Genomic DNA, 72,089 nt, shown 5'->3' with positions numbered 1-72,089 from the left:
TATTTTAATTATTATTATGATTATGATTATTTTAATTCTTATTTTTATAATTATTATGTTGTTTGGTTATATTTATTATTTATTGCTTAATCACACCTTTTATGCATGTTTAAAGGGAATTTGTACTTGTAATCATGCTTAATAAGATAATTAATAATCTTGTTTAGGTTAATTTGATTATAATTCAAGTAATCGCCAATAATAGTTTTGTTTGTGCATTAATATTCAACCAACATAGATAACAGGTTTAGGGTAAACCTATTGATTGCATGTTAGTCAGAAAGTGCACATGAATACGATCAAAATAAAGTAGAGGCCTATTATTAGGGCAGGTTCAATCTCTTTTAGGTTAGATTTGTACCTTCATCCCCGAACTACCAATCATGGTTCTAGACCTATTGGAATTGACGATCTCCTGGATCGTTAAGGGGTGTAACATTCACCTCGTGAACGGTTTACAAGTTCCTAAAACTTGTTGGCAACTCTTTTGCTCTATCTTCTTTCCCTTTGGACGCCCCATACTTTAGTGTATGATCACAGTGGGGTTCAAGCCAGGGATAATGCCTGAAATATTCCCTACAGGCAGAATTAGATGTTATCAACGTTATAAAGGTTGTGGGTTCATCGGAAGATGGTCGTCCACCCATCTATTCCATACATGATGATATTCATATGATAGAGCTAAGTTAGAGTTTTGTACTTTTTCACATATTAGACGATCATGTAATACCGTCGCTCATCTTATAGCAATTTGGGATACAGGTGAGAATGTGGAACTTGTACGATTGTGCTCCTTTCCCCAAAGTATCTTGACTTTGGCGGAAATGGAGTTGATTTAATTTTATTAATAAAAGCTCTCTCTTTCCTTCAAAAAAAGTATATATTCCTTTACTAGTTGGACATAATAATATGCTTTCCTTATATTATCCTTGCACATATTTAGGCTATACTTTGTCTTCACTAGGCACACTCTTATTACTTGGTGCTCAAAGAAACAAAAGTCATTAGCTCGTTTGTCTATTTAGGCAGAGTATAGGTCTGTTGCTAATATATTGCTGAAATTATGAAGGTCTTAAATTTGCTCGCTAAACTAGGTGTTAAGGTTACTCATACAATCATACTTTGGTGATTTATTGTGATGATCTTATTACCACTTTGGGATGAAAGTAATACGAATTAAAACCTAACCAAACCGAAAACCAAACTGAATTAGTAATTTGGTTTGGAAAAATTTTAATAAATTGGATTTCAGCTTGGATTCGGTTTTGGGTTAAAAAACAAATTTTGGCCCATTAGTGCATAAGCCCAAGTAATTTAAAGCTAATCTAATTCTACCATTTCATATACTACCTCCGGTTCATTTTAGTTGCAACAAAGTACAACTTTACGCAAATCTAGGTAAAACTTTTAAGGGGCTTAATGCATGTGAGTATTAAGTAATTAAGGGAGTTAAAAAGGAGGGAAAGCATGTGGTCCCCTTTTTTTAGTAAAGTAAAACAAGTGGGAAATTTTGGTGAGGTGGAGTTTTCCCACCCAAAAAAATCTGACTTTTCACTTGGGTGGGAATTCCCTCCCAAATTTCTAGCCAATTTAAGAGGGATAACCCCTTTTTCGTTTCCCACCAATTTGCCTCCCAAATTTTCAAGGGAAATTCAAAAATTATGCCAAAATAACCCAAAACCTGTTTCTAGCTTAACAATTCAAATCAATTCCCCTTATAAAAAGGGGAAGTTCCAAAGCACAAACATTTTGTTTATCAACTAAAAGACAGATCAGGGAGGGGTTGGGGGGTTTAGGGTGAATAATTCATTGTTTACAAATCACCAGCCTACAAATTACAAAAGCCTACAATTAGTTTATAATTAGCCTAAATTCACATTGGTAAGTTAAACAAAAGCAGCATCCATGTTCAGTTCTTCTAGGCTCCGTTGAAGACCATCCGAAAAAAACCAAGCACCACTTCATCACCTTCAGACAGCCTGAAAAAAAAAGGATAGGGACTCATGGCAGAGTTCTTTGAAGAACTCTTTTTTAACGAAAATCAACTGTACAATGAGGAGCAGACAATGGAAGCATGACATCATTTCACAGATGAAGAAACTGAAGAAGACAACAACAACTCGGAAGAAGAAGCTGGTTATGATGCAAATGATGATGGTGAACTACATGGTCCACTGCATATATATGGCAAACAAAGCAGAGAAATGACAGTAGAAGAAAAGCGCCAACTAGCTGATGAGATCATGCTCAATATGGAAGGGGACTAATTACCAAGAGGATTTTTATCCAGTTTGGCCAGAAAGCATCATGTGCATAGATCAACAACAACAAGATGGTTTAAGGTAATTAAGCAGCACATGTTAGAAGGCAATGTTGTAGATGTTAGGACCAAAAAAAATAGGTACTGTTGGCAGAAAACAAAAGGAGTACACTGATGAATTCTTAACATCAGTGCCTTTGTACAAAAGACAAACTGAAAGAGGATATGCTGCAACACTTCATGTGTCTAAGTCAGCTATTCACAGCTTAAGGAAAAGGGGTAGATTGAGAACACACACAAGCATAAACAAACCAGCACTAATTGACCAGCATAAAATAGCAAGACTGAAATGGGTTCTAATTCACATAACCCCAATTCCAGCAGAAGGGGACCCTTCATTTGAAGACATGCAACAATGGATACACATTGATGAAAACTAGTTTTTTATAAACCCAGAAACAAGGACATTCTACCTCCTCCCAGCTGAAGACAATCCATACAGAGCCCAACAGTCCAAAAGGTTCAAGATACAGGCTATGTTTATGGGCATGATTGGGAAACCATTGTATGATGCAAACAAACAGTTATTACATGATGGGAATTATGGTATTTTCCCTTTTGTGAAGTATGAGGAAGCAAAGAAAAAGAGTAAAAACAGAGACAAGGGAACCATTGAGGCAAAGGCAGTCCAGAGTATTAACAAGGAAGCAATAAGGGACATGCTACTTAATCATGTGTTGCCAACAATACATGAACGGTGGCCACCCCAGCTTTTCAAGGACATAACTATTCAATGGGACAATGCTAGGCCTCACCAAATACCACAAGATGCAGAATTTCAAGAAGCATGTCAAGCATATGGATTCAACATATAATGTGTTTTTCAACCAGCTCAATCACCAGACATGAATGTTCTAGACTTAGGACTTTTCAATTTCATTCAATCACTGCAGTATCAGTCATTCCCTCATAATTTAGATGATCTCATCAAAGAAGTTGAAATAGCATTCAAAGGATTTGATCCAGAGTTGAACAAATACAGTTGGATTACACTTCAGTCATGCATGATTGAGGTCTTAACAAGAAAAGGAGGAAGCAACTACACAATACCACACATGAAAAAAAGAAGTCTAAATAGGCAAGGTGTTCTACCATAATTACTTCAAGTAGACAAGGAATTAATTGCAGAGGTTGTTTCCTATCTTAATTCCATCACAATCCCAAGTACAAATGCAACTGAATTTCAAATGGAAGTAGATGCAGATTGAAGACTATAAGGAAGCACAATCAAACCATCTGAGCCAAAGACTGCCACACATAACCAGTAGAATCTGAACATGTTTTTTGTTGTTTTTGTTGGCATTGGTTAGGTGTATTTTGGTACATACTTAATGTAAACATTCTTAGGTAGTCTTGTATGCTACTTTACTTTGGTTTGAGACAAATCACAACCTTTTGTTATTAATGGAAACTCAATCTTTTTTAGGCACTAATCATCCATCAGATAGGGTTACAGTTCTCTTTTAAGGCATCAATGAGTTATGGTACCTCAATAGAAACCTCAATCAGAGGTAACTAGAGCAGCCATGACACTCAAATAGCTATCAGATGAGTCCCTTCATCATTTGGATGAGATTCAATTTGATACAAGTTGTTGGGGTGGGGGGGGGGACTCAATGCATCATAGAAAGGGGACTCATGAACAAAATCATCCTACCATTCAACCAACACACAATCACTACTCCACAAGTCCACCAACAGACCAGTTCATAATCCATAAACAATTACAGATACACACAACCAACATCTCAAACCAAAACATAATACCCAAACATAACAGGGGACTCATCAATTTATATCCAAATCAACAATTCATATCCAAACAACCAACAACTCATACCCCAACATCATATCCCAACATCATATCCTAACATAACAGGGGACTCAACAATTCATTTAAAAAACAACAATTCAAACCCAAACAACCAACAACTCATACACAAACAACATATCCAAACATAAAAGGAAATACATCAAATCATACCCAATCAACCAACAATATCAGACTAACCAACAGGGGACTCATTAATAGCATAATTAACCATAAATTGGAACAGAAGAAGAAGATTAGGGTTTTAGAAATTACGCTGCCCAATTAGTATGGGGGAAGGGACTACTGGGGGTAGTAGATCTTGAGGTAAGCCTCCAGTACGTCATCTGGATCCTGCCCCCCCTAGAGGTAAGCCTCTCAAGCGCTTAGTACCTGCGTCAGACCCAGAAGTACTCCCACCCATCATGGGATGGGAAGCAGGTGGCTGAAGGACTTCTCCGACAGTCAACTCCTGGAACAAAGAAGACCCAGTTTCAAAATTGGCGTCTGGTGGTGGTGAAGCAGTTGGAACAACCATCACAGCACCAGATCCACCTTCTTTGGTGGAAACAACCTTCAAATCTGGGCTGTGAGGTGGCGGAACCGGCCTTTTGGACCCAGAAACCTTAGTCGGCTTCTCATCCTCGTTGTTTGAGATGTATTCAGCAAGCTTCGCCCCAACAATCTTCCTCCTTGCAATTATAGAAGCACGACGGAGCGACTTCATCACCCTAGAACCACGACGAGGTATGTACGTGGTTGCCTCAGGTTTTGGTGGGGATCGAGTGGCTCCAGAAGAAAAGGACTCATGGCTTACAAGATCAATTATTTTTGGTTGAGAAGAAGACATTTCAAAAGTGAAATGGGGTGAATCGGTGTGAAAAACCCAGAAGTTGAAGAGAGAGAAGGGGAAAGATTTCAGGTTTTTTGAGGAGAAAGAGGAGGCGAAGAGGAGAGAGAAAACGAAAGGACGAGAGAGAGATTTAAAGAGTTAGGGTTTGAGGGGGGGTGTGTTTTCTGGAAAAAAATTCCAGAATTTAATTCTCCCAACCATTTTCCAGAATTGAATGCAGATTCAATGAAGGTGGTTGGGAGATGAAGGGATTTAAAGGGGAAGAGGGTAAATTTGGTGGGAGTAGTTAATTTAATTAATTAAATCATCAAACTAAGAAAAACAAATTAGGAGTGTTAATAAAATAGATTAGGAAAAAAGTAAGGGCATATATGTAATTTTACAGGCCAAGAGTTACCAAATAAGGAAAAAAAAATTTGTTGCAAGTAATATGAACCACCCCAAAATGGAAATTGTTGCAACTAAAATGAACCGGAGGTAGTATAAAACTAAAAAGAAACCCTAATGTACAGTGTGGTTTCTCTCCTCTCCCACAGCTTCCCTTCTTTCTCACAGCCTCCTTCTTCTTACTTTCTCAAACACAATTCTTTTTCTTACTTCTCTGTAAACCTGGCCCTAATCTCTCTCAACATATCAATTGATCTTCAATATTGCCTAAAAAAAACGAATTCGCATCTCTAAGACTCAAACAAACAAACTTTTCTTTTAACTCTCATCTAATTTAAAAGGTAAGTTATTTACTTTTTTTTGTAAAAAAAAAAGTTCAATCTATGAAATTTGCATGCTTGTTATTTTTATTAGTTATACTTCGATCTATGAAATTTGTTCGCATGTGTAAATTTTTTCATTTATATATTTTTTGATCTCTTAACACTAGCATCTCTCTCAATTTTATCATATTTGTATTTCTCTCTCTTTTTTTAAAAAAAAAATGTTTTTGTTATAGACCTATAAATTTTAAATTTAGTTATATTTTCTTATTTAATTTTTTTCATCAACTTGGGAAGAAGCACCAATAATTTTGTTTTTGATCCGAAGCCAAAATAAAATTTTTAAGTTTGGATTGGATTGATTAGATATAAGGTAAAGTTTAGATTGGATTCGGTTTAGAACATTCAAAACTAAACCAAACACCAAACTTTCACCTTTAGCGCCACTTACCTCAGCGCTTATCCCGTTTTAATATTCAAAGATGAAACATTATTTAAAAATCTCATTTATTTTCATTTATGAGCAGGTACAAAATGGGACATTACGCGTGTTACATGATTAATTATCGATTTCCTCACTCACTACTACAAAAATAGGCTAACAGACCCGTTTAAATTGGCCTTAGAGACCTGTCTTGGACGGGTCTCTAGCTAAGGGGTCTGTTTGATAAAGAGACCCCCTCATTGAAGGGGTCTGTTTTAAAAAACAAACAGACCCATTATTAGAGATATGGGGTCTGTTAGGTGTGATGTATGATAGATATATGAGAAGGGAAATAGACCCGTGTTTTGTATTAGGGGGTCTCTTAAATGGGGTCAAATTGACCTGTTAAATTAAATAACGGGTATGTTTGAATTTTTATTTCATATTTTGTTTTTTTTTTGTAAAAACAATTAATATTTTTTTCTGCAATATTTGTTTGAATTTTCAATTTTCAATTTGAAACTTTTCTTTTTACGCTCCATTAGAAATACTGAAATTATAAAATTTAATTACGGAGTACAAAAGTACAATACAAGATTAAATAAAATACGGAGTAACGACTATACATATGATGCTGACAAAATGTACAACTTCATGTATACTGGAGTACAATTTACTTCTTTCCAAAACAAAATACTACAATAAAATTTAAAAATACAATTACCAAAACATAAAATTATACAATTACTTCCTAAAAACGTACTCCGTACAACAAATACTACCTCCGTTAACGGTTATTTGCAACATTTGCCATTTTGGGAAGCTACCTATTATGTGCAACAAATTTTTTTCTTTCCAAATTTAGTAACTTTTTGTCAACAAAATGACCATATTACCCTTACTTAAACAACTTAGACATCTAATTAAATTATTAACTTGATTTAACTTTTTACCAAACAATCTGATTATTGTAATCATTTTGCATTTTCACCAAAAATCATTCAGCTTCATCATCTCCTTCACCCTTCTTCAATTTCATTAGAATCATTCATCCCTCACCCTTCTTCAATTTCATTAGAACCATTCATCCATCACCCTTCTTCAATTTCATTAAAATCATTCATCTTCATCATCTTCCCCATTATCTTTCCCTCTCCTCTTTCATCATCCACTTCCTCTTCCTCTCCATAATCTAATATCTACATCTTTATCCTTTCAACATTAACTTTCTCTCTCCTCCTTCAACCACTTTTCATGAATTGAAGGACACTCAATTCAGATCTGGAAAAATGGTCTCGATTTTACGGGTTTGGAATCTGGGTTTGTGGGGTGGCGTGAGTTTCGTAAGGCGGCGTGAGTTTGTAGGGGTGGGTCTGGTTTCTTTCGTGGAGGTGGTCGCATGTGGGTTTCGGTTTAATTGGGTTTCGTGGTGGTTCAATTAGTGGTGGTTTAATTAGTGGTGGTGGTTCCATCTCACTCCTTCATCTTCCCCATCTTCTATCTAGATCGCATGTCGGGGGTCTAGGTGGTGTTCGAGGTTTTGTGGGTGTTGTTGATTGTCTAGGTGGTGTTGGGTTTTGTGGTGGTGGTTGAGATTAATTCAATTTGTGGTGGTGGTGGTTGGGATTAATTCAATTCGTGGGGGGAGTTTTAGGTGGTGGTGGTTTCGGTCGGTTTGTTGGTGGTGGTTTTCGTGAGTTCAGGGTTTCGGTTGGGGTGGTTGTTGGTGGGTTCTAGGTTGAAGGTGGTGGTGGTGGTGGTGGTTTTCGATGGTGGTGTTGGTGGTGGTGATTGTGGGTTCTGATTTTGGTGGTTTATTGATTTTGGTTAATTGTGGTTTTTTTTAAAATTAGATTAATACTTAACTACTACCCTTGTATTTCAATAATCATGTTTTAAAACTTTTGCCTAGAGTCCACGCATGTCCGTTTCGTTGCAAATAACTGTTAACGGAGGTAGTATATCACTTCCAAGTTCCAACCAATATTGATGTATATTAAACATTGAAAAATACCAAAAAAAATTGCAATTTATATGGTTCCAAAAAAAAAGTAATGCAATTGATACTGCAATTCTTTGGTTACGGAAAACTAGCTTGAGAAGACCACATATTAATTATCTATATCATTCTTCCTACTCACAATCCACAATTGAACTTTTTTTCACCATCTCCATCTGATTCAATCCCTGCAATATTCAATAACAAACCAAATATGTAAAATCAGTTTAAAATGTACACCGTAAGAATTGAACAAACCAAATACAAAAATTCAGAATAAATTAAAACTGAAATTAACACAACCATAATTTGGAGTACAAAAACAAGATCTGAATATAATAATAAATCTAAAACTAAATCAAAATTTTAATCAAACAAACATTCAAAATTATAGAAGAAATCGAACCCAAAAAAATAAGGAACAATAGATAAATACTGACCTGAATAGATTCATTTCGGAGATGGGTACTCATCAAAATAAATAATCAAGGGAAAAAAATTCTTAAAAAAGTAAAACTTTACAACACATGAGAACCCAAGTTCATATAAAAAAATTAACTCAAAAAATATAATCACACTTTAGATCTTACGATTTAGACACTCTAGTTGAACAATTAATAGGCGAGAGGGATGACGGTAGTTGTGAAATTCGATCTTAAAACCAAAAGGAAGAGAGGAAACAATATGCTTCAGTGGTGTATGAGATATTGAGGATATGTAGTAGTGCTCGTTTAATCTATTTTAGAGTACTTGTATTGCTTCAATATTATGAAGGAAGGATTTCTTCAAAAAAAAAAATAGAGGAAGGAAGTGGGAGTGACGGCTAGAGGATGAGGGTTTTATTAAGGGGTTGAGGTTAGGGTTTGTAGGAGAGAGAATAACATATGAAAATGAGAAGAAAATAGTACTCCATATGCACTACTAATCTACTCGACATAAAAAGAGGGTAGAGTACGTTTTAAAATTAAGAGCAAAGGTGAGAGACCCGTTAAATTTTCCAACGGGTCTCTTATGTCTCTGAATTTTTTTTTTATTAAAGTTGTGGGCCCTAAAATATTTAACAGACCCGTTAAATTTAACAACGGTTCTTTTTTCTTACTTCATTTTTTCTTTCACCACAACTGTGGGTCCCTAAAACACGTAAGAGGCCCGTTATAATTAATATTGGATCTCTTATACCAAACAAATCCGTTAGTTAAATAAAGGGTCTTTAATTTGGGGTCTCTTTTTTTAGTTTTTGTAGTAGTGAGTAAACTACTATCGACCACAATTCAATGTTCTCTTGATCAAGATTAGACTTTTTGAATTGTCGTCGAGGCATATTGGAAAAGATATCAAGAGTCTCGATTAATGGAGTTAGGCCTCATTCACTTCGCTTTATTTTTGTTAACTGAAATTACTTTTATTAAACTGAAATTATTTTTGATGGATTGAAATTATTTTTGTTGAACTTAAATTATTTTACAGATTTTTTTTTTATATTTACTGATTTTTACTGAACTGGAATTATTTTATCAAATTGAAATTAATTGTACTGAATTGAACTTATTTTCACTGAAATGAAATTATTTTTATTTGACTTAATATATTTATACTGCAATTAAATTATTTTTATTTTATTTTTTTTAATGTGAAGTGAACATGGCCTTAATTGATATAAATTCTTTATTCTTTTGATAATACGTTTGACTCATATCAATTTTTTTGATTTTTTTTACTGCTAATTTTTTAATCTTTTAAATTATTGAGCTCAGAAAATATCCATTTGCTATCCATATTATTTTAAGAAAATTTTGTCAAAAACTACCAATTAAAACATGTGCTTTGAAAACAACTACATATTAATAATTTTTTTTAAAAAAAAGAACTACCACAAAGTTGTAAAAAGTTTAAGTAGCACTACCACTCTAACAATTTTGGCTAGAATCTCCAGCATTTGGGTCTCACTTTTTATCACTTTTTACCTTTGTGAGGGGTAATTAAGTCAATTTAAATTTTGATTTTATGAAGTAAAGGTAAAAAGTGAAACCTACCTGGAAAATATTCTAGTTGAAATTATTAGAGTGGTAGTGCTATTTAAACTTTTTACAACTTTGTGGTAGTTCTTTTTAAAAAAAAATTAATAGGTAGATGTTTTCAAAACACGTGCTTTAATGGGTAATTCTTGACAAAATTTCCTTATTTTAATTATTTTCCTAAGATTATCCTTGCACATATTTAGGCTATACTTTATCACACTTTATAATATTGAATACAATTACCATTTCGTTCCTTCTTAGAGATGGCTTAGAACTACATATGGCAATGGATCGGATTTGGATCGGGTGGAGCTTCACCCGCATCCATCCATTATCCTAATTGCTCCATCCACATTCATCTGTCATCTGCTTCACCCATCATCCATATCCGTTCGTCCATCATCCGCGGATGAAACGAATGGAGCGGATGATAAATGGATGAGTACTAAAATGAAAAAAAAAACTCAGATAAACTTTCATTTTTGGTTATTTTTATAATAATTTTTTTAATTTATTAATAAAAAAGAAACAATAACAACATATTGTTTGAAAAATTAATTTGCAACAAAAAAAAGACAAGTAATTTTCTTGCACATTCTATATTTTATTAGTAAAAATCTTTGATTAAAAATTTAATATATGTTAAACGGATGGGTGGATGGTTAGCGGGTGAAAAAAATATCATCCACATCCGATCCGATCCATCATCCGCTTCATCCGTCACCCGCTTCTCATCCATTCAATTCGGATTTTCATCCATTTATTTTAAGCGAGTGGAGCGGGTTAGCGGATATCCACTTAATATTGCCATCTCTACTTAGAACTCCTCTATCTCTCTACTCTGTTCTTCAAATACTCAATGTTCTCTTCATTAAGAACGAACTTTCTGAATCGTCATTTGTCTTGCAGGGCATATTGAAAAAGATATCTAGAATATCAATAATGGAGTTGATTGACATACTTTTCTTACTTATCTTTTTCATTTCATATACGTAGTAATACTTTGACACGTATTAATCTTGTAATCTTTTACATTATTAAGTTAATCAAATATTTCTTTTCTAACCATACATGATATATATCTTCGAGGAAGTCTCAATTTATCTCCTTGATAACCAAAATTTGTTTATTAAGTGACGAAATTATAAATCAATAATTTTACCAAGTCATCATGACATATTTGCAAATAAATTAACAAATATAGGATGACATATTTGTAAATAAATCAACAAATGTAGGACTCAATTTTAATAAAAAGTTATTGGTGTATTTATAATTTTGTCATTTGATAAACATACTTCGTATTTTGTTTATCTATGAATGAGATAAATTTAACTTGTATTTTTTCGATATCTTCCCACAAAGAATAACTCCATAATATTTAGGAAAAATGGAAACTAATAATCCCGCATTTAGCTTTTCTTCTCAAAACAATCCCACCTTTTTGAATTTCCAAAACAATCCCACCTTTGACCCCTATCTGCTCAAAATGAGCCTTTTAACCTACAACTTGTTTAACAGGTTAATTTTTATTTATTTTTACTTTTATTTTTTTCAATCTCTCATCTCCCACCTTAGCTACCCACCATATATAGCCACCACCACTACCACCACCACATCATCACCTAAACCCACCACCTTCTTTCTCTCCCCTAACCTCAACCACCCCACCACAACTAGTGAAACGCTAAACATCGCCCGCAATTTACCATATAAAGCCCACAAATATGATATGGTTTGACCATTATGCCCTTTTTCTAAAATTGAAATAATCTCGGTGTAAAAAATGTGGAGCCGTACTGGCTCGCCGGGGGAGACCGGAGGGCAGGCCGGAGATGCGGGGGACGCCGGAGGTACGTCGTCGTCGACGGAAAACGAGGTAAGTCACCGTTAAAATTCACGGTTTACCGTCGGAGTGGCTCCGGCGCCTAGGGTGGACGCCCAAACCGTAGCCTGGACGTCCAAGCCAGACGCCAGAACCACCAGAGTGGCGTCCAGCCCAGACGCCCAGACCACCAGACTGGCGTCCTGGGCAGGCGCCACTCCACTGGGTGAGGCGGCCCTGCCAGGCGCCAGTCCAGTGGCTGTGGCAGCCCTGGCAGACGCCACCCTTATAAATTAATTTATTTTTTTTTCTTTTTTGATTTTGTTGTTGTTTTTTATTTAATTTTTTAAAAAAAAAAATCGAAAATGATTTTTTAAAAAAATTCGAAATGGTTTTTTTTTAAATTAAATTTGAAAATTCGAAATAGGTTTTTTTAAAATTAAATTTGAAAATTCGAAATGGTATATTTTTAAATTTAGTTTGAAAATTCGAATTGGGTTTTTATAAAAATTAAGTTTGATTATATATAATTATGCTTTTTTTTGTGTTAATTCTGTGTAAATATAGAAATTAAATGTATTATCCGTTAAATGTATTTATTGTAATATATAATTGATGCAGGAATATGGTGGAGACGGAAATGATTACAGTGGGATATTTGGACATGATGGTCCATTCGAAGAAGCTCAACAGGCGATTGATTGGGCAAAACAGGTTGCAATTGCAGCTGGATTTTGCTTGGTAGTAGTAACTCATAAATCTCAACGGGATGGTAGAATGGATCGCATTTTGAGATGTGACCGTTATCGCAAAAGAGAAGAAAGAGATTTTCGTACAGCCACTCGGTTTGATACAAAGCGGAAAGGTTGTGGGTGTGAGTTCAGAGTAAAGGTTCGACAACTACGGAGTCGTGACGGTTGGGAAGTGATTGGTTACTCTAAATGGGGGTATCACAACCATGAGATGATAGTATATGAAGAGGGTCATCGACAACTGAGCGGCTTAAGTCCTGCTGCGAAACTAGTTGTGAAAGAAATGAGTGATGCTCAAGTGAAGCCTGCTAAAATATTAGCATCTGTGTTAGAGAAATTTCCAGAAGACCATCCAAACCGAAGACACATCTACAACGTCAGACAGCAACTCAGGTTTGAACGGTCAGAGGGAAGGAACCCTATACAGCAGCTGCTACACCAGGCACAATCACGTGGTTACCTGTTCTGGTTTGATTCTGATGAAGATACAGCGGAGGTGACTCATCTTTTCCTTGTGCATCCTGATTGTGCTGATATGATCAAGTCTTGGCCATTTGTGATTTTGATCGACTCAACGTACAAGACAAACAAGTACAAGTTCCCACTGGTTGAGATGGTTGGGATGGCTCCAACGAACCAGAACTTTCTGATTGGTCATGCAATCATGAGGGATGAGACGGCTCCAAGTTATTATTGGGTGTTGGAGAAGCTGAGAAACTACATCGGGCCTAATGTTCATCCAGCAGCCATCGTCAGCGACTGTGAGGGAGGTCTCTTTGCCCCCATAGCAGAGCTGTTTCCCGAATCGAACCACTTATTGTGCACATGGCACATCAACAACTGCGTGAAAGTGAAAGCCTACAACCTTTTCAAGAAGAATTTGGAAATGGCAGAGAGATTGGTGAATGGTAAGTGGCGGAAGATCCTACAGGCTACCACAGAGGAAGCGTATGAGCGAGCATTGGCTAACTTCAGGGATTCGTACCAGTGGTGTCCGGCACTGGTGGACTATGTGATGCATCAATGAGTCCCTCACAGGGAAAAGTTTGTCAAATATTGGACAAACCAGGTACTTCATTTTGGGAACACTACAACATGTAGAGTTGAGAGCGCTCATAGAGCTACCAAGGACTGGATTGATTCATCGACCGCTGCTTTGGATACACTGTTCGCTAGACTGAACAAGTCAATTGAAACTCAGAAGAACGACATCAGGAACTCTCTAGAGGACTCCAGACGACGACATGGTACGATGTATAGCCATTTTATATTTAAGATTCTCTATGGTCGTATGTCGCACTACAGCTTGGGGTTGATTCTCACTGAGCTGAACAGGGTGAGGGACTTGGCTGACGAAGTGTATGCTCGGTGTGGGTGTACTATTTCAGTAACTCATGGATTACCTTGCGCATGCACCATTCACCGCGTTATTACAGAAGAAAGGGCGTCGTTACATGTTGATCAGGTCCATTCATTCTGGAGGACGCTTGTTATTGGTGAGCATGCAGACAATCAAACGGCCGACCGTGAACAGGAGGAGTTGGAGCAGTTCCGTTCGATGTACGACCGAGTGTCCTCCAGCCATCCTTCTATTATTCGTGACGCTACTCATGTACTTCATGACATGTTCCACCCGTCTAACTTAGATTATGAGGAACCTGAAGGAGTTGACCGTCCTCGAGGTCGACAACGGCGGAACAGGAGTGCGTTTGAGTATATCCGTGGTCTTGGTCGTGGTCGTTCTCGTGGTCGGACATCGTCATCTAGTCGTAGTCAATCTTCATCGTCTGTGAATATGCCCCTGAGAACTGGTACGTTTTGGTTGTTTTTATTGCACATAGTTTTAAAGTGTTACTCTTGCCTTCTTAACTGTCTATAATTATATGGTGAATAGGAAGAAACGATGTTGATCAGTTTCCGTACAAGGAAAGGATACCTGCGATCATCATGTCGTACTTGGAAGGGTGGAATGATGTAATCGGAGATGGTAACTGCGGATTCCGGGTCGTGGCTGATGTTTTTCAAATGGGCGAAGACAACTACGGTTTGGTGCGTCAGTTGATGTACAGCGAAATTGCCTCTAACCGAAATGTTTATCGTCATGTGTACCAGGATGACTTGGATGGCGCTCTGCGGCGTATCCGGTGGGGAGGTGGACCTTGCGGCGAAAATCATTATTTTGACGCGTCCCTAGATCTGTTTGCCGTTGCAAACATTTACAAATGCGCAGTCATGCATTTCGGCCTGGGAGTGCATAGTCAAGCTTATTATCCTTGTACCACGGTTCTCCCTTGGCGGTCGCGTGAGACTGTCACCACACCGGTCAGAGAGCTAGCTATTGCGTTTCTTGGGTCGTCATACAGACATTTCATCCGACTAGACATGTCAACCGATTTTCCAGTGCCACCGTTTATACCTCGGTGGTACAACATTCGCACAGCGAGCGTAGAGGGTTGGGATGCGCTATATCATGACTGGATCCACGAATGGAACACCCTAGCTGCATTTTAGTTTTTCATGTTTACATTCTTTATTTGTAATCTTATTTGTACGTTGCTCTTTTAATGAGAACATTAATATTTTATATTGTATTGCTTACTGCATTCTATATGTTGCATGGGTAAGTTGCGCGGATCCACGAACGGTTATATCAAAATTTAAAAACAGCACTGATAATATGTTTAAGTTGGAAGCTAAAAGAACAATCTAAAATGTTACAATTTTACAACATAATGTCCAACATAATGCTCTATAAATAAAATACAATAACCATCAGTAATCCCTCCTCGACGACGACTCCCACTGCGCAAGGGTCTGTTCCAGACCATCAACAACAGCTCTCCCTGTTGCACTCATGTTGTCCTTCTCAAGAGAGAGTTTCTGTACGTCCTGCATTATCTTTCCCATCCACTGCATACAACAAAAAACAGAAGATGAAATACAATAACAACATATAAAACTTAATTAAAAGACAACGATAAATATAATAAAAGACATACCGCTTCCGTGGCAGTAGGCGGTGGCACATAATCATCACCGCTGTGGTCGAGATCTGCGATCAACCTCGGGTGCGAATACCGGTTGAACCATTCCATGTAGTAATGGTCACACATGGGAGTAACCCCAGAGGGCGGCCGCTGCAACTCCGCAGTCCATAAGCGGGCCACCATCGGAAACTGGTCCCACGTCCCGGTCATGATATCCGGCCATTGCACGACGTAGTCCCTCGACGATGCAGGTCGGACCGCCTTCATCGGGCATGCCGGGGGAGGAGGGACAACTTGGACAAATCCAAGCTGGCGAAGACAACGCTGGGGCATGTACGCCTCGACGATCTCACGATACTGAATGAGTCCCGTGTACAGGGTCCTGGGTACCCTAACACTAGGGTTCGGGCCGAAAGGCATCCAGTTCACCTGTACAATAACAACATATAAAATTTAATGACATGAATATAATATGTGCAAATAATAAAATGTAGACTCTAAAAATAAACGTTACCTCTAAGGGGGACAGCCTGTCCAGCAATAACCGTATCGATCGGAGGCGGTTAACGGACTTCTTCTCCGAGCGCGGACTCCACGCACAAGCACGCGGCATCCCCTCATCAATAGGAACTGGGTCACGATGTGGTCGCAATGCAGGAAAGTACTCGTATATCCAGGTCTGCAATAGAGTCAGACACCCAGTGATACCTGCCGCGTCAGCCCGACTCGCAAATCCTAGTTGGCGATACAAATACGCCAACGTAGCCGATCCCCAGGAAAACTGGCCTACACTGTCGGGGTCACACGCCTCTACTATGTCGCGTGGCCTGAGCTTGTTTCCGCCGCTCTTATCCGGAAACAAGGTACATCCGAGGAGTAGAAAAACATAAGCACTCAGCTGTGCGTCGGGCGTCCTACGTGCACTGGGGTACAAACACCGCTGCAACACGGATGCGATCTTCACACCTCCGTGTTCCCAAACACCTAGCGCCTCGGTGTACAGTGCAGCCCTGTCCACCGCCAACAACTCCGCCAGCGAATCTGCCTGATCCGCATCAGCCACAGCACAAAGTCGTTTACCCTCAACACGAATCCCCAGAATGGCCTCGACGTCATGTAACATGATCGTCATCTCACCGAACGGAAGGTGGAAAGAGTTTGTATCCGGCTGCCATCGCTCAATGAAAGCCGTGATCAGCGTACTGTCAATCTTATCGTGCATGGTGGCAGGAACGTGATTCACCCCAGTGCCCTCCAGTCGCTCGAACATCTCGCTCTCCGCCGGCCAGGCCTCAGCCCATGTACGCAAAAAGCTACAAGTCTTTTCCCGGGTATGACATTTCAACAACCCCGTAACTAAAGGCCTCTCCTGGTCCTCCCAAATACGGGCAGCTATGTGTCCTAGAAAGCTAGGAATCACACTCCCGTCAACAGGCCCACCGGGCACCTCACTCCTAACAACCCAAGAATCATTACCGGCCCTCGACCGTTTCCTGCTTGCCCCAGATACAGTGGACGCAGATGATGTGCCAGATCTACTAACAAACCTACCACCCCTACCCTTACGCACCTCCACCATATGCGTCTCGTACATGTCATCAACCCTTTGACTGAATGGACCGTAATCATCATACGGTCCACTGCCATCGTCCACATCCTCATCCTCATCTGCGCCCTCCTCCTGCTCCTCCTCCTGGTCACCCTCCTTAGCATCATCATCGTCATCGTCATCCTCATCCCGACGGTGGATCCGTTCTCTACGAGCTGAGGCCGAAATACCACGGGATCTGACATGTCTATGCCCCGACCTCTCCACTGAATAAATTCTACTAAGAAGCTCTATATTCTTCCCCGCACCATGACGACCCAGTGAATTCTACACAAAATTTTAAAATATATAAACATACAAAAATTTATACGATAAATAATCATCATCGCAAATCAAATAAACTAAAAACATACAAATAATTGTAAACAAAATATAAACATAGAAAAAATACAACGAAATTGAAAAAATTTATAAAAATAAACAACAAAATATAAAAACAATTCAAAAATATATTACACAAAAAAAAAAAAATTTAAAACAATTTTTTAAAAAAATATATAAAAAAAAGGGGGGGGGAGGCGCCCTGGCTGGACGCCCAGCCAGCGGTGGTGGCGCCAGCTGCAGACGCCGCCACCAGTTGGCTGGCGCCTGGGCTGGACGCCACAGCCACGGCTGCGGCGCCTTGAATAAACGCCACAACCGTGGTTATGGCGTCCAGCCCAGGCGCCAGCCAACTGGTGGCGGCGTCTGCAGCTGGCGCCACCACCGCTGGCTGGGCGTCCAGCCAGGGCGCCCCACCGCCGTCACGGCGGTTTTTCCCTTTTTTTTTTTATTAACAAAATGTATCTTTCCTCCTTGGGACATCCTTCCCTCCGCCGCCGCCGCCAATTCCTTGCCTTGCCGCCTCGACATTGCCGTTATTTGAAATTTTTTTTTTTTAGAGAGGTTGAAAGAAGATGAGCAATGAGAGTGTGAGTGATGAGAGTGTGAGTGTTTTTTTTTTTAAAGTCAAGGGCAATTTTGGCAAACCAAGTGAATTTTGTGGGCTTTATGTAGTAATTTGTGGGCGATGTTTAACAAATCCCCACAACTAACCACGACCCGAGCAATCTTGAAACATGACGGCCCGACCACCCCCATCCACCCACAAAACCCCCTAACACCAACCACCTTGAAACTCTGCCATCCCCAACCTTGAAATGTCGACCACCCCAACCAACCTGAAAACCTGCCATCCCAGCCGCCCTAAAACCCGATGTCACCCACGAAACTTGCCCTGAAACACGACCAATTCAGCCCTCCAAAACTCTAAAAACCGAGGTCGGAAACCACCCAAAACCCCACCTCGAAATACCGCTTAACTCTCTGTTGCAGGAGCAAAACTACATCAGATTAATTATGATGAATCCAAGATTTCCAACAACACATTCAATTATGCCTTAATTAGATCCATAAATTTTCAAACAAATTAAATTTCCAGTTTACTTTTAGCAATTATGAGAACAAATATCTAAAGCATAAAGCAGACCACCCAATTTGCTGTCATTTATACATAAACGGCTGAGTTGATCAAAATTGCTAAAAGCAAATATGGCTCTTTAAAGGTACGAGAGGCTTGCGGATCAAGGCCTTGTCCTAAACCCACCTGAATCGGAGACTTCACTACTCAAGTCCGACCACTCCATTCAACCCGAAACCCCTTACCCAGACCAGGTGATCACCCCCAGCAAGTCAGCAACGGAGAAATCGGTAGGGATTCTGCCAAGGGAGAGAATCAAGGAAGGGGGAAATTGCGGAAAGGTGAAGAAGTTAGCTTCGGCAAGGGGAGATGGGTCGGTCCGGCAAGGAAAGGGATCGGGAAGTGGGAAGGGGTTTTAATTTTTTTTTAAGAAAAGGCCAATAAGAAGGTGACACATGTCAAGTCACCTTCTTAAACAGGTTACTAATTTGACAAATCGGTAAAAGACTCATTTTGAGAAGATGGGGTCAAAGGTGGAATTGTTTTGGAAATTCAAAAAGGTGGGATTGATTTGAGCAGAAAAGCTAAAAGTGGAATTATTAGTTTCCATTTTTTAGAAAAATTGTCAAAAATAATACAAACTTTGAACAATCCGCCAAAAACAAGTCAAACTTTTAATTTTTTTTAAATAATAAAAATTTTGAGGGTTATCCGCTTTAAACAAGTTAAAACCGATTAGTTATCTCATGAATAGGTTATGTGGAACACGTGATATTGTATTATTTGTTTTAAACTATTAAACAACTTTATAAGATAAATATATTAAAAAAAACCGGTTAAATAACTTGTTTAAAGCAGATATGTAGGGAATTATAGGTACTACGCAACGGAAATAACATGAATCATATTCATGCAATACCTAATCCCAAGATCTAATGCATAACACATAAAGAACATATAATCGTACCTTTGAAGCGTGATTCCACGTGCGATCGAGCAAGAACAATGGGAGATAAAGAACCCCAAGAGTGATTCCTCTACTTGGTCCACGGGCACAGATTAAGACCTCCACTAATGCTAGTTAGTTGCAATTGAACCCTTCAATTGACCTTCTACGGAGAAGTGCGAGCAACGAACCACCATGAACCACCACGAACAACCACACGCGCCACCAAGGTGGCCGGCCGTACGAACGAGGGGAGGAGAGAGATAGCCGTGAGATAGAGAGAGGAATTAGGGTCTTTGGGATTGGTTGCCTTGATGTCAAAATACATTGTGTGTAAATTATGACTGTTTGCTTGCAACCCTAGGCATGGATCTTATTTATATATCTCATCTCTAAATAAGAGCCCATGTCAAAAGCCCAAAACCTAATTCTAATCTAACTATGCTAGCCCAATCCATTTCATGATCAGTTAATTGCTCATGAGGCCCATTAATGGGCCTGTAACTTGCTTAACCCAATACCCTTATGTGTGACCTCATAGGATCCATTTTAGCGGGCTTTGGACCATTTGACTAGCCCAAAGATCATCTTTCATAGTCTAGCAACAGATGATGACGCCCCAAGAGAACGAACTTATTATCTCCATAATAGTGATCCTTGATATATCTAGTAATTGCACTTATCGAAGACACAACTCCTTCAATCTCCCACTTGTCTGAGACAAGTGCGCAATATTCAAATTCCTTAAGTCAATGTGTGTCGATTTGATAATATGATCATCTCATGTCGTGATCATATTAGTCTACAAATATTTTCTTGAAAACTGAGTGAGATTCACAGAACAAATGATTACTATGTAATGCATTTGAGCACGGCCATGCATTTTTCAGAATTCTCCCTCTTCAAGGGGCCAAGACACATTCCTATTTAATAGGTAGATTCAATCCAATCTTGTGGCAACCAAAGCTCCCACTCAACTTCTGAAATAACCGGGAAACACCCTTTATAATCTCCGGTTACGGGCAGACGTTTGAGTGTACCACAGCCATAATATCCATTTAATGAAATCAATGATCCACTCATGTCAAAGGAATCCACTAATATATCCGGAAGCTCTATACTTGAACTTCAAATTAGGTTTATAGTTCGATCATGCATCATTCATTCATATCCATGTGATTGACCGAGCTTCACTACGCTCCTATAGCCCATGAAACCGCGCTATCCAATTAATCTTACATGCTAGTCCATGAATTGAAATCATTTATGTCCAGTTTAATGATTCCGAACTAGGAACTTAAATAATATATGAATTTAGTTCACCTGTGGGGTTCCATTCACCAGGTCATCAACCTGATGAGCCCATCAATTCATAGTTATTTTGGACATTTTATTTAATCTTGAAACCACGATTAAATAAGATTGAAATTTTGTTTCAATCGATAAACATAATTCTGCAAATGAATGTATTACACATGTAACTTGTTTTTCTCCAAAAACAAATACAACTTCTAATTACATCATTTGCCTCAATCCAGTTTCATTAGCATGTTTCTCATGCTTTGGAAATGGAAGGGGTTTACTAAGTAGAGTTCATGAGACATTCTCACAAACATGAATTTTGCAATTTCTAAATTTTAATAATATTCATCTCCATACACTAAGAATCTTCTTTCATCCCTTTACTAGGAATTTTGGAATTTCTAATTTGTATTCCAACATCACATTGGATTTTGATTGAAATCTATCATCACTTGTTCTTAAAAAACATGTGAATCAAATAGACGAGTATAGTCCATGACATGCATGATGCATCCTTTGCATATTGCATGAGGATCATCACTCAAAACCTTAATTTCATCAATCTTTCTCAAAGTATTAAATCATTAAGCAATGTGCCATGTTACATGGGATTGAAACTCCTTTCAATATAATGTTTAACCTTATACGAATCTTATCAATATAAGATTCTTAACCAAACTCAAACATCAATCAAAACCTATCTCTATAGATTTTGAATCCCAAATGTACTCATTATTCTCTTCAAGGTTTTTCATATAAAATGCATCAGCCATTACTTGACCCTTCAAGCAATGAATAATTTCTCTTTATACTAGACCAAGAAGACTTCACAGCTCCCACTAAACATCTTGTACACACAAGATTTTTCTTCATTTTACGAGAACATCAAACGATTTGATTTACTCACAAAATTAAGAACACTAACTCCATGATGCTATGCATCCCTAGGATTATTGGATCTTCAAACTTTTGATTGTATCATATATAAATCTTCTTTCATGAACAATTTCAATCAAGTGTTTTGAAGTCCATCTACCAAATCTTATAAGGTAGTAATCACTAAAATATCTTTAATAGATCTTTGCAACATGACTAATATAAAGTTTTCATCGTAGTCATAGTCATACTATGAATTAGTTGAATCCTTTAATAAGTATTTGCTTTAGTTAGAAAACATTTTTCTTTCTTGTCTGTTTTGCTTATAATGGGTCTCACCCAATTAGGCAAATTATTCAAGTGTCACACACTTGCTTACAGACTTAGAATCTATTTCAGATTTCCTGGTTTTTAAACCACTTGGAGTCATAACTTGTCAAATCATCTTTGTTACTTGCATAATCATCATGTTCTAAAACGAATGTTTTAGAACTCTTAGTCAATGTGAAATCATATTTCTTTGGCTAAGTTTTACATATGCTAGTCATCATTGTGGGTTTTTATGCAACAATTAAAATTCATACAACAACTTTGTTTAGCTTTCAATGAGAAACGACAATTGAGGATGTGCACTTGGAATGTACTACCTTCGACACATGGTTATTATTCCCATTACACTTAATGAGACCACGCATTGTCATTTGTAACATGAGGTGAATCATGCTCATATTGTTGCTTTGATTCGATTACATCTCAAATTTCTTCAAGATTTTCGAAATCACTTTTCTTAAACTCTTTCAAGGCTCTCGAACTTTTCGAGATTCTTATACTCCCACTTGCCTTTTTGAGGAGACACATTTAGCATAGGGTGAACCAACCATGGTTTAAGCCATGTTTGTTTGTTGCTTTTTCTCGAACTCTTTCGAGATTTATACTACTCCCACTTGACCTTTTAGAAAAATTTCCATAAGGGCACCTACTTGAGCAACAAACGTGCTAAGTATGATTTGTGTAGTAGTACCCTATGTTCTGTATAGGAATTGATCGTGCATTAAACGATTTAATACAACATTTATTCCTTGCTTTGTAGAAAGACTTTATAAGAACTCTTCTTATCCATATCATGTATGGAGTCTTTGCTACACTTGATTTGACATATATAGTTTGTTTAGTTTTGTAGCTTATCTTAAAAATTATATCCCCTGAATAATGGTTGGAAGATAGGTAATTTTCATCCATTATCAAAATATATCTCATATAGATTGATAGCTCCCTCCATAAACACTTCACAAGGTTTTCTTTCGGAGTTTGTCGTGAAACAATTTCACAATTCTTGGATGTTCATCAAGGTCTTGGCTTAAATTCTCATTATTACGATCATATCGCAATACTTTGAATGTGTTGCCAAGTATATGTCTTGACTTAAATTTTCACAATTACAATCATATTGTAATGTAATCATTATCTTGTCAAGTTGATACTCAACTTCATACTGAACATTTTGAACTTTTCAAAATTTTCACTCTTATGCTTCAACTAAGCACATGTGATCATATCACAAATGAAGTTTCATAGTCCGTCTCTAGCCTTTGAACCTTTGGTTTTCTTACATCGATATGTATTCGACCTTGAGTTCTCATCATCATTTCTCTAAATGGTGACTTTGTCAATACTTTCAAATTAGAATGATATTTACATATATCAATGGATTCATAATCCAATGATATTGAAAGCCCATCCCTTTGGATCTTTCGCATGCAATGTTCATTTTTCATTCGAATTAATTAACATTTTTAGAGACAATTTATATATATAGAAATGGTTTAATTATTTCTATCATATAGAACTTTGAACCTATTTAGCAATCTCAAAACATATTATGACTCAATGAAGCATAGAATAACATTTATTCCATGTTTTTGAATCTTCAATGCTTAGTCATTACTAACATTGAATGGTGCTTTGATAATGGCAAGAGTGAATAACATTTATTTAATTCTAGCCAATAACAGGGTAAGGTGAAAGATAGGCTCTACTTGTAAAGTTGCAACTTTTGCTTCTAGACTCGTAGACTCTACTTGTGAAGTAGCAACATTTGCTTCTAAACTTGTAGATTTATTTCTCCTTTAGCCATACTTCTTCATTTAGTTCAACCTCATTCTCAATGAGAGAACTAAACAAGACATCATATGTCCAAGAAGTATCAATGTGCTAAATCAATTTCTATAATATACTTCTTAAATTTTGGAACATTTCCATTCTTTTACCTTCCAACTATATGAGGTAGTCTGTAATTAATTGGAATTGGTCCATTTAATTGGAAACATTTGTTGTTCATAACAACTTTTAGCATGTAAGTAGTTCTAGGTTTGAGAAGTAGCAACTTGTTTGCTTTTCTTAGCCTATAACTTCTTAATGCAATCCTCATATATTCCTAAACCTTTCCCATTTGATCCACTTAGAACACTTCTCTTAGGTTCAAAATTATGCTTTGCTTAACTACTTTAAGCACTTTTCATGATTTTGCTAAGTGTATTCAATCATTATTTATAATAGAGTTAAATAAACTATTTAACTCTTATATAAAGTGGATGAAGAATAGCGTCATTTGATCAACTTTTGATCATAGAGATTTCCAATCACTTTCTTATATTCAATCATATTGAAGATAAGAGATGTTATTGGACTTTTATACTTGTCTTTTAGAGGGTTTATACCTCCCATCTCATTATATCCCTTGAAACATTTTTCAAAATGAAGATGTGTTGGCATTTTACTCAAACATTTTGAATAAAACCAACCTTAGACATGTGACATGGATTTCTAAAACTTGCCTTTTAGAACCATCTTAGCAAAATTGGAATATAGGTTTATGGATTATCTTTTAACCTTTTGAGAACGTTTCTCAACTTTATTTTCAATCAAGGAGATTATATTTAATAATAAAATTAGAACGACATGTTACTTGTAAGTAAACGCAAAATTCAATTATGTTTAATAAAAATTTAAAGTGCCATAAGCGAATTAAATTGGCAACTTTAAAGCATTTATTCAATTTTAATTGATCCCTTGAATAAAATGATTCCAAGATCCTTTATTTGTGCAATAATTGACTGGACTGAGGCCCTACCATCAAGTATTACATTTTCAAGGTGAGTAAACTCTTTACTGATTACAACTCTTTGTAACTCTTGGTTGAATAATTAACCATCACATGTTTAATTATTACCCTTAGCTTCAAGGTTCTAAACTCTTTAGGTAACCTTTTTGAGTATAACAAATTAAATTTGTAAAACGTGATTTACCCCACTCCCCTAAGATATAATATGACACCCAGCTGAGGCATGACCTATCATGAATATCGAAGGTTTCATCGGGTTTTTAATTGAAAAAACAACCTCAATATTACTGGGACCTAGATTTATTATGTTGTGATTAAAATAGTGAACTCTAGCGCATCATCACAAAACATTAATAAAATCTAACATGCATAATAAACTGAATGCATAAACAAGACATAGCATGGCCCCTAATCCTAAGAAACTAATAAAGCAAAAAACTCCCACTTGAACCTTCATGGATCTCATCCACTTTGTTCCTTTGGGCCTTCACTTCATGGGCTTCTTGGATTAACTGCAACCTGTAATTTTACCATATTCTATCTACTACTTAAATAAAATGAAATAAATTACAAAAATACTTTATCGGTACGTAGACCGTACTAAGATTACAAAAATACATCACGATGCGCAGATCGTATTTAGTAATCTACTGGGCCATACTAGTCATTATATAGCAATAAATAACATCATATATTATAAAATTGCCACATAATAAATCACTCATCATGCTTTCCTAAACTACAACATCGAATGTTCACAATTAAGGAAATATGGCACCAAAATATCTCATATTTTTAATTAATGTAATCAGATAATATCATATATTATTCATGACCATTATCAATAAAATATCATACATTTTAAATTAGTCATGAGATAGAATCAAATCTTATTTTAATCTTAAAAGATAAATCATATTTATCTTCAAAGATTATCCTAACCAAATTAGGAAATTCTATCTTAATTACTAGCCAATCACAAAATTTTAAATCAATTATATCCAAAATTAAATATGGGATAATCACATTATTTAAATCAACTATTAACCTTTTGGAATATGCTCAGAATATCCTAACAAATCTTATCCAAAATTAACCACTTTAATTATGGATAATTACCAATTTAATAACTTTAAATATGGATGATATCAAATATAACAAATTTTGAATATTTGATTTTATCCTAAAATAAAAGATTTTATCCAAATAAAATCGATTTTATCTTTCAAAATAAAAGATCATATTTTCAAAATATTTTATCTCATCCAAAATAAATCATATTTATCTTGAAATATTTTTAAAATAAAATAATAATAATAATTTTTTTGTTTGTTTGAAAATCGTGTACCACCACACCGGCCACCGTGGTTGGTCGGCCGAAGTTAGCCACGGTGGCTTGCTGCCAACAGTAGCCACTGCCGCAAGGGTAGCAGCACTGGTAGCCGTGGCAGCAGTCGTGCAACGCTTGCACGCTGCTGCCCACAGCCACCTTGGACCGCCGCCCTCCCCTCCCTCCCTCTTGGACTGCCACCAGGTCGGCAGCCGCCGCGGCTGCGCCACCCAGCCGCGGCTGCCGGCCTCAAAACCTTTTTTTTCTGTTTTCAATTTAATTAAAATAGCATTTATCAAAATTAAATCAAATCAATCCAAAAATTAAAATTAAATCAACATTCAATCTTAAAATTAGAGTTCATCTTAAAATTAATCCCAATTTAATTTTAACTTTTAAAATTAAATTTATCATCATACATAAAACATTTTTATGCATAAATCAATCCGATTAAAATTATGAATCATAAAATAAACCGAATTAAATCAAAATCAAGCACAAAAATCATATTTTAGGGCTAGGATTTTCTAAAAATTCGAAATTTAGGGTTAGGGGGTTTGAAATTTTCGAACATATTAGGGCTAAAAACGGTCATCTTCATGGCTATTTGAGCATAATTAAATCACATTTAATCGATTCCAAAAGTTTAATCACATTAAAAATAATAATTGAACCATAATTAAATTAACCTCCCTCTTAATTGAATTAAAATTGTGAACTATCAAAGAATTATAGTCAATATGCGTAAATGCAATAGGCTAATTGATACCACTGTAGGAATTATAGGTACTACGCAGCGGAAATAACATGAATCATATTCATACAATACCTAATCCCAAGATCTAATGCATAACATATAAAAAACATATAATCGCACCTTTGAAGCGTGATTCCACGTGCGATCGAGCAAGAACAATGGGAGATAAAAAAACCCCAAGCGTGATTCCTCTACTTGGTCCACGGGCACAGATTAAGACCTTCACTAATGCTAGTTAGTTGCAATTGAACCATTCAATTAACTTTCTACGGAGAAGTGCGAGCAACGAATCAGCATGAACCACCACGAACCACCACACGCGCCACCAAGGTGGCCGGCCGTACGAACGAGGGGAGGAGAGAGATAGCCGTGAGATAGAGAGATGAATTAGGGTCTTTGGGATTGGTTGCCTTGATGTCAAAATACACTGTGTGTGAATTATGACTGCTTGCTTGCAACCCTAGGCATGAATCTTATTTATATATCTAATCTCTAAATAAGAGCCCATGTCAAAAACCCAAAACCTAATTCTAATCTAACTATGCTAGCCCAATCCATTTCATGATCAGTTAATTGCTTATGAGACCCATTAATGGGTCTGTAACTTGCTTAACCCAATACCCTTATGTGTGACCTCATAAGATCCATTTTAGCGGGCTTTGGACCATTTGACTAGCCCAAAGATCATCTCTCATAGTCTAGCAACAGATGATGACGCCCCAAGAGAACGAACTTATTATCTCCATAATAGTGATCTTTGATATACCTAGTAATTGCACTTATCGAAGACACAACTCTTTCAAGATATCCCTTAAAGTTTGTATTATTTAGAATTAGAAATAATTATAAGTTTGACTTGTTTTTAGCAAATGGCTCAAACTTTATAGTAGTATTATTTTTGACAATTTTTCGTATTTCCTAATATTTGCTCTATAATACTCCGTATTAAATACGAGTACAAATTAGCATTTCATTCCTTCTTACTTGTTAGAGATGGCTCAGAGCTCATCTATCTCTCTACTCTGTTCTTCAAATCCTCTCTCCTCTCCACCTAAATCCTCGTACTCTGCCCGATTTTTCAACCCCTCTTCTTCTTTTTCTCGTATTCCATGTCAATGGCGCCTCATTAGTCTTCAACCAACTCATGGGCTTAAAGTTTCTTCCTTACAAAGCACTGGTACTTCCAATTTCCTGTAGTATTTTTGCATTAATTTTTCTCTTTTAATCGCTTGGCTTGTTTATATTTCTGGGTTTTGTGTTTGTTGAATTTCATGCTAGTTTAATTTGAAATTTTTAGTATAACTGATGTATTTCTGGTGGGTTTCTAATAATTTTACTGGAACATAAATTGTTTGGGTTATCTTGGTTTATTCATTTCTGGGTTTTTTGTTTGTTGAATTTCATGCTAGTTTGTTTTGAAAATTTGAATTTACTGGTGGGTTTCTTATAATTATTTTATATAATTGTGGAAGAATTGAATTTTTTTTTGAGTTATTTTGGTTGTAGCAGTAAGTTAGTTGCAAAAATAGGAAAGTATGTGTTTGATTATTATAGTTGAATGTCTCACTTGGAGCATATAATTTTTTGCTTCCTTCCTAGGTTTAAACTTTTAAATTACTAATGAAAATTAGAATTTAAGGTTACTTATTCCTCAATCATCAAATTTGTAGTTGTCATATGTTTATACAGACTTTTTGGTAGTGTTAGGCATGGTTACGCGTCCAAGTGTAAGACAGGGCAGTCTTATGAAATTTCTGCGTGATTTTGGTTCAGAATGAACAATGAAGTGTCTAAATGTCATATCCATGTCCAAGTATCTGATCACTGGTACTTGGGGTGAGTTGAAGAGTTGAAGTAACATAGGTTGTGTATTCTCAGTTTGTCACGAACCTGGCGATGATGAATGATTAATATTTATATGTTAACTCATGATAGATATTAGTATTTCGTATAATTATATTCAGGTTAAGCCATTTCTTCCATGGTTAGCTTAAAAGACCAGAATATCCCCTTTAGATGATAAACATTTGCTTTCATCATGGAGGCATTTTTTGTTTTGAACAACTGTTATTTCCAAAATAATGTACCATGTATTATCGTTTTTCTCAGCTCTTTCTTCCGCTTCAGCTGCTGAAGAGATAATAGAGGAAAACAATGGAGATTTAGACTTTGTTGAGATTGGCTATGTATCTAATGTACATGGGCTTGAAGGAGAGATTCGTGTAAAGCATAACACTGATTTTCCTGACTTGCGCTTTGGAACGGTATGTACAATCCTGATAGCCAGAATTTCAGAAACTTCATTTTCTCTAGTGTTTCAATAACATAAGTTTACATTCTTCTTAGCCGGGAAAAAGATGGTTGAGACAACAATATTCTGGAAGAGATGAAGTTGTTGAAGTTGAGATCGAGGAAGGAAGAGGCCATCATGGAAGTAAGAGTTGGATAGTTAAATTGAGCGGCTTTGACAGTGTAGATCAGGTTTTTATCATTTTTCTGTCTCACAAATTTCATTAAAAGCATCATCTCTTGTCATATTGATTTACAGAATTCTTTCTATAAACCTGGGAATTAAAAACCACTAAGCAAGTAAAAAGAATTCGTTCTATGGGTGAGAGTCTTGTGACTAGCCAATTTAACTATCTAGATACAACTATACAAGTACCATGAGGGACAGATTGATGAGTCTAATATGAATATCCATTTCCGCCTGAGTAAGGTAAAGGATGAGGGAGGAAAAGAAAAACAATCATTCTACCAGTGTTACTCTTTTGTAAATTTATCTTGTGAGAAATATATGAATCTGTTATTTTCTAAATGTACTGAATATGGCTATGCTGGTGATTATTAAGGTTTATTGTTGATGGTGTGATGTAGAACATCTCCAATTAAAATTGTAAATTAAGTTGTATAAAATTTTCTCAACATAACCAAGTATATTAGGGATATATATATAGCCTAAACTGTTGTTGGAATAAAAAAATAATTGAAAATTTAAATCCTAATATAACTCTCATACCATAATCCTTATCATAGAAAGCTAATATTCAACTTCATAGGATTAGTAAAACCCTTAGGAATTTTGTGTTATTTGGGTGCTCACGTCAAGCATGAGCTAATCTCCTGACTCAGCTTTCTTGAAACATTTTGATGATTTTTCTTCAAGACTAAGATCCAATATGGCTGCTAGAGGTGAATTGAAGATTTTGCGTTGCATAGTAGAAATCTAGATGAAATTAAGTAATATTCCTTGTGTTGCATATAAAATACGTTCTCTTAAACTAAAGTTATACCTTCCCCTCTCTCTCTCTCTCACACACACACATACACACCCAAATTTTAATAATACAGAGGGGTTTTAATGAATAATGAGAGTAGATTTTTTAATAGGAAATTCTTAGGAAAATTTAGCGATAATTGTGAAATATTTGCCTAAATACTCATATCAGTAAGCTTCAAGGTAAGATATGTAAATACACCATGATAAGCGAACAAGTAAAAATATAATTAAAAAAATATAGAGGTACTAATTAATCCAAAATTTCTTATTCTTTCCCTTGCTATGATACTATCCACATCATTCTTCATATTTTGAAAAAACTAGGCCATGAGTTTTAAAGAGACAAAAGATTAGTGATCTTGCATCTATGAACTAATGTAAGCAAAGGCAACACAAAGCCTTGGGCTGAGATGTCATTAATAAGATGGGAAGAGAAAATCTGGGGACGATCTCTGGTTATTAGGTGTGAAGCTCTTAGTAGGGGTTTTCTTGAACATCACTAATTGTTCTAAGGTTCCATTCTGTAACTCCATTTTAGGTTTACTAAACTTTCTTAAGTCAGTTGCTTGTTGTGCGGCCTGTACCCTTGTAATTCAATTCTTCTCTTCTGATCTTCATTATCTTCATTTCCATTATCTTATTAAAGATTTTTCTTAACACTATATTTATATCAGGCTCGACAGCTTGTGGGGGCAACTTTTCTTGTCAGGAATATTGATAGGCCAGAGCTCGAAGAGGGCGAGTATTACAGTCGTGATCTTATTGGCATGAGGGTTGTTCTTAAGGTTTGAGTCTTCTAATTCTTTCATATTATGTAGCATTTTATGAAAATATGTGCATCTTGTCACAAGCCTAAAGAGTTCTGTTAAATTTTTGTATAGACATCCACCTTTACTTCTTACTTGTTCTATGGACATTTCTGCAATGAATTTGGATAACAATTGTCATGTCATTCTATGCAATAAAGGTGTTTTGAGTGTATCTCTAGTCCAAGACCTCCATGTAAAATCTTCAGGAAGGCAATCGGTGATTTCTTTCTCTTTCTAGGAGACAGGTGAATCAGTGGGAACTGTTGTTAGTGTCATCGACAGTGGTGGGAATGATCTCTTACAAGTGTTGCTTGAAGCATCCGCTGGATCCCCTGATGAAAGTATTAAGCAGAAGTCAGAGAAATACGAGTCAGGCCATCTTGTTTGGATCCCATTTGTTGAAGCAATAGTTCCTGATGTTGACATGGACAAAAGAGAGATGCAGATTACTCCCCCAAAGGGACTTTTGGAGTTGAATGTGCGTTCTAATGAAAGGTCTAAGAAGGAAAGACGTATAATTGTAAGTCATTTGTAGCTCTCGTGATTTGCAATTTCTAAGCTATCAAAAAAAATAAAAACAAATAGTGATCCCAATGACAAGCTACTAACTTTCTTGTAGATAATTAATTTGTCATGTACAAAAATTTTCTTAGTTCCATATTTCCTAATCTTGTAGCTGTTACAAAACCACTTTATCCGCTAATGACTCTCTTTGGATCAGATTTGTTGTCGTTCCAACTTATATCTGGCATACTAAAATTGAAATTTGAGTTTTTAGCAGCTACCATGCAAATGTATACTCCTGTAATAGTTTTCTTCTTCTTTTTAGGAATGGAGAGAAAGAAAGAAGTTTCAAAGGCGCCTAATTTCTGCCAAAAAGAAATTGTGTGAATTAGACCAGCAACATATCTTTCATGGGCTTCAATATGGAGAAAAGTCCAGTAGGACCTTACTTGCCGAGCAGATTGTTTGTGTGAACTTAAATTTGCTTCAGCAGGCACTACAAGCTGTTAAGAAGCCCATTAATGGGTGAGTTTGAGCATCTTATTCTTATTTTAGTGCATCACTTATCAGCGAGTCACACTTTCTATTATCACTGGAGGTTGGGTGAGATCGTGAGATACATGAGTACATTTTTCAATGCTGTTTGCTGTGATGCTCTTGGCTAATGCATACTGATGCTTTTTGATGACAAAATTGAGACAGCCATTATCATTGTACAGTAAGGAAGAGGCATGTTTCTCTTACATATTGATGTGGGAATTCTGTAGATAGTGCCACAATTGAGGTGTTTTATTCTTTTGTATTACTGTTTACTCACAAATTAGTGAGTATGCATTGAAGTGTGATAATAATTAGTTAATGTTGGTCTCTAATAATTAGCAGATCCCTTTAACAAAATATGGAGAACCAACTAGAGGAATGGCGACTTTAGTGCACTTATAAGAATAACGTAGATGCACCAGTATGTTGAAGATTATGGGTCACACCATGAAGTAATGGGAAAGTGATAATTGACCATTTTAAGATAAACACTCGTATCAAAGGCGGTAAATTGAGAGTAGTACGATTTTAAACTCCAAATATTGTTTTACTTGTGGTTGATGGTTGTTAAAAGTATTTCCAAGCCATTGTATCTTATAGCATTACGACACTTTCAGCTAACCTCCTGAGGGGAACTAAAAAAAGATTATAGTAATTGGTACATCCAGTTTAAAGGTTTTTTTTTTTTTTTTTTTTTTTTTTTGGCGATGTTCATGGAATTAGTTTTTTCAAAGGGAAGTTATTATTATTATAGATTTTGCTAGCACTGGTGATAAATTGTAGCTCTCTGTATCTTATTTTTTTTTTTTTGACAATCAGTAGCTGTCTGTATCATTCTCAGTATCAATACAATTAAGGTTAGATGCAATATGCTTAAATGATATGCATGATTTATTATGATCTATGATGATGTAGTGGCCTACGTAACATTGAAGCATTAGCGCACTTGGAAAATGAATCCAGCTAAAAATGTTATTTGTAAGAAAGAGGAATGAAAGGAAAAATAAAAGAGGAAATCACTATGGAGGGATATCAAAAAATCCTAAATTTTTTGCTAATCTGGATTTTGCTTGATGGTGTGAAATGAGAGTAGAGGAATTTAATCATGCCAAATAGCTTAAGTGAGCTTAATTACATGATAGCTAAGCATTAAGATTATTAGAAAGGATATTGTTCCAAAACATGGTGATTCAGCAAAATTAACATTTGGTCAAATTGGTGTTTTGGACACTTAGGTAAGTTGTAAGATTGTTGGAAAAATGTTTTGAATTCGATGCATATAAACTTCTTAACTTTCTTTTATTGATCCTTCCAAACAAACATAGATACACATTTTTTTTCTTAAGTGAACCATGTTGGAGGCAAGTAATTGAGCTAGGGATTATATATATATAACTTGCTGATAGCATATCCAGTTCATAGTAAGATTTTTAAGTATCTAATAGGAAATTATAGTTAATAATGCCTTTCAGATTGTCTTGTAATTTCATTTTATGCTAATTATCCTTTGCAGTTAGCTGTGCACAGAAAGGGTTTCTCTACTAGTCTATACTATTAATTGTACAGTGTATTGTTCTAGAAGGGTGTTTTAGTTTTCTTCTCATTCTCTTTGACTGCCTTGATACGTGTAGGTGTAACCTTGGTGAGAATCTGCCAGATGTTGCCTCAAGGAAATGTGGAAATCCTTTGAAAATACCAGAAAAGTACCTCACAAACATAAGCATGGAGAAACTTGATGCATACTCGGAGCATGGAAAAACAGGAGTCCATCTCATATCGAAAGGCAAAGTTGCTACTGTCTTAGTCGTAAACAATGAAAATCCAGAGAAGCACCTTGAAAATGGTGAAGATCCAACCATTTCCCACCTGGAGACTTTGCTTTCAGACAAGCAAACATTCATACAGGTGCTTTTTTTTTTTTTTTGTGTGTTTACTTTCATGAACTTCTTGGTGATTAAAGTATTTTGCTCGACTCTTAGATGTATTTACCATATGCCATATGCTATTGTTATGTACTTTTATGTGACATATCTGTGATATTTCTATATTCTTTATTACTAACCTTCTTCTATCTTGTGACAAATTCTCCTGTTTCTAATCCACCCTAACTACACTATGATTGTTACTACCCTCTTCAATCTAAATCTTCTTGCACTTGTGAATTGCAAGTGACATCATCCTAAATCTACATGAATATGCTGTAAGTTACTGGTTCCTCCAGGATTTTTCTTGGTTATATTTTTCTGCGTCTTTTAAAGGAAATTAGGGTTCAAGATTCATTTTCTTTTGTTTGAGCGACAAGGAACAATGGAATTAGCGGGGGGGGGGGGGGGGAGGTATGTGGCATTCTTCTCTATAAAAAGGAACCTTTGGAAGAATTATTTTCCACCCTTGGAAGAAAAAAAAGAATAGGTTCGTTGCTGAATGATGGCTTTGATGGTAGCATTAGGTCTTCTGAGATTTCTAAAAATTAATTATTGACCAATCAAATAAAGTTGATTTTTTTAGGTTAAATATAGTTTAAAGAACACTTGTAAATTTAGATTAAATTAGGTCAAGCCTAAAACACTCCCCTTCCCTTATTTTCCCTTGCTTGGCCGGCCACATGAGGAGAGGCCCTAGATAGGTCTTTCTTCTAATTTGGTTGCCAGTTTGTTTGTAAGTAAACTCTTTACATAGATTTGACAACCCCAAATCTTTAGAATTGACAAATTTAGAACTTTTCAGGTCCATAACTCATATGAAGTCTTTTCTATAGCTTTTGATGGGCTCCCGTTTAGTGTTTCAAGAGCATTTCCCTGGAATAATATAGGAAGATCAACAAGACTCGTCATGGATCGTCCATCTTAGGTGCGATTTCTCTTTTTTGACACATCATTCAACTATGGTGTTCCTAGTGGAGTTTGTGAAAAGTATTTCGCAATCCCTTAGATGGTCATCAAATTCTTAGCTCAAATATTCACCTCCACGATCAAATCATAAAGCTTTATTTGGCTTACCTAGTTGATTTTGTACTTCATTTTGAAATTCTTTGAACTTAACAAAGGATCCCGACTTTTTTTTTCATCAAGTAGAGATAGCCGACTTATATCGTTAGTAAGAATAATGAAATAACTAAACGCACCTATTGCCTTTAAAATTTAAACTCATATTCTCACAAACATATGTATGTATGAGTACCCTAAGGTTATTGATCCGTTCACCATTTCCAATAAAGGGCATTTGGTCATCTTTCTCAATGAACATGACTCTCAAACATAAAAAGATTCATAATCGAATGATGTAAGGATTTCATCCTTTTGTAACTCTCAAATGCGCTTTTGGTTAACGACTCATCCTACAATGCCATAGGTAGGTTGAGTTCAAATAATTTGTTTTTCTTTTCTCACTGTGTATGTTTTAAATTTGTATAGAATTTTCTAGAACATACAAACCATTGTTTAACTTTGCACTAGCATATTATTGTATGAAACAAAACAGCTTTTGTCTCTTATTTCAAAACAATAACATTCAAAATCCAAAACAATTACTACGGTTACTGAAATAATGTTTTTTCGTAATACTAGGAACATAATAACAATTATTAAGAACTAAAATGAGTTCTGAAGAGTCGGTAATTGTAGCTTACAATCGTAAGTGCAGCAACTCTGGTTCCATTGCCAACTCGAAGCTCTACTTCTCCCTTCGCCAGCTTCCTACTTTGCTACAGTCCCACAATGCTTGACTATGTGAGTACCATAATCGGTATAAAATACCCAAATATAAGTTGAAATGATATTAATTTACAACATAAATACTATGTAACTCTTTGCCTTTCATTACGCCGTTCTTGTAATGGAAATACACCTTTTCGTAGTTGTCCACATCACAATAAAAGTACTTGCTCATAACTATCTTCATATACTCTCCAATTTGGTTAACAATCTCAATCGAATCAAAAAGACTACTTAAGGAATATCATCGTGTGTAGTACAACGTGCACCAGCAAAGTAGGAAGTAGGAAGCCGGTGAAGCGAGAAGTGAAGCTTCGATTTGGCAATGGAGCAAGAGTTGCTTGACTTGTTGTTGGAAGCTACAATTTACGACTCTATTTAGGACTCATTTTGACCCTTAATAATTGTTATTGTGTTTATAATATTACGAAAAACATTATTTCAGTACTTGTTTTTGTTTTGGATTCCAAAGGTTGTTGTTTTGACATACGAGAAAAAATTTGTTTTGTTTCATACAATAATATGCTACTGCAAAATAATCAATGGTTTGTATGTTCTAGAAAATTCTATACAAATAAAAACAAATGATTTGAATTCTACCTACCTATGGCATTGTAGGATGATTCATTAACCAAAAGCGCATCAAAAAATTATAAAAGGGTGGAATCCTTTCATCATTCAATTATGAATCTTTTGTTGTTTATGAGTCATACTTATTGGGAAACGTGACCAAATTGCTCTTTGGTGGAAAGGTGAAAGGGTCCATGATCTTTTGGCACTCATTCGTACAGATGTGAGTTTAAATGCTCAGTTACCTCATTACTCATACTATTTAAGTCGATGTGGCTATCTCTACTTGATGAAGCAAAAATAGTCCTTTGAAAAGTTCGAAGAATTCCAAAAATTAAGTACAAAACCAACTTGGTTAGACAATTAATGTATTTCAATCCAATTGTGTTGGTGAATATTTGAGCCAAGAATTCGATGATGATCGAAGGGTTTGTGTAATCCTTTCATAATTAACTCTACCATAACACCACAGTTGGAAGGAGAAATTGAACCTTGTTAGATATGGGTCAATCTATTATGAGTCATTGAGTCTTGCTGATCTTCCTATATCATTCTGGGGATATTCCCTTGAAACAGCCGCACACAAACTAAACAGGAGCCCGTCAAAGGCTTTAGTAAGTGAAATAATCTAAAACTTATCAGGCCCTATCAACAAGTTATAGGAGCTTATTGATTGCTTTGATGATAGCATCAGCAAAGATGAGGTCTTCTATGATTTCTAAGTGAGGTAGGATATATAACGGAGTAAAATGATAAGTTGGGACCATTGTTCTCGGCCCCTTAATCTTATGGATTTCCTGATGAGTCGGTGACCTGGGATGAAACCATCACAATACAATGCTTACTAATAAAGTACGGAGTTCTTGCCAAACTTGACAAGAAATTGAGCTTTGAAATTAAATGTTTTTGTTTGCTCCACCTGTTGATGCTTGCTTGAAGTATAGCATAGATATGCCCCTAAAGGCCCTATCATTAATGAATAATAATGAACTGGCACCAATGAGTTTCTACTCTCTATCAATAATATACGGACATAATTTAGATTTTAGAAAAGGTGGACTTGCATGATTATAGGTCAAATGCCTCTTTGAGAAAGTTTAGTTGTTTAACGCAGAAGTGAACCTCAATGTAAAATCATTGAGAGGTGGAAAATGCCCATTTGAAATTGGTAGAGGAAGTAGTGGGAAAATTAGACAATTGCTGATAGTTTTACTGATTTCATACAGACTTCACTTTGGCCTCTTTAGAGAAGAATGTCAATGAAAGATCCATTTACTTCATCACACATACTAAGAAAGACTTGCGATGGCTTCAATGAGTTTTTATTTAAAATGTTCTCAAGGCACTGTTGGTTCTCCATGTTGCTGCAATTTATCAGCATTCTGTACTGCACGTGTCGATTATAGTGAAAATAACATATAAGCTTATGACTCTTGTAAACAAGTACCTATTATCTATTGAATTTATTTTAAATACGGTTATTCTTCAAAACTTATTAACCATGTGTCAATTTTTTTTATCAGCTTTTAAATAATTGTAGCTAAGTTGTGTTGCACGTCTTGATTATAGTGAAAATTACATATAAGCTTATGACTCCTGTAAACAAGTACCTAACATCTATTGAATTTATTTAAAAACAGTTATTCCTAAAAACTAATTAATCATATGTGTCAATATTGTTATTTCCCACATAACCTATACTTTGATATATATATATATATATATATATATATATATATATATATATATATATATATATATATATATATATATATATATATATATATATATATATATATAATATTGTTTATGGAGACCCCTTGATGGAAGACGCCTCTCTATGATTGTCAACTTTTTGTTGCAGGCAGAACAGCGCGAGTCTGTATCAATTATCTTCATTTCACCAGTTGTGGAAATTCAACTTCTTGAAAAGCTATTTGAAACTCATGACTACTTTTCTTTCAGCCGGGAAAAGGTGGGTAGATAAAAACTTTTGCGTTAACGGTTAGTGTTTTTGTGGCTAAATATTTGTTTGCCAAGAATAGACAATTTCCTGCAACATTATATATTTATTCTTTGCTTTTTTAAAAAAAATAAACATTATTTTATTTATATATTTTTTGCAAAATTGCTCTTATACGTCAGTTATATATCTTGCAGAATTGTTGGCTTTACCTGTCATTCTGGTTACTGATTTTATACGTTAGTTTATGAAGTGTCTTCATTAGAAGTAGCAATTAGCCAAGTATGTAATGCTTATAAAACTTGAGGGGTTGCCTGGCTGGCTTGCACTCGAACTTCATTCTACATTTTTACCTCATGTACCTGTATCAAATCCCCGCCATACTAACATATATATGCACACTTAAGCTTCATTTTGGACCACATACATTGAAATTTTCATATAGAAGTCGAGTCTGACACAGTACCCCTGCCTTATATGATGAGTTCCAAGTACTGTTTCAGAAGGGAGGGGGGTTTTTAGGGGGGAAAAACACCAAGTATTTTAGGACAAAAAATGTTTCCTTTTGTAGGTTTGAATTCTGGACTTGAGACCTACAATTATATAATACCGAATTTCCAGTTCTGTCTTCTTCTATTTCTGCTGCTTCTCTTCTCTTCTACCAGAACTTGCTACTTGTCTTCTCACAACTGCCATTTACATGGTTTCCTCATCCAATATCAGTCCAATTTGATAACCCCATCCTCCTTGAAAAATATTTGATATTTAATAATTCTACCAATGATGGAGAACAGCGAAGCCTGAAGAGGATCAATAATTTAGGTAATGTGATCGCTGACAGTGAATTGAATTGGGTATGAGGTGGACTTGATGGCGTTGAAGGTGACAATAATGAGGCCTATATCAATACCTGTGTTTTATTATGTTGTAACATCTAAAGTAACAATGTGTAATCGATCTTGTTGTGTGATTTTAGAAGCCTTGTTACATGACAACCTTTCATGGACCACCAAGATGAAATTCCTTACAAGATGGCCTTTACATGTCGGAATGGCATCAATTCAAATTATTGTGATAGAACACAACTTCAGTTAGACTTGGGCAGTTTGATTTTTACAAAAAAAATTTCTTTTTCTTTTTCTTTTTTGCATGATTTTTTAAATTTGTTTCTTATGTTCATAACTTGCAAACAGGTGAGATTCTTAGAAGAGGAGAAAATTCCTGTAGTTAGCAGTTCAACAGTAGAACAGAAGAACAAAGTACTGATGAAGTCACCTTGGGAGGTACACCAATCATCAATCGGATTTGGTGGGACAATAAGTGCACTAGCATCCAATAATATTTTGGAAGATCTAATCAAATCAGGGGTAGAGTATGTTGAGGTAAATTATTATGTCCAGCTTTTGTATTCATATGAGCAATATGGTTGTATATGATCATGTGAACCTTCTGTTTATTCATTATTTTGGTCGGCGTTCCTATAGGTGTGCAGCATCAGCCGAAGCCATTTGTGTGGAAATCCTATTTTTCTGGGCTTTGTGCATTCAGAAGAAGCAGATATTGGACTTGTGACTTTTGATGATAAGAGAGAGGTTCAGGATAACTTCCACGTGATACTGCCTGTGAAATCTATGCAGAAGTTGGTGAAACAGATGGAGAAACTCCCCTTGGATGCCATTTTGAAGTCCTATTCACATGTTGAGTTGATTAACAAGGAATGGGTAGATGTTATACCATCCACACCCAACTCTTATGAGTTCCACTGTTCACTTCAGAGCTTACTGGATGCGTGTTCACTTGACAGGGTTTGTGTTATGGAGGTTACCAAGTAACTTGCTATATTGCTTTTCAATTTTGTAGATTAGGTTTTGTAAGTTTACAGTAGCTGTAGACTAGTCTTCGTAAAATTTACAGCAGATGTGGTTCCAATTTGATGTATAAATTAACAAATACGTATGCTTGATAATCATATATTCTTGTGCAAAAGCCTATTCTTAGACCATGTTTAAGTCAAGATTGGCAAGGCATGCCAATTCTGAGCAGGGAGCTTCTTTAGCCAAATAGCCGTTTACTCCTTCCCAAAAAGAGTATATATATTTTGGTCTAGACCATCAAGATATATAATCACTTGAAAACTATTTTGTGAACATAGTTGAGTGAGTCTGAGCGCATAGCACCTATGGGCGAGTTATGTAAATAGGAGGGTAAGGAAGTAATTTCCGTTGATTCAATTTTTGCTTCTAGAAAAAGCTGGCTCTTTAGTGGCACATTATAATGTACTATTATGCATGTATAATGTGCCATTAAAATATAATTTGTTTGAATAGTATGTTTTGTGGACTATTACGAGTATAGTGGTACTTTTTACCATCATATAAGTTTCAACTTTTGGAAAAAGCTGACTCTCTAATTGTACATTGTAATGCATCATTATGCATATATAATGTGCCACTAAGTATAAGTTATCTGAACAGTACTTTTTAATTGCAAAATTATCATTCTACATGCGCTGAAATCAATAGGCGTTATGCGCCAAGACTTAACCCACATAGTTTGGTAGTTTCACCTAAAATGGTCTGAGTAGGTCTAATAATGTAAAGATCAATTCATGGAAATATGGAATTATTGATCTTGTCACGTTAGTAAAGCTAGTATTCAACTATTCATTATGAAGCATGCTTATATTTTTACAAAATTTCATTACAACTAATATTTTTATATAAAATTGCAATCGGGTAGTTTCTGGTTTTTGAAAGGGGTTGCGTGTATGGCAACCTTGGAGAACAATGGAATTGGAATCATGTTGATGAAGGAGGATTGCACCAGTAGTGGTTGTGCTGCTTTGACTACAAGAAACCGAAGAGAACACATATTAGGAAGCCCTCCTCACAAGAGGAAACCTAATTTTCTTTAAAAATATGGTGGAGCTGTGGATGTTACAATAATCTATACATATGTGAAGTCACTCAAGGACCAATGCTAGCTACCAATCAGTTCTACACTTGTTTTTATGAAAATGTCTTGTATGTCCTTTTCTTCGTATTTTGCGAGCAGAATTCAAATGCCTTGGATAATATGAGCCAATTTTCATGATGATTGCCATATTTCTTTCAACGGTCTTGAGGAGTAGGAGGGTTTCCCATGGCCAGACATTCATCAAGTACCAGTCCCATGGGCCATGGCCAATGTAGATGAGCTTATGTTATCATGCGTGCAATGTAACCAAAATTGCCAATCGTACAGAAAACTTCCAATTCCAAGAAGCAATACATTCAACTTGTTTTGCTAGCTGCTGGATTTCTGCCAAACTGGATAATCATTGCCTTGCCCTTGAAGACATAGCCATTTACTAGATTCTGCACACATCATAACGGGAATTAATACATAGTCTATGCTTAAATAAAGTTAAAATATTAATTGCTGGTAAAATATAATGAGAGAAGAAAACCAATAAAAAAAAAATAATAATAGAAAGGAAGAGGTGTTTTCAAAGATGAAAACATGACCACTAGTTCGACCAGTAATCACCAAATTGCGGCGTACTAGTCATTTGAGAGGAATGTAGGCACTGTGACAAGCAATGTAGAGTAGACTTTCTGGGTCCAACAAAATACATTATGCCAAGGAATCAAAATAAACTTATAATTTGGGTAACTCAGAAATTGGGAAACAGGAAATTCAAACAAACATGACACGTCACACATAATTCAGGCATAAATTTCAAAAATGACAGGTGAGATGAGTTCAGGTTTAGTATAGTGATATTACAGGTCTTATACCCCTTGAGTACGAATAAAGTAACATTGCTCCACTCAAGATGCAAAATGGTATTAAACCAGTATAACCAGAAGTGTGAATAATTCCATTGTAAGCTTGCAGGTTCAAATCAATATAAGAAACTGAAAGATAAAAGTTCCATTAACAAGCCTGATTTCTTGACCAATTTTACTCTATAAAACTTGGCTTCCTATGTTCGGATAAAATGTGGAGGATCACATAAATCTACTTATTCAAATTTCAACCAAAAATGTCATGTGGGAAAAAAAAATGATGCACAACAAGGAGAACTTTAGGGGTATATAAGATGATTAATTTACCAGAGCACGGTGTGCTAACTCAACTGATGGAAACGTCACAAATGCTTGCCCCCTCATTCTTCCTTCCTGAAAGACACAGTTTATATATTCCTTGGATTAATAAAAACAATAAAAAATATTCAGGGAGTTACATTCCAAAAAAAAGTTGCATTACTCCAAACAGATATGAAACAGAAAAACTAATGCCCAAAGCACAACACCACATCGATACTAGGTTCCAGTAATGTCAAAGCTGGCCTCCAAATATATCAATATCAAAAACCATCTCTCCACAGTGGTTCCATTCCTATCTTCCCTCACCCTCCTTTCCCTTCAAAAATCTATCTCATCCTGACACATGCTTGTCTACAAATCAGTATAGTTTATAGTATTGCCTATTTGAACTTTTGAAGTCAACTGGCTCAGCAAAGCACTAGAATCATATCATAATATCATATTAATGATGTTATATGAACAAAAACTAGAACAAGGCAAGAACCTCATGATAAGTTCATTTGGATTACTTTGTACATAAAAGTTGCAGTACTGTAGACACCTTCAATAAAAGATTACTTTCCTTGGGTCCTTAACAGTTTCCCTTAGATTTCTGGACTAGATAATTGCCTATTTGCCTTTATGCTGAAATAAATAAATAAATAAATAAAATAAATCATAATCTCACCTTTAAAAAGGCAGACTAATTGTTGGTTAAATTGCCATGGACTAATTGTTGGTAAAATTGCCATGATGTAACAGATTATATGACATACAGTACATTTAGCTCAAATATTGGTCTGCTCAAAGATTGATGTCTCTGATAACTTGTTTTAATTTTGTGAATATTGATATGCTAAAAAACTAGTGCGACAGAAAAATAAGATAAAGTTAAATACAGGCAAATTTTGTGTTACAGTATGATTTGACCACAATCTACATCAGTAATATGCATTTCTGCAGGCCCCGGAAAAGGAAGCCAGAAGAAACTTAAAAGACAATATGAGCAGTAGAGTTGTAAAATTCTCATCCTTGTAAAGCATAACAATTAAGGGATTGCCAAAATTAAAGCCAGCCAAAAAGAACTTCTCAGCCTATTCAGAGCTAAGAAACAAGAATTTTACAATTTCAAGTAAGTTAACAGGTTCTATAACTAGATCTTGAAAACTAATACATATCCTAGAGAAGTAAAATGGCAGTCATTATCAGACATTCAGTAGCTTCTTTTCAGAATTTTCCCAAATAAACCACCAATATTCAAGAGTTGCATTGGAAAGGAGTGATAAACTGATACAGGATTAAAAGGCTAGAAAAGTAACAACTGACCTGCATTAATTTCACACTAAGACCAGCTTTAGCAGCATCAATGCTCCCAAACAATGACCCTGCATTAATATACAGAAATTGAAGGCACAAGGAATTAGGAAATAGATAATAGATAATATAGGAAGTCCTAAATATCGAAAATGATAAAAGTAACTCACTATTCAATACGTTTGTTCAATTGGCAAGGAAAGCATATTAAAATATGAAAATATAATATGGGAAATATTCCACCTATTATTAACGTTGTTGTTCTAACTCACCAAAAATGAAATAAAAATCATCCAGAACCACATCTTTTGCCAAGTTCTTTATGTACAGCACTGTGGCAGGATTTCCAGCAGCATAGTTCTAGCAATGCAGAAACAATGATTTTAGCATAATAAAATATTTACATTTACTAAAATAAAACATAAAGATGAGGAAATCAATATAGCTAACCAATACGTAAATCAAAAGAATGGATGAAAATTCATCTTGTCGAACATTTGTGGGCGATTGCATAATTGTTTAATGACATGCTTACAGAACAGAAAGCATATTTTATCAGGTTCAAAGAAGTGACATGCAGACTGTGGAACAATGTCAGCCTACAAGATTAATTAAAAATTTGATAACCCACATCCACTTATCGAATCAAGTTCTTCTGATTAAGCTCATCAATTGAGCAGTCTGAGATAGTTAAGAGGAAACCAAGTTTCATACACACATGATTTCATGTACATTAACTTCATGCAAAGTGCAATTGATCAACATATAACGCTATGCATCAAACATGAAAATTAAATCAAGTAGATTCAATTAAAAATTGTTATGGACTTTTAGCAAAATTTTCAGCTGCCCATATGAGAAAATTATCTACGGGGTACTAACCAAGATTTAAGGACCCATAGAACTCATTTTTCCAACACCAAATTATTGGTGATACACATGACCAGTATCGGTATCTTGTAAGCCCCTTCATTAAATATTTCAATATCCGCAATTTCAATAAAGCATTGCCACACACACACACACACACAATGGTATTGACAATTGTACAAACAATTGTTGTAAAGTTATTCGTGAAATCACAAGACTAAATTATCCAAACTTGATATAAAAAATGAATTTAAAAAAAGAAAAAGAGATTCTAACTCACTTCATTTTTTTTTTTACTCGTAACACTTTGAGTCATGTTTTATTCATATACTCTACTTAAACTAATATTAATGATATATAATTAACAAAAATTAAGTCACGTGGGATCTTGTTAGATTTCCATACATTTATGCTTTCATAATATCAAAATTTTACTTACTGATAATTAAAGATATTAGTGATTGAATGCATTGGTAAGCGTGAAATGAGGAGTGTTGCAACTTAAAAGAAACAAAGGACACGTTTACTATTGCCGTAGTTTATAGTTTCATACACATCAGAGCACCCCAAAGTATATACCTTGAACATTGGGAGAGATAGTATCTCCTCAGGGGGTAATTTCTGGCTTTCTATTTGGTCAATGGTTGCAAATGGCATATCTGTAGACTCCAGCTTTTCAGACTCTTTGACTGTATTATCAGTAAGAACCTCATGCTGGACCTTTTTCGGGACTATTTTGATCTGCATCCACATACACATGAAAACTTATACAAAATTCAGATTAAGGAACATATATCTTCACTGTTTTTTTGTTTTTTTATTTTTTTTTTATTTTTTGACAGGGATATCAAAACAATTGAATTGACCTGTAATACAGAGTTTTTCTTCTTTATCATTGGAATTTCCTTCGGAATCAGAGTGGCGGGTTTAAGTCCAACAGCTTCATGAGATACATCTTTGTCTATGCCAGGGCCAACAATAACTACACGCTTGATCCTTTTTTTTGGAGCTTCTGCATCATTATCAGCCTCCTAAAGGAAAAAAAAAAAAAAAAAGAAAGAAATAAAGTATATACTTACATTCTCTAAAAGATTAGTTCTAGATTTGATTTAATTACCCAATCTCAATCAGTTTATTATAGAAAAGTAAAAGTATGATAGATAGCCCCTACTTAGCTATCTCAAGAACAATAGCTTAACTATTACCAGTCATTTCAAGCCAAGTTAACCATTTCCCCAGCCAATCCTACTTAATCTCCAAAATCATAAAATTCGCCTTAACTCATGAGCTTATACTTCAATCAATCAATCATTCACAAGAAAAGAAAGCCACTGTCTGTATGTCTCCCTGAAACTTAAGTAACTTTTCTTTGTCAACAAACTGTCAAACTACGTAACATGGAAAATAGTCAAATACCACCTCTGTTGTGAATATATAAGATAAAGAAAAGAAATTGCTCCACTTAAGAAGTAAGAATCTTCTTTCACAATAATTCCTATACCTGCTCCTAACAATAAGAATTTTGGGGCATAACTAGAGTATTCAACTTTGGTCAATATGACTTTCTTCGCCGAGCTCGCCATTTCATTGCCTCCTAACCCTTAAATCTTTGATCATCAACGTAACAAAGAAAATAGAATCACTAGCATGCACTCACCCCTCCCTAGGAACCTTAGCCCAGAAGACCTTATGATTGATGCAACAATGAATTTTCTAGTGCAAATTTGGCATTCTACAAAACCCAGTTTAAATTCTTAATCATGCAGCGGCTAGCAGTATCTACCAATATGATCAAGGGCACTTTATTTAGCAAAACACACGTAAATAAATCAGATGATTACCTCATCCGAAGTTTCCATTTCTGACTCATCACTAGACAAATTTCCTTGATGAGGTTTTTCAGTTACTGAGGGCAACGGTGGTGGAGGTGGAGCTGGTGTAGATGGTAAAGGGGGAGTGGGTAGTGCCATACGGAATGGGGCTGGAATGTTCATTTTGTTCATCAAGTGCAACACCTACAAGAAAGGAGTGAGGTAAAAAATGATTATCAACAGTTAAAATATTGAAGAAATAGTCAAATAGGCAGAATATGAACGAGTACCTGGGTATAAAAGGGAGGAACAGCAATAAGAGCATTAAGAATATTGGTTAGTATATTTCCATCTGGAGGAGGATAAGCATACCTATAACAGAACAGTGCAAAATATCAAAACATCAGTGTAAATGAATCACATTACTACTCTCCCAAGTTTCATCTCTAAGGCCTAAAAGGGAAAATAGAATAAGGGCACACAGATTTTTAGCCCATACTTCATCACATTAGTACTCTCCCAAGTTTCAAGCATTTCAGCTTTATCAAACTAAAAATTCAAGGCCACACCAAAGTAAAGAATTAGCATCAACATTTGCCTTCACGACAAAAGAAACAAAAGCCTACAACGAGACGACAAAATATTTTAGCAGTTTACACCATCACCTATAATGAATAGATTAAGATCGTACAAGCAATACAGCTTTATCAAACTAAAAATTCAAGGCCACACCAAAGTAGTACCAAAGTAAAGAATTAGCATCAACATTTTCCTTCATGACAAAAGAAACAAAAGCCAACACCGAGACGACAAAATATTTTAGCAGTTTACACCATAACCTATAATGAATAGATTAAGAACGTATAGAGATAAAAATTATACTAGTACTTTTCTCCTGTTTATATTTATATTTATATTTGCTAGTCAAAACCTGAGACACCATATGTAACAAGTCTAACTACAATGCATAAGGGAAAAATATTCCAGAAACCTGGTGCAATCAAATTTCATGTATCCAAAACATTAAAGAGCTATGTGGGCAACTCCCCATATGTTAATCTGTGTATTGTGAGGTCTTATAAAGATATAACAGTATCAGTCCACTTCAGTATCTATAAACCACACAAACCACAGAGATAGCTTCAACTTAAAACCAAAACCAAGTGGTTTTCAAAAAAAAAAAAAAAACTGAAACCAAGTGTTGAAGACGATGTAATTCCAAATTTCAATCTTCTGGCATAGGCTTTCCATTTTGTGCATGAGGTGATTCACACCATGTTAGATACCAGGTGATCAATTTCATTTTTTGTAAACAAATGGCAAAGGCAGCATGAGCCCAATAAGAGCCAAAACCATGACCTCGTTCACAATGAAACTTGATCAAATAGTCGAGCTTGTAAAAACCTATCATTGATATCTAGCTAGAATACCCACAAAAAAAGCAAAATTATGTATTCTTTACATGTTTACATTCCTCAGAAAGTCAGCAATAGCTCATCGAAGCCTAACAACACAAACTTCTACTATGATGAGTCAACTTCCAATGCAAGAATTGACCACTCATCTCTTCCATAGAAAGTCATAAGATGCAACAGAGAAAAGAACCTTAATAGGCCTTTTAGAATTGCTGCAAGATACTTGGCCACTTAGCCACCATGTGCTTTACAATGTTATAATTCTCCTTACTTTTGGGTTAAAGTACAATGAAATCTTGAGATTTGATGATTTTCAAAGATAGTCATAGAAAGAATGACAATTATAAGTATCCAATGAGTCTTACCCTTTTGTCGTCAGAGTTTTGTACAGTAAAGGCTTGACCACACCCAAATACCATTCATGTGGGCTCCTCTAAAAATAGAAATTCCATGGGAGGCTACTTTGTTTATCCCTCAAAGATATAATAAGGTGCAAGATAAAAAGTAGCAGGGCTCTTTCTAAAACTTAAAGTGTAACTCACTGACTATCTTACACAGTTACACCTACCCAAAGTCCCATAAATATATAAAATTTGGACGGAGTATATGTTAAGTGTCTTGTCAGTTACTCTAATATTATACTTTGATACTTTCCCTGAATCATTCCAACATTATTATCTCCATAATTTCTCAAAAAATAACCTCAACTAAAATAGTCTACTGTTACACTGTAAATACATTTATACCACAGCCAACAAATTGGATGAGGCCCCTCAAATTCATTCTTGTCACATAGATTAAAGAGCATAAACAATCAATAGATGTAGCAAGTTACAGATGACATACTCTATATGAGGAGGAAATGGATAATTGATGCCAAGCTTTTCAGCAATTGGCTCAGCTGCAAGCTGGCTGGCTGACTTCGAGCCTTCTTGCACATCTCTACTCTGTGCGTTCTCCTGATTTAAGGGTTTCAGTGTATTCTTTTCAGATTCACCTCCAACCTGCTTGTTGTCCTCTGAAGGCTTACTAGACTTCTCCACTGACAAGACTTTGCCAAGAAATCGTAACCTAACCCACCATAACAATGAAGCTCCTCATCATCAAAAATTGATACAAGAGACAATTTACTGGTTTCAACTAGAATTAATGAAAACACTGTAAAGTATGAATTCTATATTTGAGAATGAAATCTGAAATGCCTACCCATTAAGTTGGCGTTGTGCATGTGAGGCAGCAATTTCATCCCTGAAGTCCACAAATGCACAGTTTTTTAACCTGACAACATGTAGAAATTTACAATGATGTCCAAAATCCAAAGAAACAGTTCGCTAAGTGTAATAAAAACCATTAGCAGCATACCATTATACCAATACAAATTGGTTTTTCATTTCTCTAAAAGTTATATATTATAAATTCGTCTGTTATCAAGACAGTTCAATACAGCAAAGAAAGCTTTGAATAAGGTCCACGATTAGATATAACTCATATAAGCAAATAACCCAATTTCATTGCAAAGGTTTCCCTCACTTTTAACACATTATTAATTTATTACCATGAACTACATACTAGAGTAGTCTCGATTTCAAGTCTAATCTTAAGCTCATCAGAAGAACCACATTACAATCATATATCAAAAATAACAAATTTATAACGAGATTAAGAAAGAAAATTCCCAAATGCATTACTCCATCAAATCAAGACAGCCCACCAATCTATACATAAACCCACCCCGTCTCCTTATGGGTGTAAACAAGCTGATACGTTCATGTAAACCCACCAAAAAAACTACATTTGGATTTAACAACAAAAAACAAAAGGGTATTGCATTAATCAATATTAATGTAATACCCTCCCCGTCTATACATGAAACCCGCCCCGTCTCCTTCTGGGTGTAAACGAGCTGATACGTTCATGTAAACCCACTAAAAAAAACTCCATATCACAGCACCAACATTTGAATTTTAAAATCAACTAACAAAAGGGTATTACATTAATCAATATATATTACCCTTTTACCAACCAAAACGACAACAAAGCAAATTAATTTCAAACGATTCTAAACAACAATACAACTACAACAACAACAAGATCTTATTTGGGGTCGGCTAACATGAATCGTCATTTAAAATCGTCCCCGATACGAATCTAACAAGAATGAAGTTAAGAATAACAAGTAAAAGTAAGAAAAAAGACCTTGCAGAAGTACAAGGGCGAGCAGCAAGAGCACCATAATGAGAGAAAAGGCGGGAAAGAATATCAAAGGGAATAGCTTCAGGAAGATGACGAATTAATAGGGTAGAATCTGAATTTGATTCATTTGGGATTGTTTGATTGTGAAATGAAATTGGGGGTTGAGCATAATTTGGTGGGAAATTGGGGTTCATGATTATAATGGTAATGAAAAAGAAGGAAAGGAGCTGTGAGCGTGATTGCAGGAGCAGGATGCTGTTTGGGTAAAACGACGACGTTTTTTCTTGGGTCTTTGTTTCACAACCGCTTACTTCTTTTTTCTTTTTCTTTTTTTTTTCCGTGAAGTCTTCGATTAATTTCAGCTTTTCACTATTTGTCAAAATTTATTGAAATCAATAATGCAATTATCAATCTTTCAAAAAAAAAAAAAAAAAAATTCTATTATCAAAAAATTTAGAGATGTAGAGGAATCGAATAATTGTTCAAAATTAAACAATAATCATAGAAATTGAAACCCTAAAAATTGAATTGGGCTTTTTTTTTTTTGTGAGAATTTGACCAAATTCTTTCAATAATTGTAACGGATTTTCACCAAATGTCCCTGAGTTAGTTTTTTTATTCATTAAATCGCTATGAAAATTTTTAAATTCACCATATGCCCCCCGAGTTTAATAAAAATGTTACCAGTTGCCCAAATGACTAACGGACGTGTAACACCCCCGATTTACTAGCTAATAATAAACAATAAATAAATGAAAAATAGACAACATTTAAATAAAATTGCGGAAGCATACACCTAAATCGGAGGTATTACCGCCACACTTAACAACCTGTCAAGTGTTAAGGCTTACAAAAATCCCAATAATTACAACCCAATAAATCTAAGTGAGCTATTTATACAACTTTACAAATTTGTTATAACAAACTAATCGAAACACTTGAGCTCCTTTAGCTACGACCACTTGATCAACCTGCTTAGACAAACTTGACTGCTCACCATTAAGGACAAATTCCAAAATAGATCGTCGCAAGGCCACCATGAGAAAAAGACATGGCCGCAAACACAAGTAGCACAACAAAACAACACACACGTCAGCAAAAGCTGAGTAATCACCACATATCAGAATATAGAGTATAATATAATAATTAACATTACTAGATCAATTAAACAATGTAGTTCGAAACTACATTACACATTGTACTCTGAAAATTACCTTTAACAACTCAACCTCGAATAATAATACGAACTTTTACTCAATTAATTCATATAACCCATAAGTGTGGCATGCTCTTTGTTTTATACCTAGCCTTAGACATAGGTAATTCGAATAAAACCAACAAGTATAAAAACTTGAATACTCCCAATAACTAGAAAACACCTTGAACCAGACCACATACGGGTCAATTCCCACTGTAGGGGACCATAGAAAAATAAATAACAAAGATTGTACCTCATTCTTAACTCATGATTATCATCCTCTTACCAGCATGCCAAGGACTAAGGTATATCACGTCGAGCCTCAAACCAAGAACAAAATAATAATTCTCAACCTTTTGATCTCATACTTGATCAAATAATCATAAATTTGATAATAAATAGTATCTCAATAATGGCACATGTTCCAAATTAACATGACAATTCGATCACAATATCCCAACTCTTAAAAAAATACTAATAACCCAAATATAATCAAATCTCAACCCCAAAAATAATACTCTGCATTAATAACCCTAAAATCTCAATAAAACAATACTCCCTATAACAACAACATTAAAAACCCTAGAAATAAAACATAATCAATAATAAACAATAAAAGTAATACGATACTCATATCTAATCAAATCATATAATACCAATAATCAATCATATACATATACGAACTTGATCACACGAATTACAATTATAAAATTTACACATAATAATAATATAGAGTGCAAACAATAAATCATATCACACATAATAATACGAAATATCAAACATGTCCAAAATTTCGTGTGATTACCTTTCAAAAAGCCAAAACATGGTGTATTGATGGACGAAACAATATAAAATACGAAAAGATATACATTAATCCTGGGCACCGTGCCGTGCCGGGCCGCCGCGGGCCGTGCCTGGCGGGCCGCGGGCTGGTTCGTGCCGTGCCGGTCGTGCCGGCGGGCCCAGGATTTCGTGCCGTGCCGTGCCGGCCATTTTCACAGGCCAGCCCACGGCACGGCACGGCCCTCGTGCCTGGCGGGCTCGTGCCGTGCCGGCCACGTGCCGGGCTGCGGGCTGGCCTGCGCGGGCTGGTGCAGTTTTCATTTTTATTTTTTTATTTTTTTTTTTTTTTAATGACAACATTATTAATTAATAAGTTTATAATGTATATAAGTTATAAAATTATAATTATAAGTTTTATAAGGTAACTTATAAGTTTATAACTTATAAGTTATAAGTTATTAAGTTATGAATTTTATAATTATAAGTTGAATATTTATGTTTTATAATTTGTATATTCAATATTTATATTTATATATTTACTTTATACTATTACTTTAAAATTTAATGTTTATGATTTATTAGTAATTGGTATAATTTTATTTTTTTTTAATATGAATTTACAAATTGTAACAAAACGGGAAAAAAAGGCAAATTGGACTTTGGATGTGAATAATGTGTACTTTATATTATTATTACTTGAGTTGAGAAAATTGTACAATGATAACAATGATAAAAATCATACAATGATGGTATTAAACAAAAATTGGAAAATGATAAAATTGATATTTTTAAAATCGTACAATATACAATAATTGTCTATTCTTCTTCTCCTTCTTCTTGCTCGTCTTCGTCTTCGTCTTCGTCTTCGCCTTCGCCTTCAAGGTCATCGGCTAGTTTCATAGATTGGGAACTAGCCGAACCCGAACCGGAAGCGGAGGTTCCTTCTTCGTTGTCGTTGTGGTCGTAAGAACGGTCTTGTGAGCGATTTTCCGCATCCAACCAATCTTTGAAACACACGCACATTTCTAGTGTTTCGGGTTTTAGACTTGTTCTTCTATCGTCTAAAACCCTTCCGGATGCGCTGAAAGCTCGTTCGGAGGCGACGGAGGAAACTTGGATAGCAAGAATGTCTCGTGCCATTGCCGCCAAAGTTGGATGCTTCGAGCTTTGTTGTTTCCACCATGCAAGGAGGTCGAGGCTGTTTATCTCATCGTCGTCCATGCCTTTGGTGAAGTCGTAACTCAGGTACATCTGCAACTCCGAGACGTCGCTTTGCGTTCTCCTGATTGATGAATCACCTGAAAACCTTGAAATCAAGTTAGTAGCTTGTGAAAATAAATGTTTGGCCTTCTTACTTACGTTTTTAGATGGTTGGGAAGGCCCTGAGCGAGGAACGGTGCCATATTTGGCTTCATAGACTCTATATAAAGCAAAAAACTAATCCTTCACATTAGTCTTATAGTTTTCTACATCATCGTCAAGAAACATGCATTGAAAGTAAATGTCAACTAACATAAATGTGTTTTCATACTTTTGCCTAGGATCTAATATGGAAGCAAAAATATAAATCAAAGGAATCTGACTATAATATTTACGCCACTTTTTTTCCATTGCTGGAAGATACTGATCATAATCACTTTGATCGCGATGATCAGCGAAAAGTTGGGCGAGTAAGCATGCATTAGAAAGAAAGTTTTGAGCACAAGGATTGTAAACAGTAGAAAAACAATACGTCATGTTATATAATAACTGTAAAAATTGCATATATCTTTCACAGTTATTCCAATCATCATCATACAAAGCATTTTATGGAAATTTTTGGTTGTAAAATAATGTTAACGGGCCCTTGTACTCAATTGCCTTTGTTAACATGTCATAGGTGGAATTCCACCTAGTTGGGCAATCGGTTCTAATTTTTATTACCCTTATCTTTTGTTGTTTTAGAAAACTCTTCCATTCTTGGTATCTCATGTTAGAGCTATTAATAGACATAATAGCATCTCTGATTTTGCTGTAGTATGGGCCAATTGCCCGAACTCCATCATGTACACATAAGTTAAGTACATGGCAAACACATCTAGTATGAAGAGCTTCACCGTCTAATAGTACATCGGTTAAGTTTTGTTTGATAAGATTAGCTGTGTATGTCATAGAGGTTGCATTATCAAAAGTCATAGACATCATTTTATCTCGAAGGTTGTATTCGTCTATTGCTTGCATTAAATGGTGAGCAATGTTAATGCCGGTGTGTGGGTATTCCAGCATTTTGAAATGTATTATTCTTTTTTGTAACATCCATTGATCATCTACCCAATGGCAAGTCACACATAAATAGTGATATTTATAACCACTATCCCAAGAATCGGCTGTTAAAGATACTCTACAGTTAAGGTTACTCAATTCGGCTTGTAACCGGACTTTGTACTCTAGGAAATTTTTCATTGCTGCGGAACGAACGGTTTTCCTAGAGATTCTTTTATGTTGGGGTTGTAGTGCTTTGTTAATGTAGGTGTTGAATGCGTCACTTTCCGAGAAAAGAAAAGGTTGTTCGGCGTGTACTATCATTTTTCCTAGTTCATCCCTATCCCTCTCATAGTTGTATGTAAAGCCGTATGGATGGAATTGGGAAATTTTGGGCTGGGTTGGATCACTAGCTGGTTTTGCACAAGCTTTCATGTGTCTAGATAAGTGTCCCGTCCCGTTTTTGGTAACTGCCGTGAATACACTATTACATGTTTTACATTTTGCCCATTGTTCACCATCTTTACTTAGGACAAAATAACGCCATACCTCACTCCTTCGGTTTTTCAAAAGTAGCATCTCAGTTTCGGTTAACCATTCATGATGTGTGTATTGGTTAGTAGGGGGACTAGTGGGAGTGGCAGTAGAAGGGGTAGAACCGGAGGGAATTCGGGTACTTTCTTGGCTACCTTGGCTAGAACAATAGTTTTGTTGATTACCGATATAATTAGGTGGAAATTGGTATGGTGGTAGTGGAAATTGGTTTAGTGGTGGTGCTGGAAATCCCGACGTATTATATGGCTCATAGCCCGGGGGGAAGTAAATGGGGTCATTGGTTTGACTCGTAATTTGGGGGCTCGTTGTATTTGGTGGTTCCCTAGAACTACTACTACGGATAAGTCGGCCTTTCCCCCTAGACCTAGATGATGGGTTGTTCGATGCCATAATTAACAATTAATTTTTTAATAAAAAGTGGTTAACTATAATAATAATAATTAATAACAACAATTTTAACAATAAAAATATCAATAATAATAATTAATAACAACAACTATAACAATAACAATAACAACAAAAATAAATAATAACAACAATTGTAACAATAATAATAATTAATAACAACAATTATAACAACAACAATAACAATTAACAACAATAATAATTAAACAAGATTATTCTAATAATAACAATAAAACAATAATAAATTTAAGATTAGTTTAGATCTTACAACCGTGCTTCAACGCTCCACTAATTACGATTACGAACTTTTTAATTTTTTCCGATATTAGGAAAATAATTAGAGAATTTAAGAGAATAATTAGAGAATTTAAGAAAATAAGGATTATTAGAGATTTAGAGAATATAAGAGATAAGAAGAAGAGATTGTGATTTTGTGATTTGGGAATGAAATGGAGGTGAGTATTTATAGAATTTTTGGCAAAAAACTAGCCGTTTATAGCCGTTTAACTAGCCGTTTAACTAGCCGTTGGCCCGCGGGCCGTGCCTGCGGGCCAGCACGGCGGGCCTTGCCCGTGCTCGTGCCGGGCCGTGCCTGGGAATTCTCCACCGTGTCCGTGGCACGGCCCGTGGCACGGAAGTCGAACTTCGTGCCGTGCCGTGCTTGACTTCGGGCCGTGCCGGGCTGCTCCGAACGGCGGGCCGTGCCGGGCGGCACGCGGGCCAACCCGGCCCGTGCCCAGGTTTATTATACATATTACCAAAGTCATGAGAATGAATAAATGATACTTGGAGTTTTAATTATGCATGAGCATGAATTCATGATGAGGTGGAAAGGAAAGATCAAGTGTAGCTTGCTTGATTCACGCATAAACCCAAACAATCAATAAGAAGAATAAAAGGTATATCTAGCTCACGGTTGCACTCGATACTCTGTAAAGAATTTGATAAAATAAATAGCATATTTTTGGGCTTATATACACCTCTAAATATTAGAGTTCTACGTAAAATAAAATAGGGTTACCAATGTTTTATCATTTATAAAATTATACTTAAAAAATGATCAAAATAATTATTTAACAAATATAGGGTATTACAGGACGTTAACTCTGTTAGTCATTAGGGTTAAGTATACCACGTGGCATAATGTTATTGGTTGCCTAAATTAATGAACTATTAAAATTATTATTTAATTAATTAAAAAAAAACTACCAACCTGTCCCTGCCACCACCTTGTCCCCGAATACCCCGCGTCGTGGTGCTTTCCGACCTAAACCAGCACGCTGACAACCCAGCCCAACCAGCGCTCTTTTATTTCTTTCCCTGAACCACCCCTTCCCCCAAACCTCAAAAACCCATCTCTCCCTCAAAATACCCTCCCCTACCCACTGCCGCCGTCCAAAGATCCAAAACCCCCTCACGCACCAGCGAACCCAAATCACCCCCCCCCGGCGCCGTCTCCACCCCTTGAGCAACAATACCTAATCCCATAATAAAAAATAAATAAATAAACCCAAAAATCAAAACATATGGTTTCAATTTTGGGGTTTTAGGGTTTCAGGTGTGGTGCATGGTTTTTGGCTTAGGTGGGCAGCGGCGAAGTGGGGGAGGGAATTAGGGTTGTCGACAACGGGGTTTCAGGGGTGGTTGCTTGAATTTCGGCTCTAGTGGTTAGGCTTGATGGGTTTTGCGATTCAAGGCAATAAGGAGATAAATGTGCAGGTGATGGTTCAGTGGAAGGGGTGAGCATTGGCATGTGGGGAAAGGGGCGGCACCAGCGCAGTGGGAAGGCTGGCTGGATGGCGGTTGTGGGGAGGTGGCTGGGCTTAGGGGGTTGGCCGGCAGAAGGTGGCAGACTGGTTGGGTTTGAGGTGTTTTTTTTTTTAATTTTTTTTTAATAATTAAATAAACAACTTTTTTAAAAAACCAATTAGATACTGCCACTTGGCGTAATTAACCCTAATGACAAACGGAACTAACTGTCGTTAGTCATTTTGGGCATCAGGTGACTTTTTTGTTAAACTTAGGGTATATGGTGAATTTGAAAATTTTCATGGGTATATGGTAAATAAAAAAAATAACTCAAAGGCATTTGGTGAAAAAATCAAAGTTTAAAAGAAGAAGCTAAAGGTAAGTTTATTAGGGATCCGGAGTAGAGTCTAGAGATGAGTCTCACTCCAGACTCATGCGTTGTAATAAAAGACACATGTGAGTCTTGGATAAAACTCACCTCCAGACTTTGCATGAGATAAAAAGGGTTGCAACATTTCGTCATGATCGAATCAATTAATACTTACCACCTCACTTAACAAAGTTAATGGCAATTCAATCCAAAGATTTCCAACGGCTACTTGTATGTGTAATTTGAAAGTGCTCCAATTGATATATTGTAACGGCTAAATCCTGATCAATTTGTATATATTCATATGATATGATATATGTATATTTATTGCCCATTTATTACCCCCCCCCCCCCAAAAAAAACCCTATATTAAAATATATAAACAAAAAAATTCATCAAAAAAAAAAACAAATCATGGATCCATAATTATGAATTCATCTCAACAAAATTAATCTCAAAATTCATCAAACTCACAAATGGGTTATGCACAAGTGCAAAATTTGACCAAATTTCTCTAATCTCAAAATTATTAGTTTGCTCCTACAAATAATATTGAACAGGTATGACACCTATTATGTATTATAAAATAAATTTAGTAATTATCGATGTGTATTATCTCTTCCATAACAAATTTTACGATATCAACTTAAATTAATTTTATCCGAGTTATCATAAATAAGTATTTTTATTGAAAATAAAATTATAAGACATGGATATTAATAATGTTTGTAATAGTTTTTACAAAACAAAATAATTAAATACATTTTTAAAAAATAAATATATTTTTGAGAGAATAAGTGAGTCTAGAGTGAGTCTTCGAATAAGGTGTGAATTTGGAGAAACTCTTGTAAGAATTTGAAAATTTTAAAAGTTAGTGGAAAGCTGATGTGGCAGAGTTTGATTTTGGGCCTAAGGCTAGGGATAAACTCACCCTAAGGCGGGTAAGTTTATTTATGGTCTAGAGTAGAGTTTGGAGATGAGTCTCACTCCACACTCATACGTTAAAATTATCAAAGACTCACGCGAGTCTTGGAGTGAGTTTGGAAAATCAAAACTCGTCTCCACACTTTGCATGGAGAACAAAGTGATGCAACATTTAGTCATGAGGCAATCAAAACTTGTCACCTCACCTAACAAAGTGAATTGCAATTCAATCACAAGATTCCCAACGGCTACTTGCATGTAATTTGAATGTTTGAAGAATTTTTGTAGAGGGGTGATCGAGATTTATAAAGCATACTATTTACGTAAATTCACAACCGATGATGTATGACATCTTCTCCAAGTTAACAAGCTAAGGCTTGTAGATTTCCTAGTATACTAGGAAGCATCGATTGTATGCACTGACAATAATGGGAAATGCCTAGTGGCATGGCAAGCCAGTACAGTCAAGGTGATCAAGGGGTCACTACCATGATATTAAAAGTTATCGCTTCTAAACATTAATCGATTTGGCATGCCTATTTTGGTGTTGCAGGTTCCAACAATGATATTAACGTACTAGATCGGTATCCAATATTTGATGAGCTTCTTAAAGGTCGAAGCTCTAACATACAACACACAATAAATGGTACTTTGTACTATTTGAGATATTATCTAGCAGATGGTATCTACCACGAGTGGCCAGTTTTTGTCAAATCTATTCCTCGAGCCAACATGCACTCTAAGAAAAGGAAACAATTTTCCCAATTTCAAAAAGGCGTGAGAAAGTATATTAAAAAGGCATTTGGAGTTCTTCAAAAAAGATTCGCAATTGTATGCAACCACAGACACGTTTGTGGAAAAAAGTGAAGTAGGGGATGTCATGAAAGCATGCATTTATTGTGCATAATATGATCATTGAAGATGAAAGAGAAGATAACAATGAAATGAATCCACCTCAAGATATCCAATACTCTGGAGCAGTGAATCAAGCAAAATCACCTGAATTTCGGCATTGTCTTAGCATCTTCGAAATTATTATGCAAATTGCAATCCATACTTCAATTTAAAAATCATATTTGAATTCGTAATCGAACTCAATGTCATTAATTGCAACATGACCTGATGGAGCATATATATATGGTCACGTCTTAAAGGTGGTGCTAATAATTACTAGTTATTGCTGTTTAAAATTTTATGTTTATTAAGTTTAACTTGCCTTTTGATTTCAAGTGTTTTAGAAATACTGTTGTCGTAATATTAAAAAATTTCGCAAAACTAAATAAATCCGTGGTATATAAAATTATCGTTATGTATTATAAAATAAATTTAGTAATTATCTTTGTGTATTATTCGTCCATAACAAGTTTTATGATATTAACTTAAGATAGTTTTATCCGAATTATCATAAATGAGTATTTTTATCCGAAATAAAATTTTAAGACATGAATAATAATAATAATAATAATAATAATAATAATAATAATAATAATAATAATAATAACAATAACAATAATAATGATAATAATAATAGTAATAATAATAATAATAATAATAATAATAATAACAATAACAATAATAATGATAATAATAATAGTAATAATAATAATAATAATAATAACAATAATAATAATAAATAAATAAAGTCGGCATTTTTCAGGATTATTTGGCGCGCCACATAAGCAAAGACATTATTTTGACCAATAAAAAATAGATTTTTATTTTATTTTAGATTTAAATAATTCACTCGCCACCTAAGGAAAAATGAAGAATGAGATTTAGGAATTTATTTACGTAGGTAAAACTAACGAATAATGATTTATTAGGATTTAAATTATTTAAAAAACTAAAAATTATCTATTTTTAAAGTGTTAAAAATTATCTTTAGATATTGAAATTTATATTATTTTTTTAAAAAAAACATACAAAATGATTTTTTTTTTTAAAAAACAAGTATATATAAAGGAGATTTTTTTTTTAGAAAAATACAAGTTTATAATCTTCATAACACAAAAATTATTGATCAAGAGGTGTGTATGTAAATTACATATTAACATCTAACTTTTGGTTAAATGTTATTTTCTCTCTCCTCCTTCAACCTTTTGGAATTTTTTGATTTTCTCTCTCCTCCTTCAACTTTTTGTTGTTTTCTCTCTCCTCCTTCATCCTTCAATTTCAATGGTAGAAATCTGAAGCCCAAAGTCCCAAATCCATAAACCACTGCTTCCTCCATGGCACCACCACCTATGGCAGATCAAATTGTCACCGCGAAGGAAAGGCTTCCCCTAAGGGTTTGATATGGCCCTAATTTACACTCTTTTCTAGTAGGGTGTCTTTTTGTTTCGCCCCGAAGCGACCATTGTTGATGAAGAAGAGAAGGACTACGGGAAGAAAAGGAAGACGATGGGACACGAGACAAAGAGGAAGGCTTTTGTAGGTTTGGTCGGTGGAAGGCGGGCAAATGGTGGTGGCTATGATGGGTTTCGGATGGTGGTCGATGTGATGGTGGTAGACCAGATGGTGGCTATGGTGGTGCTGCCGGTGGAAGATTTGAGAAAAGGTGGGAGGAAGAAGATGAATAGTAACTAACGATGAGTTAAATAAAACTGTTAACTCCAAAAAGCTATCCAACTTGTCGTAGTGGCCCACAAACGGAAATATATATTTTTTTTAATCAAAGAAAACAATTTTCAATGCAAATTATTTACGGAAATGCCATTTGATAAAACATAATTTGTTTGTCAAGGTTATAAACTGGGGCTTGCTCGTTTTTTTTTTTCAAATTTTCTATATACCATGTAGATTTCCATGTCACTATTTATTTTAATTATTTAAAAAAAACATTAAATTGAACATTTTAAAATTTTAATTGAACGAGTTTTTCATAATTTTTAATTTAATAACAAAGGAAAAAGGGTTAACTTTATATCTTAAAATTATGTTCAATTGGGTTAGATGAAAATACATAATAAATAATTTTGTTTTCAACTAAAACCATGGTCATTTAGAAAAATAAAATTTTGGATTAAATAAAAAAATATATCACTAAAATATAAAGTAGGTCTCGCAGCTAAGCCACGAGACAGCGACACTTGACACGCCAGTTTTTCGCCAAGTGTCGAGCCAGGTAGGCGCCAAATAGATATTATTGTGACACATAGAATGCTAAGTAAGCGAGTAGATAGATTTTTTTTAAGATAAAAATGTTGTGTAGTGTTTTATTAAAATATAATTAATCTTTTCATATATATTCAAAATTCATTATAACTTTTAATAAATATCTTATAACTCAAAACTATTTTCATCATAAAATTCATTTTAAAAGTTCTTTAAATGAGATCCATTTATAATATATTTTAATAAAAAAATCAGTAAAAATAAGTTTTAATCAGAAAAAATAATTTTAGTTTGGTAAAAACATTTTCAGTTCATTAAAAATAAAGTGCAATAAAAAATCAATTTAATAATAAAATGGATACCTATTTACAAATAAATTAAAACTACAAAAGTACACTATTATATATCAGCGATATGATATCGTATGTCTAAATACTTTACATTATCAGAATGGGTTATACAATCATAATTAACCTTCAAGCTAAAAAGTTTAGGATAATCTGGCCAACGCCTAAGCACAAAACTATTAAAAATATAAAACTAACAAATAGTCATTCATTTTATCTTGCCAAAAAAAAAAAAAAAAAATTGTCCCCTCATCATTATCATTTATGCCATTAAAAAATTAAATATACATTAACAAAATTATTATATTAAAGTTTACCATATCAAATGATAAAATTTTATCACCATCTTAATTAAATTCAACATTTTTTCAATTCTATATAAATCCGTCTGATTTTAGACAAATAAACGTATGAATTTTGGGGCAAATACAAGTTTATCTGCCAGATAAACAAAATTTTGTTAATCTGGTGGCATTTTTATAAATATATTGAAAAGACGAGGTCATTTATTCAATACTTTTGGTGAGATGTCCAATTACTGTTTGCAACTTGCATTTAGGAAATTACACATGTACCCCCTCAACTAGTACATGAAAGACACGTGCACCCTCCACTGGTACTTGAAAAGATGATTATACCCCTGTTTATCTGGGGATTTTACTGGGCCTGGGCACAGCTCTAAATTTTGTAGGTGAAGAAACATATTTTATAAGTTCAACATCTTTTAAGTATCCAACTCAAGAATGGTGGAAGATTATTCATCATTTTTGTCGTGTATACAATTTGAAAAAAGTTATAGTTTATAAAGTTGGCTTTACATGTTAATTTTCTTTCTATTTTTTCTCAAGAATTGGTTCCACAAACTGTACAAGCCTGTGATTAATGTACGTTTTTTTTTCATAAATTATATCTTCAATTATTGAAATTTAATAAGACATAAATCTAATTAACTAAAAGTTTTCCTTTTTCGGTCTTTAGCATGTCATCCTATTTACTCCCGAGAAACAAGCACTTACACTTTATGCACTTTTTGAATTTTCATTCCATTACAAAATGAAAAAAAATTACGATAAAAAAACCCCTCAAATAATCCATCACCATCAACTTCTAACTCTCATCTCTCACAAACTCACCACAGGCAATAGCAGCACCTTTCAGTTTCTCTCTCCTCTTCATCAATGGTTTCCAAAACATTTTAATTCTAATGCTCATCTTAAAGTAAAAAGTTAATATCAAAAATACTTCTTTAATCATCACCATCATCTTCAAGTCTCATCGGATATTAGTACTATACTTTCTTCAACATCAACTCTCACAAACTCATAACAAGCAGTAACTCTCATTTTCTCTCTCTTCTTCATCAATGGTTTCTAAATACTCTGTTTCTAATCATTTCAAAATGAAAAAACTACATCTTCAACTCTCATCAAATTTCACCATTATCTCTCCAAAATCAGCTTTTACAAATTTACCATAAGTAGCAGCAGAAGCTCTTTCTTTCTCTCTCCTCTTCATCAAACCCTAGATACTCTGTTTCTTTTAGTGCTCATTTCAACATTTTGGGTTGTTCGAGATTCTGGCTTGTGACACATTCTAATGAACCAGAACCTTTATTTAATTCCTCATTCTAAGATTTTGTTATATGAAATGGTTTATCGCTATTTTTTGTGGCTATTTTTATGAAATATTGACTTGAATGAGATAATTGAACCATTTGTGTGCTAATTTTGCTAGTCTTATAATTATTACGGAAAAAAAAAAACACTTTGTTTTATCACTAATCTTACGTCTATTATCGCTAGGTGAATTACATTAGGTGATTTCTTTGTTACAAAATTTAAGGAAAGCTGTTGGAATTCCAATGATTTGTTGAAAGCCATTACGTATTCTAGGACTAACATTTCTTGACTATAAAGTATTATGCAAATGTTGATCTATATATTCTTTATATATTGGTTTAGATTTTTTCAAGAAAAGGACTTGCGATAAATGTTTTTGCAAGTCTTTTTCTTTAGAAAGTGCTTTCAAGGGATTAATTTTATAACAAGAATAAAAATAAACTTAAATTCTATAATAAGAATGATAATTTTAGGAAAAAAAGGAATTAAAATTTTAGAAAACGTGTTATTATCTAAAGTCTTCTACGTTGAGAATATAATACAAGGTTAGTAGTGAATCTAGCATTTAATTTAAGTGTTTCAAAATTAAATACATTGTAATATAATTAATTATAAATTAACAAATTACATGAATATACATATACATATATATACATATACATATACATATACATATACATAAGGGGCGAAACGGGCTTGGCCCTTATGAATTTTGAAGAAAAAATTTTAAAGTCCAATTAAAAAATTTTATATAAAAAAAAAAAAAAAACTCAAAATTGATTGATTTATATTTCCTAGGCGGCAGGGGCGGATACAAGTTGGGTTCATTGAACCCACTGAATTTTTGAAAAAAAATTAAAAGTTTTTTTTTTTTAAATAAAATTAAATAAAAAAGGGTTAAATAAAATATCTTTCCACTAAATAACAACAAGATGTTGTGTAGCCTAGTGGTGTTTCCCTTGCGCGTCATTCATCCCCTACTTACAAAGGAGACACGGGTTCGAACTCCATTGCTCACGCCTCAACGCTCAGATTGTAAAATTAATTTGATGTCTTAAATTGCCATTATATTTGTGTGTAGTTGACACAAAAATCCTCAACTTGTTTTTCACCTAGTTCATTTATTGAATGATAGTTTAGTCACTTTTCTTGAGAGAGACTTATTTGCTAGAGTTAGTGATGATGATGTATCGATACGCTTCCAATGTATGAAAACTTGAAGAATGTTTTTGTAGGTTTTTTTTAATTATTTTTTTTTTACAAATTTTTCTAAGTGTAATCCATTTGTAATCCGAAATTTGAACTAATGTATTGAATATTTAATTAATGTATTCGCGTTCTTTTTTTTTTCCAATTCCGAACCCACTGTTTGGAAATCCTGGATACGCCATTGCTAGGCGATGGGTAAACTAAAGAAAAGGAAAGATTCTTTCCCAATTCCCAATTTCCTATAAAAGTACCTGACAATTGTGATTTGTGACAAACCTGAACCCTTGGTCTTTCCACTCCCTTTACTCCCCCGCATGACAATTTTCATTAAACAATTGATATAAATTCACTTTTTTCAAGGTTCCAATTCAATTCAAACTTCCAAGAACATATTACCAATATATAATATCACTATATCAGGTATTATACTCGACCACTTTCTCAATTTTTTATTTATAAGTTTTTGTTTTCAATTTTTTTTTTACTTTTAGCAATTAATTTTTTTTATTTTTTTATTTTTATGTTATTGTACTATGTACTACTGATTAATTTGAGCATTAATAAACAAATTGATAATTTTAGGTGACAAGACGTTATCAAAGTTAATAAATTACTTAGTTCAAAGTATAGAGCACATTTTGCCTTCGGTATGTCATTCTTTATTTCTCTATTAATATTTATCAATTGATAAGTTATTTTTAACTTTTGATTTATACTTGTGATTTGTGAATTGTAATACATTGATAATTAACAAATTAGTCACTTATGAATGTATGCTTAATTGCTTAAAATTAGTTTCTTGTTTTCTTTCATATTATATTTTTTAATTGGTTGCTACTTGTTAGATTTAAATAATTAATTAAAATGTAATTGTTGATATTTATAAAATAAATTTAACATATAATTAATTTTAGGTAAACAAATATGAACAAACAAAAATCTATTACCTCTTTTTTCAAACGAAAAGAGCTAGAAAATGACAAAACACCCGACGAAAATAATCCAGTTAATGAAGATACTCCTACCCGGACACATAATCATGAAGAAGGTCTATCGATTATTGATATTGACGATGTGGATATCAATTCTTTAGAACGTGATCCAGGGTTACGTCCTCCAATACGGGCTTATCCAGTTGGAAAACGAAATGAAATAAGACGTGCTTATATTAAATTGGGGCCTTATCAACCTCAATTGGCAGAACATCCATTTTAGGGCCTACCAAGTATCGTCGTTGATTTCAATCTACTTGGTTTGCTAAGTTCCCAAATTGGTTGGAATATTCACCTTCTAAAGATGCTGCATTTTATCTACCTTGGTATTTGTTTACTGAAACACCAAATTCTCGGGTAAAATCGTTTAATTTAACCGGATTCAAAAATTGGAAAAAAGTTAATGACAAAAAACGTTGTGGTTTCCTTGCTCATATTGGAGAAGGTCCATATACAGCTCATCGAAATGCGGTTCAATTATACAGGACTCTTCCTAAGCAAAAAGCAAAGATTCGTAATGTTTTTTACAAACAAAGTGAAATGCAAATCAAGCAAAATCGATTGCGTTTAAAGGCCTCTATCGATGTCAAAGCGTTTTGTGTAAGACTGGACTCACGTGAGACCGGGCTCTTAATAAAAAAGGTGCGGGCCTAAGATACCCGACCAAAGCTCGCGCGCCAATTTATAAAATGTGATTGTTTATCATTTTTCTCAAATTTCGAGCGCCGACATTTTCTAGCAAAATTGCGAACGCATTCATTTCACGAAACTAAGAACTCCTTCATTTTCTCAAACATCAGAGCATTCAAATTTTCAAATTTCTGAAAATTCAAATTAAAAAATGGAGAAATCAAACAACATAATGATAATTGAAGAAGAATCTGATTCACCTATAGAATCAATTTCGAGCTCAATTACTGCTGAAAAAGGTACAATTTATTTCAATTTAATTACATAATTTCTGATCGTAATTAAATTAATATTGCATTTAATTACAGATTATATTTAATATCAGTTTATACTTAATTTCAGATCATATTTAGTTCATAATCAATTTCGAGTTTATAAATTTTCGCAAAAAGTTAATTCAATTTTGGATGCGATTTAAATTTGCATACAATAAATTTCGACTTATAATTTGCATGTAATGTTAATTTAATTTTAGATCGTATTTAATTTCGAGTTAAATTGGACTTATAATTTGCAACCAAGGCAAATTTAGTTTTAGATCGTTGTTAATTTTAAGTTATAATTTGCAAGCAATACTAATTTAATTTCAGATCGTAGTTAATTTCATTTCTATTTATAATTTGCATGCAAGGCTAATTTGATTTCAGATCGTAGTTAATTCGACTTATAATTTGCATGCAAAGCTATTTTAGTTTTAGATTGTATACCTAAAGTGTTGAGCACTAATAATGAATGCAGCAAATAATGTAATTATAGAAGAGAACACCAATCAAAGAAGAGATGATGAAGAAAGGGATGAAGATGTTGCAAATATAATAGGTATGTTTGTTTGAAAATTTATGAAGTGTTAAAATAATCTTAAACAGTTTAATTCATGAGAAAAAATATTTTTATGCTTACAAAATTAGACTAATTCCTAGCATATATAATGTAATTCCTGACTAAAACATAGTAATTACACATAAAAATTAATTTTTAATTCAATTCGTTACTTTGTAAATCTCATTCCTGAATCATTTAATCAAATATCTGACTATTCTAATCTTATTTCTGATGAAATAAATTTCAAAACAATTTTAATTTCTGACTAAAAAATTGCAATTTCTGTGTAATAATATATAATTCCTGTGTAATTTTATGTAATTCCTGGCTTATGTTATCTTAAAACTGACCCAAAACTATTGAATTTCTGACTAAAATATTGTAATACATGATATAAATTATCTAATTCGTGAATAAAAGATGCTAATTCATTAAATCGGTAATTTTCAAAACAATTTTAATCCCTGACTAAAGTATATTTAAGCCTGACAAAAATATACTAATACCTGATATATAAATAATATAATTTCTCACTAAAACATAGTAATTTTCTAGTTCAATTCCTGACTAAATATTGTAATGTCTGACAAAAATTGTTCAATGCCTGACACAAAATATCTAATTCCTGATTGAAACATACTAATTCGTGTTATTGCTTAAAATTAATTCCTGACAGTTTAACTATAATTCATGTTATATAATATCTAATTTCTGACTGTATATCTTTAATTCTTGACAAACTATCTGAATTGATATATTTCTTGAGTTAAATATTCTAATTCCTGACTTAAATTTTATAATTTTCTTACACCAAAAAATTTTTAATTCCTGACTTTTGTATAATTTATATTTACTTTTGCTGCAGATTATTATAAATATGACAAGGATGAAAACATAAGTAGATGTTTAGCAGGATATGTAGTATCAGACTACAATGATGGATATTTTTTATACAAAGCTCATTCAGGATCTGTTGGTTTCAGTGTCGGAAAATAAATAAAGAGAAGAGATAATAATGATTTACTGTATGGGTTTTATTTTAGATGTTCTAAGGAAGGACGGACAAAGGGTAAAATGAAGATTGCAGGTGAATAGAATTCAGTAGAAATACCCATATTGTGTAAAACTGATGAAAGAAAGAGAAAAGAAAGGAAGTAAATGAGACAAGAACTGGATGCAAAGCTCATGTTCATTTTAAGAAAAATGCAGATGGTAGATTTGTTGTTCTTACACATGAGTTGGAACATAATCATGAACTGGTAATAACAGTTCAACGACATCATCTAAGATCAGAAAGGAAAATATCAGCTCCAATGGGTGAGCTAATTGAGAGCATGATTGAGAGTGGTATTAAACTAATGGATGCTTATAATTATATAAACAATGAAGCTGGGGGAGAAGAATGTGTAGGTCATACTAAGAGAGATCACCTTAACTATGTATCAAGGGTGAAAATGAGTATGGTTGAAGGTGGAGACATGTAGAATGTACTTCAAGAAAGAGCGGATCAAGATCCTTCATTCTTTTATAGACTGAAATTTGGAGAAGAAAATAATGTTGTTGTAACACCCCAATAATTCTCTCTTTAAACCTGTGAGGACCCTGAACAATATTCAAGAGAATTACTGGCGTGCTACCGCCACGTGTTCAAACGTTAAGGCTCTATTAGAAAATAGCAGCGGAAAAACTAATTCAGTTATAAATAAGTTTCAAAACCAATAACCAAAACCAAATTAAATCATATAACTTGGAACCATTAAGGCCCTTATTCAAAACCCCACAAAAGTAATAAATAAATAAAACCATAGTTTAAATAAATTAAAACTTATGAAAAGAAATAAACTGCGAATAATAACCAACTCTCTACTCAAAATCCCACAAACCTGATGCGAATGTTGCGTATGTAAGAACATGTGGTTAATCTGCTCCCCAATATTACAAGTGTAAAAATTGGATCGTCACAGGGCCATTGAAAGGCGAAGGCCATGACAAAAAAAAAAACACACAAAACACGCAATCAGCAAAGCTGAGTACATACAAGCTGCAAAATAAATTAAGAAATACCTAACATGCTACTACTAATCAAGCATAAGCATCATTAAATTATAGACTCAGCACATGACTCAACCATCAAATTTATTAAGACTTCACTAGTTAATATTAACTAACTTATTTATTTATTTCATTGGATTTAGCAATAGACAAGGTTGTCCAACCCATGTCCCATTTGGAACATCATTAAAAGAAAAACCCCATGCCTCCTTTCGGAAACATCAATAAACATCCAACGACCACGGGCGCGACTCCGTGACCGTAGTTAGTATGAGATCTCACCTAACTCCTAGTTTTAAAAAATATTTGAAATAAAAGACTCGTAGATCAGATGGCCTCGAGAAAAGTACATGGCTAATACCCCATGTACCCCAACCCCTGATTGTCATTACTCCAGAAGTGCACCAATCTAGAGTTTTATTGCTCATCCATCTTGCACTTTACGTGATTTACAGGTTTAGACTTGGTGATGACTCATATGCAGAACAATACAATCAATCCAATATCAATTCAATCAAGTAAAACAACTTTTCAATTATTTCAATTCTTGATTTATTAGTGGCAAGCAACATTTATTATTTATTCCTTTACTGCCTCGGTGTATAAACACCTTGAGTGCATAAGGCACCCCAAAACCTTAACCTCGTCTTAGAAGACTTAAATTCTTCCTTTACTCATCCTAGCTGCTTGCATAATCATGAATGAATAATAAATTAATCATTACACCAATCATATACCTTTGCCTCTAAGCGCACCTTGCATAATTAGAGCACAAATAATATTTTCAATATAAAATAGTGCACGTCATACGAAATTCACAATGTATAACCAAACAATTTAACTCGGTCATCCCTATACATGATACTAAGTTCTCGATCCGTCGTCCTTAAACATGCACTAAAAGAAAGGTTTCGTAACTTGTACGTACCTTGAGAAAACGAATTGGTATGCCACTTTACTAACTAGAAATCACCTTCAATAAACTCCTTTCCTAAACCAAATAATAACATCTCAATCAATACCCAATCAATCAAATTTACAGCAATACAAACTTACTTTAAAACCTTCAAAATCCAAATCAAACAACACTTTAAAACCTTCCCTTTAGTTAAAATTAAAGGCTTATATATAGTTCTTTAAATTTTCTTCATAAAAAACTTAAAATACACTCTTATACATGAAATTACAGCAAGTTTAAAGTTTAATAAAAATCTGAAAATTATTTAAAAACCCCTAATAATCTCCCTTTTTTTGTGGGTGATTAAACCCTCTTTATAAAACATCAAAAGTAGTACTTAGGAACTATTTCCAGCACTTAAAACTTCAATAAAAAAATATATTTATGCTTAATTAACTTTAAACATAATTAATTTTATTAATCAAACTCAAGGATAATATTTGAAGTATAAAAAACTTCGTTAAAATCAAAAAGCTACCCGAAAATCATATTTAGAGGCTGAATTTGGCCACGAGAGGGTGGTGCACACTACCAAAGGTAGTGATTCTTTCTTAAAACTTTTTTTCTACATGGAAAACACTACTTTTTCATCAAAATCAGATGAGTTCAGAATCTGATCGGGATTAAAACGGGATTAATATTAACGAACGAAAATCTAAAAATTAAAACACGAATCTATGTGTTCAAAATAATCTGGAATTAAGTTAAACTAATCAGTAGTTATAATCACCAAAAAGTCAAAACATCATTACTATAAAAGCCCTAAATCAATTGTTCATAAAAACCCTAAAATCATGATTTTCAATAAATTGAAACCCTAGGTTTATAATTCATAAAATAAGAAATTTATAACATAAATATAATCTGAAATTTATAATCTGAAATTTATAATCTTTTTACCATTAAAATATAATTTGATACTAAAAATATAATCTTTATACTAAAATCAAAACCCAAAACAATTAAATTAACATTAAGCAAAATAATGAAACAAAGGAGGATGAAAATAAGACTAACCTTTTTGTGTGGGAAATTTTTGGAGATTCATGGGGTATTTATAGGAGAGAATTATGTAGGGTAAAAAGAAAGATTGGGCCTCATAAAAATAATGGGTCGATTAAGTAAACAAATGGGTTAGGATTGTGTGATTGGACATAAATTGTAGAATAAAGGTGCATAAAATAATTTGTTCAAATAATTTTCGACCCAGATTAATAATTTGAAACTTTTGAAATTAAATTATGAAAAATAACAAATAAATATTATAAATAAAATAAATTTTCATTTATAAAATATTTAAAAATACGGGGGATTACAGTTGTGAACTATTTTTGGGGTGACTCTCAAATGCTTGTAGATTTCAAAGCTTATGGTGATGTTTTAATTTTCGATACAACATACATAACAAACAAATATAAGTTGATATGTGCTCCATTTGTTGGTATAAACAATCATTGGTGAACAACAATGTTTGGATGTGCATTCATAACTGATGAAAAGACTGAAACATTTGTTTGGCTGCTTTCAATCTTCAAAATATCAATGTATGGAATTTTATCAAAATAAATCTTCACTGATCAAGATCTTGCAATGAGCAACGTCATACCAGAGGTAAGCAGTTTTAGCTTCATAATATTTGTATTTTATATTATAATATGTGATTTGTATTCTATAACTTAATAGAGTCTAAGTAATTTTTAATGTATTAATTCCTGACAAAAATAATATGACTCCTCTGAAAAATAAAGTAATAACTAACTAAGATATTAATAACAGATTCAAATTTTTTAATTCCTGAATTCAAACTATTTAATCATGATGAAATTTCTTATTCCTGATGTTAAAGTTTTATATCCAGACAAAAGTAATCTAATACCTGAATGAAACTATATTATTCTCATTTAAAAATGTATTTAGTTATAAAAATAATTATATTCCTGACAAATATTCTTTAATTCCTGATAAATATAA

The 72,089-nt window shown here is 34.4% G+C and overlaps 2 protein-coding genes across 2 annotated transcripts; one reads left to right on the top strand and one right to left on the bottom strand.

Moving 5' to 3' along the window:
• The first annotated feature begins 28,006 nt into the window (after window positions 1-28,006).
• On the top strand, window positions 28,007-40,419 carry LOC110690019. The gene is made up of 10 exons (XM_021866846.1): window positions 28,007-28,215; window positions 29,148-29,302; window positions 29,385-29,519; window positions 30,993-31,103; window positions 31,366-31,647; window positions 31,957-32,156; window positions 33,803-34,076; window positions 38,319-38,429; window positions 39,611-39,799; window positions 39,902-40,419. Exons 1-10 carry the CDS (start codon window positions 28,032-28,034, stop codon window positions 40,247-40,249), a joined length of 1,989 nt encoding a protein of 662 aa, XP_021722538.1. The 5' UTR covers window positions 28,007-28,031; the 3' UTR covers window positions 40,250-40,419.
• A 634-nt stretch (window positions 40,420-41,053) lies between these two features.
• On the bottom strand, window positions 41,054-50,808 carry LOC110690009 (U11/U12 small nuclear ribonucleoprotein 65 kDa protein-like). Its single transcript, XM_021866836.1, has 11 exons — window positions 50,094-50,808; window positions 49,104-49,175; window positions 48,744-48,968; window positions 46,773-46,854; window positions 46,513-46,686; window positions 45,538-45,702; window positions 45,251-45,412; window positions 44,074-44,161; window positions 43,814-43,872; window positions 42,515-42,580; window positions 41,054-41,773 (listed from the first exon to the last, which is right to left on the bottom strand). Exons 1-11 carry the CDS (start codon window positions 50,282-50,284, stop codon window positions 41,690-41,692), a joined length of 1,368 nt encoding a protein of 455 aa, XP_021722528.1. The 5' UTR covers window positions 50,285-50,808; the 3' UTR covers window positions 41,054-41,689.
• Between the last annotated feature and the right edge of the window lie 21,281 nt (window positions 50,809-72,089).

This window comes from Chenopodium quinoa, unplaced genomic scaffold (assembly GCF_001683475.1).
Source record: "Chenopodium quinoa cultivar QQ74 unplaced genomic scaffold, ASM168347v1, whole genome shotgun sequence".
Lineage (NCBI taxonomy): Eukaryota > Viridiplantae > Streptophyta > Magnoliopsida > Caryophyllales > Amaranthaceae > Chenopodium > Chenopodium quinoa.
Note: the sequence above shows the minus strand (reverse complement) of the source record. Positions and strands in the feature narration are given on the sequence as shown.

Bases quoted from the DNA above. Each gene is read 5' to 3' on its own strand.
- LOC110690019 (XM_021866846.1), top strand. From the start codon at position 28,032: ATGGCTCAGAGCTCATCTATCTCTCTACTCTGTTCTTCAAATCCTCTC. The intron at 28,216-29,147 runs GTACTTCCAATT...CGTTTTTCTCAG, and splicing joins TTCTTCCTTACAAAGCACTG to CTCTTTCTTCCGCTTCAGCT. The intron at 29,303-29,384 runs GTATGTACAATC...CATTCTTCTTAG, and splicing joins CTGACTTGCGCTTTGGAACG to CCGGGAAAAAGATGGTTGAG.
- LOC110690009 (XM_021866836.1), bottom strand. From the start codon at position 50,284: ATGAACCCCAATTTCCCACCAAATTATGCTCAACCCCCAATTTCATTT. The intron at 44,162-45,250 runs GTATATACTTTG...CTGCATTGCTAG, and splicing joins TATCTCTCCCAATGTTCAAG to AACTATGCTGCTGGAAATCC. The intron at 43,873-44,073 runs GTGAGTTAGAAC...ATATTAATGCAG, and splicing joins TGATTTTTATTTCATTTTTG to GGTCATTGTTTGGGAGCATT.